The sequence below is a fragment of the Ranitomeya variabilis genome, chromosome 3, assembly GCF_051348905.1.
Source record: "Ranitomeya variabilis isolate aRanVar5 chromosome 3, aRanVar5.hap1, whole genome shotgun sequence".
Lineage (NCBI taxonomy): Eukaryota > Metazoa > Chordata > Amphibia > Anura > Dendrobatidae > Ranitomeya > Ranitomeya variabilis.
The window spans coordinates 41,034,129-41,106,217 of record NC_135234.1 but is presented as its reverse complement, the minus strand read 5'-3'; the positions used below and the strand labels follow the sequence as shown (position 1 = coordinate 41,106,217).

The 72,089-nt window shown below is 41.7% G+C and overlaps 2 long non-coding RNA genes across 2 annotated transcripts; one reads left to right on the top strand and one right to left on the bottom strand.

Annotated features, from left to right (window-relative positions):
- Positions 1-19,924: 19,924 nt before the first annotated feature.
- LOC143817932 (uncharacterized) lies at positions 19,925-59,223 on the bottom strand. Its single transcript, XR_013224212.1, has 3 exons — positions 59,164-59,223; positions 20,956-21,111; positions 19,925-20,022 (listed from the first exon to the last, which is right to left on the bottom strand). It is a non-coding gene; the product is annotated as an uncharacterized LOC143817932 (long non-coding RNA).
- Positions 59,224-59,321: 98 nt separating this feature from the next.
- On the top strand, positions 59,322-68,861 carry LOC143817931 (uncharacterized). The gene is made up of 3 exons (XR_013224211.1): positions 59,322-59,504; positions 61,933-62,356; positions 68,621-68,861. It is a non-coding gene; the product is annotated as an uncharacterized LOC143817931 (long non-coding RNA).
- Positions 68,862-72,089: the final 3,228 nt, after the last annotated feature.

Genomic DNA, 72,089 nt, shown 5'->3' with positions numbered 1-72,089 from the left:
GAACTTGAAGCCCTGAACAGCACAGGCTCAGTCGAGCCACTAAGGCTAGGGTGGCTTGGACCTGCAATGCTGTCCAGCCTGGCAGTACTCCTGCTCCAGCCACCTGAAAAGCACCACACCCTACTTAACCTTCTAGCTTGCTGCTGGAAGCTGCCAGATATAGCTCTGTGTTCCTATGGTTCAGTCACGTTAGTTCAGCTCCATTAGTATAATGTTTTGTTCCCTGTTTTTGACCTCAGTTTCTCTTATTGACTATTGACTTTTCCTGTTGAGATTAAACCCATAGAAGTTCCACCTGTGCATGAAACGGCCGTCATCCTTCCATCTCCCTGCATATCTCCCCTCACACCCCGCTATGCCGCTTTGGATGTCCATATGAATTGAAATAAAGGCATTCTTTTCACCATAGAAAACGATGAATGCTGCCTATATATTTTTTCATGGTTCCTCTGGTTCAGTCATGTTAGTTCGGCTCCAGTACAGTGTTTTTGTTCTTGGTTCTGATCCATATAACTGACCACTCCTGTCTGCCTGCACCACCGTACAAAAGCTTATTCCAATTCCTCAGCTCAGGAGCCTCTTTATAAGTCTGGATCTCAGTGCCAGGTTAAAATCCAGGATAACCCATCAGATCTGGTAGGCTAAGTGTCTTGTGCTTCCCTGGTATCCATTTTAGAGCTGCCACGTGACAACTGACAAAGCCACATTACACATGGCTGCTGAAATCCTATTGCCTCATGCTTTTCTCCTACCAATATCATTAGGTTGGAAGCTTAACATTCACGCTTCCTGGTCATCTGTGTAGACTTCATCCTATCCTACACACCTCTATTTTAAATGAACAACTTTACTCCATATTGGTCATAAAACTACTGTTGATCAATCTTGTCATAATAGTGTAATGACACCACGTGAAAGATGAATGATCTTTCTAAGAATATATTGTGAGAGACAGATTCCTTGTAAAGGAAAGCTCTTCTGACTATCAACAGAAAAATTTAAAAACTAGAAAAAGTGTAAATTCAGCTCACCACGTATGTATTAGAGAAAAGTGTCCCCTGGAGACTTCTAGGGTAGACAGTCTGTGGTCTGGGTATGGTGCACAGTGTATGCACTGGTCTGGGATCTCGGTCAAATAGATCTCATTTGTCAAATAAGGATGTTCTCCAGCACCAAAGGGAAGTAGTTTAAACTAAGCCTTTATCAATATAGGGTAGAAAAATGGCAGCATGTTCACAAACTAAGAAACCATAACATTTACGTGTATCAGGTACAAAATAGCTATGGTTAATTTTTTAAATGCTAAGCCTTATGTTTTTTTCTTAATATGCACTGTGAGGCAGTGAGGAGGATCATATGCAAGGGTCGATATGTGTCCCCCAGGATGTGTATGGAGTCCTATTAAACCCATTGGAGTGTCTTGTGTTCACAGCAGGACGCCTGTGAGTCACAAGGCAAAATAAAAGAAAGAGTGGATTGGGTCCAGGTAGTGACTCAGTCAGTTTGTTAGGAAAACCTGCTAAGGGCTTGCTTTTTAGAGGGTTTTGCAGGTTTGATAGTGGGGTGAATCCCTCTCTCCACTCCTGGTTTTGGAAGAGGCTCTGTGGCCACGATTCCATTTAAATCTGTCTGTTTTGCTTTGGGTGTGTCAGTGTTGGCATTTGCAAGCTGCAGAGCAGGTGGCTCTGTGCAACTCAGGTCTGTGTGGAGCTAACACAGAGACAGGGATTTCCAGACAGCTGACACATCCAAAAGGCACGGAGGTGCGATTGTCCACAGCAACAGGTTTTTGAATTCTGGATTGTGTTTATGGAAACCTGGCTGCGATCCGGAGGAGATCATTCCTAAGCGTGAGCTCTGAAAATAAAGACTCCATTGATATTGAGATTTCTGTGGTCCCTGCCTATCTGTTGCACTGCACCAACCCCACTGCACTGCAGCACATTTTGACATTTATTGTATCCTATATGACTAAAGGCCAAGTGTTAACTACATACCTTTGGTGTTGGCAAACATGCCGCTTTGGAACATTGATAAAATGTTAAACATGGCTGACATGGAATCAGATGACAACTGGATTTCAGTGTTTTAGTGGATGGACAAAATGATTGTGTATTGTCACATTTATTGTTAACTTTCACTCCATGAAGGTTTATTACATTTGATTAAACCAGCCCCACTTTTCTGTCAAAAATACTTTTTTTTTTTACTTTTTGAGAAAAGGCTATTACAGCCTTGAAATGCGTTGAACAATAAATTACTTCAAGTCTGCACTGTATTCTAATCCTTATTCAGCAGCAGAGCATTTCAGCCGTGGACATTCCAATGCATCTCCATTCTTCTTGTTGAGGATCTCCTATCCTTCTGCATATGGAGCCACGTTATCTGATATTTATGGGCCTTCAGGGGAATTGTGCCCTTCACATCTTTAAAGCTGAGCCCTGTTGAATTCCCTGTCTCCCCAATTCTGACTATACTACCCTATGTGCACATTTTCCTATTTTCAACTCACATCAAGATTGAGTTATGGACAGAAAAGAAGGCTAACTTAGTGATTAAAATGAGCAGTCAGCCACTACGTTCATGAACAGTACAGGAAACTTTCTTCTGTGTGAAAGCACAGGGCAGGAAATGAAGCTGCCAAACTGGGAAACACAACTAAAAGGCTGCAGATTGGGTCAGCTCTGAAAATAAAATATCTAATTAAACAAGAGCAAATTGATTTGAGGCAAAATAAATTCACCTCAAATTACCAAAAAAAGAGAAAAACATATTTTTTCAAATCCAGCCAAATTCTGGCTGATTAGCTGATAAGTTGCTGGATTTAAAAGGGCCAGAAAGGGGTTAAAATTTACAAAACAATATTCCCCTTTTTCCCAGCTCTCATCTTGTCCTTACAGTCCCTTTACTTAATTCCTGTCTCGTCTTCCTCATTTGGAAGTCACTGGTGTTCTTCACATCATGTGGATTATTGGGTCTTCGGTGTCCACTAGGTCTTGGCACTTTTATAAGGCCTTAACTGACAAGTGGCCATCAGAGGTGTGAAATAAACAAAGGAGCCTATGGTGTAAAGAAATCTTAAGGTCTGTGAATAAAGACCAGCCTGGAATGTCCAGAGAGAAATGAGTGACATAACTCCGAGTATAATGAGACACATATGTATACGCTCACTGCAAATTAAATTTCTTGGCCAAACTCAAGTGAACTGATGAATTCAAATTTCGACAGATTAATCACTATATATTAGTAAATTCTAATCACATAATGAATACAATTAAAAGCATTTTTGGCAAGTACATCCTTGGTAATAGAAATTTTGTTCAAGGAATGAAACAATTACAGCTGGGATCTCACCGATTACAGCTGATCTCTAGAGGAAGATGGTTACCAGCACCAAGAAACCCAGTAATCAGCCAAATGTCTCCTAATCCTCCAAACAAGAAAGATTGTCAAAAGTGAATAACCCCTTTAAATATTTATATGCGTCTTTTAAAAATAACATAAAATGTTTCCCAATTGGAGTCCGGGCACATTTGGAGAGATGACTGGTACTCTTTTCCTGCAAGTTTATATTACCGTATATGCTTTTGCTATGTATGTTTTATAGTAGACTTTGCTGAGCAACACATAGCTTATTGCATATGTTGTAAAGACTACCATGACTTTAGATGAGCGTTTTTCCTTTCTTAGCCATACAGAAAAATAAAATAAAAATGTCTAGTCTTTAAAGAAAAAAAGTAGTTATATTTACAGAGAGAAAAAAGTTTTCGAACTTTAGTATTGAGCTGTAACTTTCCTCACAGCGGGGTCAGTCCTAGGCAATTACTATAGTATATTTTCTGCCTGAAATAACAAGTATTAAAGTTCAAAAACTTTATGAAGTTTAAGAACATTATTTTCCCAAATATGATGATGAAACAGCTTAGTTATGTTTAAGAGGAAGGTGCACTGGTCACTAGAATTAGGAGAATTTATGAGTGGGAAAATAAATTCTACTTGAATTTTTGTAGAAATCCGTATTTTTGAAAATGTGATGCTTTCGTAAATCGATCCACATAAATTCAGCAAAGCACCAGCTGGCTGGCCACATATTGTTGAGCTGTAGAGGAACAGTTAAAGATTAAAAAATAAATAAATACTCCACTGTTCTTCTCTTTAGTAGTGTTGAGCGATACCATCCGATACTTGAAAGTATCGGTATCGGATAGTATCGGCCGATACCCAAAAAGTATCGGATATCGCCGATACTGATACCCGATACCGATACCCGATACCAATACAAGTCAATGGGACACCAAGTATCGGAAGGTATCCTGATGGTTCCCAGGGTCTGAAGGAGAGGAAACTCTCCTTCAGGCCCTGGGATCCATATGAATGTGTAAAATAAAGAATTAAAATAAAAAATATTGATATACTCACCTGTCCGGAGGCCCCTGCACCTTACCGCTGTTAAGCGGCAGCTTCCGTTGCTTAAAATGAGCGCGTTTAGGGCCTTCCATGACGTCACGGCTTCTGATTGGTTGCGTGCCGCTCATGTGACCGCCACGCGACCAATCACAAGCCGTGACGTCATTCTCAGGTCCTAAATTCCGAATTCTAGGAATTTAGGACCTGAGAATGACGTCACGGCTTGTGATTGGTCGCGTAGCGGTCACATGAGCGGCATGCGACCAATCAGAAGCCGTGACGTCATGGAAGGTGCTGAACGCGCATATTTTAAGCAAAGCAGGCTGCCGGTTACTACCAGGGCGCGTCAGAGGGTGAGTATATCCCTATTTTTTATTTTAATTCTTTATTTTTTACATGGATATGGATCCCAGGGCCTGAAGGAGAGTTTCCTCTCCTTCAGACCCTGGGAACCATACACTGGGAACTTCCGATTCCAATTCCCGATACCACAAAAGTATCGGATCTCGGTATCGGAATTTCGATACCGCAAGTATCGGCCGATACCCGATACTTGCGGTATCGGAATGCTCAACACTACTCTTTAGCCACCTCTGCAGCACGCACTCCTCCCATCTCCGGTGTTGCCTTTTCTTAGCGTGGCCATGTAGTGAAATACCAGGTGTCTCTTCACATTAGGTCGGTATTTCTGGTAGAGACTAGGCCACAATTAGCCATGCATGGGGTCATTCTAAGACTAGTCCATTCCAGAAATGCTGGCTTAGAGTGAAGAGTCACAGGGATTTAGCACATGACCCCGAGGACCATATAGAGGACAGTGAGCAGCGGAGCTCAGCAGTGAGATGGGTATTTGTTGATTTCTTTATTTTCCATATCTTATGTTTATTATGCACCAGGGTCTCTCAGGATATTCAATTCATAGAGAACATTATTTTGTTTTTTATAAAATGCACTCAATTTGGCAAAGTGTCATTATGGAGACACGGGGGGTGGCTGGCGGGCACCCTGGTCCACTGGCTGAAACCACATGGACCAGAGATAGTCCAACCAAACACCTGCTCTCCTTTTAACATGGGCGTAATGCTACTCAGAAAACACAGGATGAGCGTAAAACAGTGTGGCAATACATTACTGATCCAAAAAACAGACAGATAACACATAGAATGGTCCCAGCACTGTTCCCAAGATGGTGCATTTTACGGAGTCTCACCTTTCCACTGACTCACAGGGATAGCAGCAGCTGTCACTTCAGATGTTCCAGGGCCGACTACTCCACCTGTGGCACGCACAAAGAGATGAGGTAACTACAAGCTTAGGAAGATGACAGTCCATTAAGGTACAAGGCCAGTTGACCGGAGGGTCACAACCTGGCTTCATCTTCCAGAGTCAATTACCCCACCTGTAGCACGCACACAGAGAGGAGATAACAACTAGCTTAGGAAGATGAGTTCTTTGAGGTACAAGGCCAGTTGACCAGAGGGTCACAACCTGGCTTTTCTGAACATCTCCATGGAGACAGGCGAATACCAATCCTGGCTTTCTGCAAACTTATTCATGGATTCACAATGGTCAATGGAGCAGATCTGTATTCTTCCAGTTGGGGCCAAAGATCCATAAGCTGGCATCCTGTAGAATGATAAATCTGTGTCCCTCGTAGTGGAGCCATGTTGTTTTGGCTGTAGACCTGTTGGATCCCTGGATGTTTTCATGTCTTGGCTAAATCTCTGGCTGTCTCTCTGTCTCACTATACAGATGCATGTAATCTCTTTTTATAATTAACAAGTGTCCTTCATTCAGTATTGACATAAAGGGTAAGAATGGTAATGAGATCAAGTAGAATTACTTGATTATTTATTCTATTTGCATAGTTTTTCCTCTGTTTTTGAAGTGAACAAACTATTTGGCTTAGATAATGCATAAATAGCATATCAGTAAACATCACTAGTCAACAAGGATAAGAGCACAATATGTTATAAAAAATGTCAACTTACAAGTAGTGTTGAGCATTCCGATACCGCAATTATCATTTATCGGCCGATACTTGCGGTATCGGAATTCCGATACCGAGATCCGATACTTTTGTGGTATCGGGAATCGGAATCGGAAGTTCCCAGTGTATGGTTCCCAGGGTCTGAAGGAGAGGAAACTCTCCTTCAGGCCCTGGGATCCATATGAATGTGTAAAATAAAGAATTAAAATAAAAAATATTGATATACTCCGGAGGCCCCTGCACCTTACCGCTGTTAACCGGCAGCCTTCTTTGTTTAAAATGAGCGCGTTCAGCACCTTCCATGACGTCACGGCTTCTGATTGGTCGCGTGCCGCTCATGTGACCGTCACGCGACCAATCACAAGCCGTGACGTCATTCTCAGGTCCTAAATTCCGAATTCTAGGAATTTAGGACCTGAGAATTACGTCACGGCTTGTGATTGGTCGCGTGGCGGTCACATGAGCGGCACGCGACCAATCAGAAGCCGTGACGTCATGGAAGGTGCTGAACGCGCTCATTTTAAACAAAGAAGGCTGCCGGTTAACCCCTTTCTGTCATTAGACGTACTATTCCGTCCATGTGGGGTGGGCCCTACTTCCCAAGGACGGAATAGTACGTCATACGCGATCGGCCGCGCTCACGGGGGGAGCGCGGCCGATCGCGGCCGGGTGTCAGCTGACTATCGCAGCTGACATCCGGCACTGTGTGCCAGGAGCGGTCACGGACCGCCCCCGGCACATTAACCCCCGGCACACCGCGATCAAACATGATCGCAGTGTACCGGCGGTATAGGGAAGCATCGCGCAGGGAGGGGGCTCCCTGCGGGCTTCCCTGAGACCCCCAAAGCAACGCGATGTGATCGCGTTGCTCTGAGGGTCTCCTACCTCCCTCCTCGCCGCAGGTCCCGGATCCAAGATGGCCGCGGCATCCGGGTCCTGCAGGGAGGGAGGTGGCTTACCGAGTGTCTGCTCAGAGCAGACACTTGGTAAGCCTGCAGCCCTGCACAGCAGATCGCAGATCTGGCAGAGTGCTGTGCACACTGCCAGATCAATGATCTGTAATGTCCCCCCTCCCGGGACAAAGTAAAAAAGTTTAAAAAAAATGTCCACATGTGTAAAAAAAAAATAAAAAAAAAATTCCTAAATAAATAAATTAAAAAAAAATATTATTCCCATAAATACATTTCTTTATCTAAATAAAAAAAATCAAACAATAAAAGTACACATATTTAGTATCGCCACGTCCGTAACGACCCCACCTATAAAACTATATCACTAGTTAACCCCTTCAGTGAACACCGAAAAAAAAAAAAAAACGAGGCAAAAAACAACGCTTTATTCTCATACCGCCAAACAAAAAGTGGAATAACACGCGATCAAAAAGACGGATATAAATAACCATGGTACCGCTGAAAACGTCATCTTGTCCCGCAAAAAACGAGCCGCCATACACCATCATGTGCAAAAAAATAAAAAAGTTATAGTCCTCAGAATAAAGCGATGCCAAAATAATTATTTTTTCTATAAAATAGTTTTTATCGTATAAAAGCGCCAAAACAAAAAAAAATGATATAAATGAGGTATCGCTGTAATCGTACTGACCCGAAGAATAAAACTGCTTTATCAATTTTACCAAACGCAGAACGGTATAAACGCCTCTCCCAAAAGAAATTCATGAATAGCTGGTTTTTGGTCATTCTGCCTCACAAAAATCGGAATAAAAAGCGATAAAAAAAATATCCCGTGCCCGAACATGTTACCAATAAAAACGTCAACTCGTCCCACAAAAAACAAGACCTCACATGACTCTGTGGTCTCAAATATGGAAAAATTATAGCTCTCAAAATGTGGTAACGCAAAAAATATTTTTTGCAATAAAAAGCGTCTTTCATGTGTGATGGCTGCCAATCATAAAAATCCGCTAAATAACTATAAAAGTAAATCAAACCCCCCTTCATCACCCGCTTAGTTAGGGAAAAATTAAAAAAATGTAAAAAATGTATTTATTTCCATTTTCCCATTAGGGTTAGGGCTAGGGTTAGGGTTAGGGCTAGGGTTAAGGCTACAGTTAGGGTTGGGGCTAAAGTTAGGGTTAGGGTTTGGATTACATTTACGGTTGGGATTAGGGTTGGGATTAGGGTTAGGGGTGTGTATGGGTTAGAGGTGTGGTTAGGGTTACCGTTGGGATTAGGGTTAGGGGTGTGTTTGGATTAGGGTTTCAGTTATAATTGGGGGGTTTCCACTGTTTAGGCACATCAGGGGCTCTCCAAACGTGACATGGCGTCCGATTTCAATTCCAGCCAATTCTGCGTTGAAAAAGTAAAACAGTGCTTCTTCCCTTCCAAGCTCTCCCGTGCGCCCAAACAGGGGTTTACCCCAACATATGGGGTATCAGCGTACTCGGAACACATTGGAGAACAACTTTTGGGGTCCAATTTCTCCTGTTACCCTTGGGAAAATACAAAACTAGGGGCTAAAAAATAATTTTTGTGGAAAAAAAAAAAAATTTATTTGCATGGATCTGCGTTATAAACTGTAGTGAAACACTTGGGGGTTCAAAGCTCTCACAACACATCTAGATGAGTTCCTTAGGGGTTCTACTTTCCAAAATGGTGTCACTTGTGGGGGGTTTTACTGTTTAGGTACATTAGGGGCTCTGCAAACGCAATGTGACGCCTGCAGACCATTCCATCTAAGTCTGCATTCCAAATGGCGCTCCTTCCTTTCCGAGCCCTCCCATGCGCCCAAACGGTGGTTCCCCCCCACATATGGGGTATCAGCGCACTCAGGACAAATTGGACAACAACTTTTGGGGTCCAATTTCTCCTGTTACCATTGGGAAAATACAAAACTGGGGGCTAAAAAATAATTTTTGGGGGAAATTTTTTATTTTTTTTATCTTCACGGCTCTGCGTTCTAAACTGTAGTGAAACGCTTGGGGGTTCAAAGTTCTCACAACACAACTAGATAAGTTCCTTGGGGGGTCTAGTTTCCAATATTGGGTCACTTGTGGGGGGTTTATACTGTTTAGGTACATTAGGGGCTCTGAAAACGCAATGTGACACCTGTAGACCAATCCATCTAAGTCTGCATTGCAAATGATGATCCTTCCCTTCCAAGCTCTGCCATGCGCTCAAACGGTGGTTCACCCCCAGATATCAGGTATCAGCGTACTCAGGACAAATTGGACAACAATATATAGGGTCTAATTTCTCCTGTTACCCTTGGGAAAATACAAAACTGGGGGCTAAAAAATAATTTTTGTGGAAAAAAAATATTTTTTATTTGCACGGCTCTGCGTTATAAACTGTAGTGAAACAATTGGGGGTTCAAAGCTCTCACAACACATCTAGATGAGTTCCTTAGGGGGTCTACTTTCCAAAATGGTGTCACTTGTGGGGGGGGGTTTACTGTTTAGGTACATTAGGGGCTCTGCAAACGCAATGTGATGCCTGCAGACCATTCCATCTAAGTCTGCATTCCAAATGGCGCTCCATCCCTTCCGAGCCCTCCCATGCGCCCAAACGGTGGTTCCCCCCCACATATGGGGTATCAGCGTACTCAGGACAAATTGGACAACAACTATTGGGGTCCAATTTCTCCTGTTACCCTTGGGAAAATACAAAACTGGGGGCTAAAAAATAATTTTTGTGGGAAAAAAATGTTGTTTTATTTTTACGGTTCTGCATTATAAACCTCTGTGAAGCACTTGGTGGGTCAAAGTGCTCACCACACAGCTAGATAAGTTCCTTAGGGGGTCTACTTTCCAAAATGGTGTCACTTGTGGGGGGTTTCAATGTTTAGGCACATCAGTGGCTCTCCAAACGCAACATGGCGTCCCATCTCAATTCCTGTCAATTTTGCAGTGAAAAGTCAAACGGCGCTCCTTCCCTTCCGAGCTCTCCCATGCGCCCAAACAGTGGTTTACCCCCACATATGGGGTATCAGCGTACTCAGGACAAATTGTACAACAACTTTTGGGGTCCAATTTCTTCTCTTACCCTTGGGAAAATAAAAAATTGGGGGCGAAAAGATCATTTTTGTGAAAAAATATGATTTTTTATTTTTACGGTTCTGCATTATAAACTTCTGTGAAGCACTTGGTGGGTTAAAGTGCTCACCACACATCTAGATAAGTTCCTTAGGGGGTCTACTTTCCAAAATGGTGTCATTTGTGGGGGGTTTCAATGTTTAGGCACATCAGTGGCTCTCCAAACGCAACATGGCGTCCCATCTCAATTCCAGTCAATTTTGCATTGAAAAGTCAAATGGCGCTCCTTCGCTTCCGAGCTCTGTCATGCGCCCAAACAGTGGTTTACCCCTACATATGGAGTATCGGCGTACTCAGAACAAATTGTATAACATCTTTTGGGGTCCATTTTTTCCTGTTACCCTTGGTAAAATAAAACAAATTGGAGCTGAAGTAAATTTTGTGTGAAAAAAAGTTAAATGTTCATTTTTATTTAAACATTCCAAAAATTCCTGTGAAACATCTGAAGGGTTAATAAACTTTTTGAATGTGGTTTTGAGCACCTTGAGGGGTGCAGTTTTTAGAATGGTGTCACACTTGGGTATTTTCTATCATATAGACCCCTCAAAATGACTTCAAATGAGATGTGGTCCCTAAAAAAAAATGGTGTTGTAAAAATGAGAAATTGCTGGTCAACTTTTAACCCTTATAACTCCCTAACAAAAAAAAATTTTGGTTCCAAAATGGTGCTGATGTAAAGTAGACATGTGGGAAATGTTACTTATTAAGTATTTTGTGTGACATATCACTGTGATTTAATTGCATAAAAATTCAAATTTGGAAAATTGCGAAATTTTCAAAATTTTCGCCAAATTTCCATTTTTTTCACAAATAAACGCAGGTAATATCAAAGAAATTTTACCACTATCATGAAGTACAATATGTCACGAGAAAACAATGTCAGAATCACCAGGATCCGTTGAAGCGTTCCAGAGTTATAACCTCATAAAGGGACAGTGGTCAGAATTGTAAAAATTGGCCCGGTCCATAACGTGCAAACCACCCTTGGGGGTGAAGGGGTTAACAGCGGTAAGGTGCAGGGGCCTCCGGACAGGTGAGTATATCAATATTTTTTAATTTAATTCTTTATTTTACACATTCATATGGATTCCAGGGCCTGAAGGAGAGTTTCCTCTCCTTCAGACCCTGGGAACCATCAGGATACGGTCCGATACTTGGTGTCCCATTGACTTGCATGGGTATCGGGTATCGGAATCGGCGAGATCCGATACTTTGCCAGTATCGGCCGATACTATCCGATACCGATACTTTCAAGTATCGGACGGTATCGCTCAACACTACTTACAAGTCAAAAATTACAGGCTTACACAAGCAAAAGTCTGTTTTCTTGACCAAACAGAAAGAAATACATAAATTCAAAAGTCAACATATAGATAACATATAGTTTATTTTTTCTGGCTTGCTAAAAAAAATAGGCATCTGGTTAATTAAGATACAATGCTGTGTCTCCACACTCATCTTGTCAGATCTGCTGATATATATCGGTCACACATTAATACTCCAATTATACATGGAACTTTGATAACCATGGTCCCAGTATAAGTGAAGATCCCAGTAGTTGGAGCAACAGCAATCATAAATTTATCACCAATTTGGCATTGGGTGTAGCAATAAATCATTGGTCAAGACTGTAGCCAGTTATTGACTGCAGCGGTCACATGTCTTCCCTCCTGGACTAAAAGGTAAAGAGACCAAAGGAGATCCCTTGCAACCTCAGGATCAGAAGATGAGTATACTTTTTATGTACACTGTGCTGTATCAAAAAAGGAGTGTTTTCATTGACTAAAATACTATGGAACTCTGGTTACGGGCATTTAGACGCAACACCATTGGTCAAATCTTGCCTAGTTGTGAAGTTTCTCTATAACTTTACACATTAATGTAAATAGGCTCATAAGATCATAGAGAAAAACTTGGAAAACTATTATTTTGCAAGCTGTGGTTTGAACGCTTGTGTATATCTCCCACACTTCCTAATTCGGTCTGTTCATGAGCGTAACGGCACAAATATGTGCTGGCAAAAGACACCCAGAAAAAAAAAGTTCTGGCACTTGATAGCAAATTGGAGCTCTAACGTGTTTTTATGAACTCAGCATAAATATTCTCCAGTGAGATATTAAACAGTAATGCAAACAATCCAAGCAACCAATAGTGCTCTCGATATTGTATGCAGAATAAAAAGATTTGGGCTATAACTTCTGCCTTATTGGCAGCTTATTAATTAGGAAGGTATTGTTATTTCATGTATCTTTGAGTCGAGGAAAAATAAAACTTGGCCATGCTAGTAAGCTCTTTGCCGTGTCATTTCCTTTAAGATAAAAGTCTGCGCACTAATCTGCCTTCTTTCCATCTTCTCTTTGAAACATTAGATGATAGGTTTGTATTCACAGCTGGTTTCTTTACAAAAGTTCCTCCTATATTACCTTTAGGACATTTTGAGATTTACATTTGGATCAACTCAGACTTTCTATTACTTGAATATCCTGCCAACTAAATAAGAAAAAAAACTGCTTAAAAAAGCGTGCACTCCACTTTACCCTGATATCAGGCATCCTGCTCATTCTTCAGATTCTGTTATGTCTGTGCGATTTATAGCACCCGTTCACTCCTGTGTATTATTATGGATGTCTTTCTGTAAGTTGGAATTTTCTTCTGTTTCTGAAGGTTTAATTGTGCTGTCCCACTCGTATGAAGAACTCTTGGCTACTGGCTACCCGACTTGGAAGCTTTAAAACCTAGAAGAATAAATCCACAAATCAACCTTGAATATTACAGACAGATTGTAACTTTCACCCTCCTTTAAACCTACCAAGTACCAAGCAAATGTTCATAATTGGGCAGCAGAATGCAATATTTGGACTGTGGACTTCTATAGTCATATGTAAGATCTCCATAAATGGACTGTGGACCTACATTTTTGTACTGGAAACATCCATAGTTGAAAAACCAGACATATGTTTTTTTGGACAGAGAATGAATTATTGCACAGTTGACTTCCATAGTTCAACAGAAGACCTCAATATTTGGATAGCAGACCTACTTTTTTTATTGAATATTTCAATAGTTGAACTTCAGACATACATTTCTCAACAGAAGACATCCATAGTTAGACTGCATAGATCTACATTTTTTAACTGAAAATCTCTATAACTGGTCATCAGAACTACTGTTTTGGCACTGCAGGACTCTTTAATTGAATTTTAGAATTCCAATCTTGGATTGCATGCAGATATCCATTTTTGGATTTAAATCTTTTCTATATTTAGACTGTAAACCTCAATTGTTGTTTTTCAGACTTCAATAGTTGGACTAAGGGCAAACTTAGTTGGACTACAGACCGACATTATTAGACTGAAGATCTCCATAGTTGCACTGTAGACCTACCTTTTAAGGGCATGCTCACACAAGCATATAACACGGCCGAGTGCTATTTGATGTTTTATCACTCTGCCCAATGTTATACTATAGGGCAGTGCAGATCTGTGATTTTTTTTCTCATGCCAATTCGTCATGAGAAAACAATCGCATCATGTTCTCGATAATTGGATTATGCACACTCATAAAAGTCTGAATGTGTTTGAAACATCGGAGTGTAGTCAAATGTCATCCTAGTGCAGTCCAATTACTGTAGACACAAAGAATGGAAAAGATAACAAAGTTAAGTTCTCTGTCTTCTACTCACCTGAGATGTGGTTCTTTCATGCCAGAGAATCAGATCACACATAGGTGACACTAGGATCAAATTCTGACAGCGTTTGACCCTTATTGACATTAGCTTAATCGGCCTGATTCTTTCACATGAGAGAGAACCAATGGTTGTGTGACCCCAGCCTAAAACTGAAGACCTTCATAGTTTGGTGTGAAGACCTGCTACCTTAGGCACTTTTTGTGCTCACATTCCCTTTTGTTGAGTCAGACAATAGTCTTGCTCCTTTTTATTGATCTGTGTAAACATGCCGCAAATCACCCAATGAATGAGCTAAGCATTGTTCATTTATACTGGTATGAAAATTGACTACAGCAAATTGCCCTATGTGAACAGATGATGTACTGCTGATAACATGGTGCTTCAAAGAAACAGAATGATCACATTAAAAAACACTCTATCACACCAGTTAATGGGGACCCTTTTAAATTGGCCAGTAAGTGAGCACAGATTGTTTTTTACATAGTTAGTCGTAGATTGTAGTGAGCCTTTAGGCCAACAGCTATCCTTCCTAGCACGCCTTTACACATTCACACTCAGCTAATGTGCTTATGTTTTTAAAGGGTGATCCCAAACAAGTTAAGCAATAACTTTCTGATCAATGAAATTCTCACTGATCAGACACCGTGATCTATATGGGGCTCTAAAATGATGGAATGGAAATGCAGATGATGCACACCCCACATTTCCTAGGGTTCAGCCAATCACTACCGCCTGTGACCATACACTCTACTTTTCCCAGTTCAGTCAAGACTATTGCCAACAAGCACACACACCTTTCCCATCCAATCAAACATTGCCATTGGTGAGCACTTAATTTTCATGGTCCGAGTGGGAGTGCATATACAATACTAACAACATAGTCCCCTCTTTCCCAGCAATACTTCTCTTCAGCTCTACCGAACTCTCAATGTCTACCATCTGGCAGGTGTACTATATGATGAGAATGACTGGCGAGGCACTCCAAAAAGCACACCATTAAAAAAAAAATCTTAAAAAAAAGAAAAACTGGTATTTGGCACCATCACACCCTGCTATCTGCCTCAATAGGCATTTGACCTGAAGTGCCTAGTGGCAAATATGGTCATGATTTCAGATCTCAACACTGCAGACTTCAATACTTGAGCTAAACTTCTTCACATCTGGCTGCCATACATCTGTATTAGATCAAATATAAAAAGTGATTTAAAAAAAATACTAAACTCTCTCGCAAAACCATTATTAATACACAACAATCTTACGAGAATCTGATGTACATATCAGTATGTAATAAGGGAAACCAGTGATATAAAGTATTACTACTAAATTGTACAAAAATTGCATAAGATATAAACTCTAATTCATCCACTCAAACAAACCATTTCTGTCCTCAAACAGAATAAAAACCTGGTATGGTGAAGTTGCTTTATTGCAAATATAGTCCTCCACTTCATGTATAGATAGAGTTGGCACTTATTAAGATTGATATGGTGGACAGGAATTTTCATGGTATTGATTGGAAATGCCAAGTGTATAACATAATAAAATATATTATGAGCTACAAAATAAAAAAAAGTGTTTTAATAAAGAATGTAGGTCCCATTTGCAAAATATTAATTTGAAAATCACTAAAAAATAAATGACAACTTTAATATTCTTAACCAAGGATGTGATGGCCATTTTTTTCAAAACGATCTTTGCTGCTCTCAAGGAGGATTGGAGGTGACACTGGTGGTCAAGAAGCATCAGTATCTGGTTTTCATTATGGAAATTGCCATCTTTACATTAGACCTTTTTTCGCTGATATAAAATAGAAAAATCTGAATTTCTCAAAAAGGTATGTAGAACAGAGATCTGCATTCTAGAAGCTTAGCTAAGCTGTTTAGCTTGTCCAACTGCCCTACTCATCTTGATCCATTGCCAGAATAATTTCCTACATAGCGAAGCACTGAGGTTCTTAGTTACTGTCATTACAGATTATTGCGATTTTACTTTATTTTTGTCCATTTGTTCTACTATAGCTGAGTTCCATGGCGTATTTAACTGCTTACAAAAATCAATAATGATGATGAGGACATTCCTCAACTATGCAAACTGTATGACATTATCCAGATGTTGGGTGTGACATCTTCATGCCGAAAGAATCGTGCAACTGCAAGCCCTTCAGGACTTTCTTAGCTGTTGTTTAAGCTCACAGTATCTATAGTATATTGATTTATTATCAATTTTTAGTTCAACTACATGATTTGATGCTTTAACTTGGTGTCTTTAAGTCGATATTTCACAAAGGACAATGCATCCAGATGTAGTAACCAAACCTTTCTGAAGAAGATAGTAACAAAGATGAGGACTAGAAAAGGTCAGACATGAATGGGGGTTATTTATCATAAAGGGAGTTTATGAATAGAGGAGTTAAATTTGACTAGATTTTAAAAAGATTTGCTTTAGACAAAATCCAATTGTTATGGCAATTTGCTTCCATGCAGATTCAGCAAAATGCCTACTGCTGATCTCCATTTTTCTGAACCGAAATGGTCCATCAAATGTTAAAAATAAAAAAGATCCCTTATACTCACCTCACCACTATTCTCTCCAGCCATTCTGCTCCTTACCATCGCTAATCAAGTCTCTATTGCATCTTCTGATTCCACCACAAGTGCTGAAATCCCTCTGACGGTTCTGCGATTGTGTACAGAAGATCACAGTGCAAGGTCATGACATCATGCCATTGTGAACTTTCACCCACTTGCACAGAACCCTCCAAGGCCTCTAAAGCTAGACCATCTCATGAAATGAGATCAATAAACAAGGAGCGCAAAATGTGTGAAACCTGGTGGTTAAGTAGATTAACAAACATGGGCCAAGTGGCCACTCACCTAATGGGGTTGTGCACCCCTGCACAACCCCAGTTTGTGCTTGAACGGATGGTCCCTGTGGACCGTTAGAGACTGCCATGCGCCCCTGCTGCTGGCTAGCACTTCCGGGTTCTGGTCACATGATCAGGGAACAGGATACGCATCACTGCAGGTCCTTAGGCTGGGTAGTGTGGATCCAGCATTACCCGGACATCGCAGGTCCTTAAGCTTCTCAATGGCATTGACTGTGCTCGTAGCTGCTCCTGCCGCAAACCTTCAGGAGGAGGGATATCTACTGATGAAGGAGAAAAAATTGTAGCGGTCTGTGGAGCGCTGAGATAAGGTATAAATTGTAGGGGCAGCAATCTGGTTAACAAACCCTTATTAACCCTTCAATCTCCACAAACGCTTTTCGACAGTATATCGCACACTGTTTTTTGTGCCACCTGATGAAGATAGTGTTATACTATCGAAACGCATTGTGGAGATCGAAGGGTTAATAAAGGTTTGTTAACCAGATTGCTGTCCCTACAATTTATCCTTTATCTCAGCACTCTACAGACCGCTACAATGTTTTCAGCATGAGCGTCAGCGATCAGGAGACATGGCAAGTACCGGACAAGTGAATGTGAGAAGTAGAGGGGCCAGAGAGATGAGAGGTACGGTAAGTATAAGGAATATTTTTTATTTTCTCTTGTTACATTTATTACGTTTGGAAAGACCACATAGCATAAAAAGAGACAATAAATTCATTGATTTCTCTGCTAAACGAATTTTCTGGGAAAATCCAAGTGAACAGTTTAATTAAATTTTTTATTAATTTGCTCATCTTTTTTGATATATTTGGCACATATAAAGATATTGCACTTCTGTATGTCTCCTTATTTTACGTCAGCATCCTTAGTAGATTGAATTTGGGACTGTTTATGCTACATTTGACAAAAATCACATGTCATAAATTTAACTAAAAAAGGCAATATCCCAAGGATCCAACTCTTTTGACCAGTGCAAAATAAAAATAGCAAGCTTGGCAAAAAATGAGCTAAGAATGATGCTCAGCTGTAAAAAATGTGTCTATAAAATAAAAATGACACTAGAGGTGAGAAAACAGGAGTAACACTAATGATAAAAGCACAATACTTTTAGAACTGCAAAAGAACCAAACAACTCCGCACCACTGTATTGAGTTAGACCCTATTGCCTCTCACCATGCTTTGCTGTCACAGCCGTAATACTATTGCCCCCAAACAAACCGGGTGCTGCATCCATATGAAGATTCCCAACAGTATATGAAAAAACAAAAAAAGTGGAGCGCACTCACCGGAATTGAAGTGTCATACTTTTATTCGGACATCAAGTGATACAGCAGGGAGGGATGTGGAAACAAACGGACGACGGCCGTTTCGTGCACACAGCACTTCAATGGGTCCTGTTGAAGTGCTGTGTGCACGAAACGGCTGTCGTCCATTTGTTTCCACATCCCTCCCTGCTGTATCACTTGATGTCCGAATAAAAGTATGATACTTCAATTCCGGTGAGTGCGCTCCACTTTTTTTGCTTTTTCATATACACTAATAATAAATCTCCTCTATGATATTTCAAAGTCTACTGATTTCTAACAATCTAGTAAATTAATGTCTATTAAATCTGGTACAATTCTTCTAATATTGCTATGAATGGAATAATTTATCCGGAAAGATATTTCATTATGACTGATTCTCTACCACAGATGTAAGTACGAGACAGTGGTGTTCGACAACCTTTTTTCTTTGCCCCATCTAGTTTGAATGAGCCAAAAGTGCACAGTTATGGAGAAGTCAGCAGTATTAGCTATTGTGTTGATTGTTTATAGCCAATTTTACTGGAATCTCCAATGTTGAGAAATAAAATTCTAATCATAATATCTCATTCAATTTGCAGCTTTGCATTGATCCGAATCACACAAACATGTCATAAAAAAACCCATCATCAGGAAAAGTAATACATTGTGTTCTATAACAGATGGTATATCCTCCACAGGGCCTTCAGCTTAATATCATCAAGGCTGAATGGTATTACTGACAGGGACACAAGCGACATACAGTAGAAGCCAAAGTCTGTAAAACAACTTGCGGCACGTTCCTCAAGAGATGCTGGAAATGTCTTGTAAGTTAATTTCCTTGTAATGATGTATAAAAATATCTATATGAGAATTGATGTAACTAATGGGAGCTCATACTAAATTTGTCACTGATATAGTTTATATTGTTAATGGCTTCTTAGATGTTTTTTTGGAAGAATTTGTGATTATTTTTATGTACAAGTTTTTTTTTTAATAATAAAGTGCTAACATATTCCACAGCGATTCACAGTTTTTGCACACATTCTCACTGCTCTCCCCGATGGGGCTCACAATCTAAATTCCCTATCAGTATGTCTTTGGAATGTTTGTTAGGAAACCAGAAAACCTAGAGGAAATTCACACAAACACGGGGAGAACATGCAAACTCTTTGCAGATGTTGTCCTTGGTGGGATTTGAACCCAGGGCTCCAGCACTGCAAGGCTGCAGTGCTAACCACTGAGCCACCATGTTGCCCAAATCACTTAAAATTCCTCTACTTGGACAACCCCGTCTTATATGCTGTAATCACCCAAGTTAAATGAATAAAGTAAATACTCACCTCCCGCACCACCACCATTCCAGCAATGTTGGCCGGCACTTACATAACATTGTTACATCAAATAAGCCCTGCAGTTAGTCATTGGCCACTGATGGGCTGCTTTGCTTACACTTTCATGAGATGAAACGCAGACATCTGGGGGAGGTGTGGGCACTGCAGCCAAATAATTGTTGAGTGCATTGATTTGTGGGAATCCCATTTATTGGTCAGGTTAGTAGTGTCCGGCTGCTGGACGAGAGGCTCAAAGTATCTCTTACCTTCTGGAGTGCCCGGCTTGGCTATTGATTTGTTGATGGTGCAGCGTCATCTTTGTGGCAAACTACAATGATGGTGGCATGATTGTGTTGGCTGGTGAAAAGCCTTCCTCGGGATCCTGGAAATAAAGAGATTCACAAGCCTCACGTTAAGCTGTCAGAGCTGAAGGACCAGTGTCCCAGGAATTTACCAGGGACAAAAATATATCACTGCCAGCAGTGGCGTTCAAGGAAATCATAGGACCCCATATCAAAAGTTCTAATTGCACCTCCTTTATACTTATTTGGTTGGGTTGGGGTTTCCAACTTTTAAAAACCAGGATAATTATATGTTATGTGGCCAGTATTTAGTAATTATATATAATTGCCCCCATTGAAACCCCTCAGTGTTCTCACCACATTTCTGACAATTTTAGAGTGTGATGCTCCTGAATGATCTTACCCACACACACTGAATTTGGTATTCCATAGTGAATCCCCCTACAGTTCCACACAAAACAAAAAAGTATAGAACGTGATTATTTAAAACTGCCGCCAACACCGTATAATAGCCCTACAGCATGAAACACTTTAAGTGCCCCACTATAATATGATACGCTTATAGTACCACACACAGTGAGTATCATGGCCCTTAAACAGCATGATGGGCAGTCAGTATGAAGCCCTCACAATCCCTTAGCTTGGTATGAGGGTCCCACAACCCACCACACAGAATGAAGGTCCCCACAGTCCGCAACTCAATATGAGGTCTTACAGTATGATTGGCCCTCACCAGCCTTCATTCAGTGTGATTGACCCCCCAAAAGTCCTCTATTCAGTATAATTCCCCCTGCCACAAGCTCTTTATTCAGTAAGATTGGCCCATCATAATCCCCCACTCAGTATTATGACACCCACCAGCATCTCATTCAGTGTGATTGGCCCCCAGCAGCCCCCCATTCAGTATGATTGGCCCCCACCAGTCTCCTATTCAGTATAATTACCTCCCACAATCCCCCCATTTAGTATTATGGCCCTCATAATGACTGATATCAAGAAAAAAGACTACTCACTTCACTCTATTACCCTGGAGCATTGCTCTGATCTAAGTGTCAGTGTGATTGATGAGGCTTCAACACGGCAGGTCCAATGTTGTGGTGATGTCATCGTTTCCACATTGAACAGAGTCTCAGGCTAAGTTGCAAAGTCTATCCAATAGTATCCATGTCCTGCGGATGCAGATACCACTGAAATTGTGATGACGGGGGGGCGCGTAGGAGCTGGTGCCTGGTTGACAAGTGATGCAAGCCCCCACCAACCCAAGCGATTCCCAAGCACCGTTACGGCAGGTGGCACTATGATGACAAAGACCACACCAATCATGATTTTAGACATGTGAGCTTCAACATGATATCTTCAACTCGGGACATCTCTCCACAATGCAGAGTAGGGAGTAAGGAAGAGTCTCTCCCACTCTTATAGGTCCTTCCAGTCCATGTATTGCATGGTTGACTATTCGCTTATAAGATTACATTTACCTTGCAGTGGCCAATGAAAATGTATGGCCAGCTAGTGCTTCCTCTGGTGGTATTAATCAATAACTCAAGGTTGGATGAGCTGTACCAAAGTAGATCAGTTGATCAATCTTACGAATCTGTAGTGAACATGGTAAATTTTGATTAAACAACCACAGCAATACTCAGTGTGGATCAGCACCACCTGAAATATCTAAAAGAAGAGAGATCACAACCAACAAAAAAAGTTGACCTCTGTAACTCAAACATATGCTGCTGACATACTGAAATTTTGTTTGGTTTCCTAGATCTAACATTTCACATTCACCTTTCATGGCTTTCTTTTAGCAGCACATGGTTGTAATCAACTATGAGAATTTTGGCATATTTTAAGTCTATTTTTTATATAACTTAGCAAAAGAAAGTTGAAAAAAAATGATTTCATATAAACCTTTAGTTATTTTGTCCTCGTTGATTGGTTACAGTCCTTGTATTGAGATGTTTACAACCCAAGAACAGGTCCAGAGTGAGGACCCCACCTACCAAAGTGAATTTTTCATTGCCTTTCAAAATTTCTCACCATACAATAGATAGAGATCACACATAGGTTTACAACGTATAAAAGAAAGTTATAACACATACCCCAATAGAGGTAGGAAACAAAAATGCATCTGTTCTAACTTAAATATAGATTTTCCGTGACATAACCTGTATCTCGTTACAAGAAACTGGATAACACAGATGAACAAATTTGGTGCTGCCCAATCTTTCTTCACAGCGCATGACTTTACATGTTATTTTTTGGCAAACGATTGAAACGATCACGTTACAAGTAATGAAAGTCTTGAGATTGAAACAAGCATGTTGCACACAAGAGCGTAAAGCGGAGATTGGAGTTTAATGGAATGGGTTGAGATGAAATAGTTTCAACTAATAAAAAATATGTTTACAAAGATTGATTTTGTCCTTATTTGATACCATTTTGAGAATTTCTTTGAATTTTTTTTTTACTTATTTTTGATATTTTCTTCTGATTTTGTAGGATTTATTGAGATCAGAAGCACACTGAAGGATTTGTTTCTAGTGTGAGGCAGTGAGGGTAGTCATATGCTAGGATCGTTATGTATTCCCCAGGAAGCGCATAGAGGTATATTGAACCCGCTACAGCGTATAGTAATCACAGCTACACCTGTGGTTACAATGTAAAATAAGTACGGATCTGGTCAAACTATTTGACCAAGTCAGAATTTAGGAAACCCAGACATGGGCTTTTATTTTTGGAGAGATTTGCAGGTTTTGTAGTGGGGTGAATCTCTCCATCCACTCTGGGTTTTGGGAGTAGCCCATGTCCACAATTCACATGTAAACTAGGAGTTTAGGTTTGGGTGTGTCAGTGTTTTGTTTGCAAGCGGCAGAGCAAGAGGCTCCATGCAATACAGGCCTGTATGAGGTGTAATAAACAGCCAAAGAAAACAAAGCTTCTGATGCACCCAAGAGTACACGGAGGTGCAGTCGCCCACGGTAATGATGATGATTCATCGGACTGTTTGGACAACCCAGCTGCGATCTGGAGGATAACGTTTACCTTACTATGTGGGTTTTTGGAAATAAAGCCATTTTATGTTAAACTTTCTTGCTTCACTGCCTCTCTATCACTTGACTAGCTATTTTTTTTTTGTATTTTGTGCATATTTTATGTACTGTCATTATGGCAATGTCCTCCAAAGTCCATATTTTAGAGTATCAAGGTAGCAGACCACATAATATAGTAAGGAAATATGCTGTTCACAGAGGGAAAGTGTAGGGACTCTAGTGCCACCAACTCCCTTCCTTTATAAAGAGACTACTTGTTTACTACATTTTCAGGGGAGCATTGCATGGCCTATATGTCTCTCTATGCCTACTTTGAACTTGTTCTTTAAAGGGGTGATGTGATGTAGTCCTAAATCTCTAATGTAATAATCTCATTGCTTTTCTACTACACTTTAATTAAAAATTTCCTACAATTCCATCTCCAATCTCTCAAACTGCTTTATTTCTTTATTAACTACTTACTGTTTGATGATATATTACATTTGCATGCTGGAATACTCATTAGAAAAAAAAGGACCAGCATATCTAAACTAGTGTGAGTAGGCGCCAACCAAAAAAAGCATATAAGCAACAAATAGTAAGGTTGCACCATAATATAAAAAGGATTACTCTAGAACATTTAAACTGCTTTGCTGCCATAGGAAGTAAGAAAAAAAAGGAAAAGCGCTATATAATGTACACATGAAATATTTATCTGCAAACTTGTTATGAAAAAAAGGTACTTCGCACATAGATTGGCCAATATATGTGAGCCCAATTGCCATATCAAGACATCCTTCGTAAATTGGGTCCCTATCCTGAAATGTCACCTCTCCTGGGCAAAAAAGCCTACAATTTATGGGGCAGGAATAGACCAGCTAACTACTTAAAATCATCTGTGGCTGATGGGAGTGGGAATGCACATGTCCAAAAAGCTATGATTCGCTAGAAAAAAGGACCAGCACATCTAAACTAGTGTGAATAGGTGCCAACCAAAAAAAGCAGATAAGCAACAAATAGTAAGCTTGCACAATAATATACAAAGAAGGATTGAAACTGCATTGCTTCCATAGTAAATAGGAAATAATAGGAAAAAGCTCTATATAATGTACATATGTATCTACAAAATTGCTATGAAAAAAGGAAGGTACTTTGCGCATAGATTGGCCAATACATGTGACCATATGTAGACCATGAAGAAGAAAAAGCAGAGATTAGCCCTACCCTAAAAACAATGTCACTTTTGGGGGTGGGGATAATGTCTGCTTTTCCTGCTCGACTGATTATCTTCATAAAATGTGCAGTGACTTTGCACTCTCTTATCAACGCATCACTTCTCATCAAATGCAAAGAGGGAGCGCACTGTCACTGCATTAAAAGAATATCACACAGTGACAATATCCTACTGAGCTTACATCAGAATTGACAACCGACACATGCTCAGTAGAGCAAAAACTAGTCCAACCCCTGAAACAGAGATCACTAGTGTTGAGCGATACCGTCCGATACTTGAAAGTATCGGTATCGGAAAGTATCGGCCGATACCGGCAAAGTATCGGATCCAATCCGATACCGATACCCGATACCAATACAAGTCAATGGGACTCAAGTATCGGACGGTATTCCTGATGGTTCCCAGGGTCTGAAGGAGAGGAAACTCTCCTTCAGGCCCTGGGAACCATATTAATGTGTAAAATAAAGAATTAAAATAAAAAATATCGCTATACTCACCTGTCCGACGCAGCCGGGACCTCAGCGAGGGAACCGGCAGCGTTGTTTGTTTAAAATTCGCGCTTTTACTTGGTTACGTGAAGTCCCGGCTTGTGATTGGTCAGGGCGGCCATGTTGCCGGGACGCGGACCAATCACAGCAAGCCGTGACGAAATTACGTCACGGCTTGCTGTGATTGGTCCGCGTCCCGGCAACATGGCCGCCATTAACCAATCACAAGCCGTGACATCACGGGAGGCTGGACATGCGCGTATTTTGAAAAGCGCGCGTGTCCAGCCTCCAGTGACGTCCCGGCTTGTGATTGGTTAATGGCGGCCATGTTGCCGGGGCGTCACTGGAGGCTGGACACGCGCGCTTTTCAAAATACGCGCATGTCCAGCCTCCCGTGACGTCCCGGCTTGTGATTGGTTAATGGCGGCCATGTTGCCGGGACGTCACTGGAGGCTGGACACGCGCGCTTTTCAAAATACGCGCATGTCCAGCCTCCCGTGACGTCCCGGCTTGTGATTGGTTAATGGCGGCCATGTTGCCGGGACGTCACTGGAGGCTGGACACGCGCGCTTTTCAAAATACGCGCATGTCCAGCCTCCCGTGACGTCCCGGCTTGTGATTGGTTAATGGCGGCCATGTTGCCGGGACGTCACTGGAGGCTGGACACGCGCGCTTTTCAAAATACGCGCATGTCCAGCCTCCCGTGACGTCACGGCTTGTGATTGGTTAATGGCGGCCATGTTGCCGGGACGCGGACCAATCACAGCAAGCCGTGACGTAATTTCGTCACGGCTTGCTGTGATTGGTCCGCGTCCCGGCAACATGGCCGCCCTGACCAATCACAAGCCGGGACTTCACGTAACCAAGTAAAAGCGCGAAATGAAATTTAAACAAACAACGCTGCCGGTTCCCTCGCTGAGTTCCCGGCTGCGTCGGACAGGTGAGTATAGCGATATTTTTTATTTTAATTCTCTTTTTTACACATTATTACATTAATGTTGTTGCGATACCCGATACCCGATACCACAAAAGTATCGGATCTCGGTATCGGAAATTCCGATACAGCAAGTATCGGCCGATACCCGATACTTGCAGTATCGGAATGCTCAACACTAGAGATCACCGATGATGCTTCATGTCAGGTTGATGACAGAGACTACGGCAGAAATCACAGCCTCTGCCCCCGATGACCCTTTATTTGGGAGTCCCAGCATGCACTAGGAATTCTCAAGCGAAGGGTCATCAAACAGGAAGTAGATACAAAAATAAATAAAGCAGTTGGAGTAGAGAAGGAAAAATAGGGACTTATTAAAAAAAATATATATTAAAAAAAGATTAGATTTAGGGTTAAATAGGTTAGTTTTGGACCACCCCTTTAAAGCAGATATTACACTAACATGATAAAATAAGCTTTACTCACCACCCCACAAACTCTAGTGCAGGTTAATCTGGTGATTTTTGGTTGGTCAGGAAGTTGAGGGATTTTTTTTCATTCACCTGTCTGCTGATACCCCTGCCTGGCTGCAATAGCAAAGCCGATCAGGTAACCTAATGATATGTATATATAGATATATGCCACATATGAAAGGGTCTTTTTAAACTTTTTTTTAGAGAATAGAGAATAAAAGCAAAAAAAATCATGCTTACGTTACTAATCCTTCCTGCTCCATTCTAGTACTTCCTAGTAGGCTTACATAGACTATAACATAACATAAGTACAATGTATATTACACTCCAGCATTTATATTCCTCATATAAAGTTCAGATTGTCTCCAAGGCCAGGGTGATGCTCACTGAATGATTTCCAGTCAGTAACCGGTGACACTTGCAGAGGGATGGCTTCATCCCTGACAGTTGATTTTGAGATTTATCAAATTTCAATGACAACTTTGTCAAGTCATCTGGACAGATACATGTATCCGTTATCAGAAGGAAAGAAAAATTGCAAAAAGTAAATGTATTTTAGGTAGAAGGACATTTCTATCATAAAAGATAAAATAAGGTTGGCCTGCAAGCAAAACATGATAGAACTGGTGGAATATTCTGCTCCTTTCCATACATTGCGTTTATAAATAAAAGATGTCTAATGTCACTCTCACAAGGTAATGTCTTCTTGCATTGCGGCAGATAGGATTTTCTTCATCTGGGGGAAATATCTGGTTGTACGGCTGTATCTACTGTAAGTGCCTGGATCTGAGAAAAAATAACTTGTGCGTTTTCCCAGCTAAATCAATGAAATTACTGAAATATTTTTAAAACTGACTTATTAATGGGGATTAGTGTGAATAAGTCCACTTTCTGTATATTTGTTTCGCTATATGGCATCTTTAGAAATTTGGTAAATGTTCCTGTGAAGAATATTGGAGATTGCCATGCCATGAAATTCTATCATTTGTATGCTATTTGGTATGGGATTATGGAAACCCCCTTCCTTTGTGCAGCTGTAACAGGACACCTAGCTCAGCAGGTCCAACCTTCTCAGCTTAGCTCGTATCCAAACCATGCGGTCAAACTGCTTTGTTCAGATATAATTAGATTTAAAGATTTAATAAGGAGAATATGGACTTGTTGTGCCTCCTATCCACACACTGGTTACATTTTCGAGATCTCTGGAATGGGCATACCAGTGTCTCGATTCATTCTAGCACCCCAAGATAGGGAATTACTTAAAATGTCTATTAGGAGCAAGGAAGCAAAATTGTGTTTGGTCTCAAAGTGCAGCAAGGGCCCATCTAGCTCTGATAGCGCCAAAACCAACTCCCCAGGACCATCCATAAAAATTTTATGACCCATCTTAGATTTTGGAGTTTTTAGCTGCTGGAGTCAAGAAGAGGGCATTTTAATTCAGCCCACAGGGCAGGAGGGCAGTGACACAAAGGGGTTAAATGCTGCTCGCGTATATGTAAGGTTCTAGGAGGTACGCGGGATGCAGTGACGGACGGAAGGCAGAGCAAGGGTTAACAGGTTTCTTTACAGGGGAATACTCCACACAAGGAAGTGAAGAGTTAAACAGTATAAATGGCAAAATGAAGTACAACCGTTCAAATAGCAGTTCAGTGGCAAGCGTACTAAGAAGTCTCAAAACTACAGGTCCTGCTATGAATGCAATAGCACTGGCAGCGGCGGGCGCATTGTCTTTTCCTGAATGATGCTGTAGTCTATGATCCGTCTCCTGGCGGCAGTGGTCGGTCTCCGGTACCTTCCATTGCCCCTAGTCCATATACTGCAGTGACTAACGGAGGTACGGGCCACAGTCATGTATTAGCCCAGCGAGGCTCCTAAACTATCTTCAATGGAAAAGTCATGTCACAAATCTCAGGGCAACTATCTGCTGCCAACGTCAGGGCGCAAGTATCAGTATGCGGCATCTCTTGGGCAGCGCTTGTGATGTATTCACGGTCACGTAGTGTACAGCACCTGGTTCTGTGACAGTCACTGGACACACACTGCACGTCTTGCTCTCCCTGGTCACTGCTACTGGCGGGTGACGGCAGACCCTGGTCTGCATGGCACTAGTGCTCCCAGGACAGAGCACTCCTCTGTGGCTGCTGCAACACCCAGCTTGGCTCTGCTCTGTGGGCACGGCTCTGCACTGCTCTGGACAGCTCTGCTCTCGCTGGCTCTGCTCAGCACGGCTCTGCTCCACACGGTTCTGCTCTGCATGGCTCTCTCTGCAGGCAACAGGGGCTCCTTCTATACTGCCCATCGCCACGGCGGTACTCTCTGGTGGGGGAAGCAGAGCACGCTGCTCACCGCTCTTCACGCTGCTCTCTGTGCTGCCCTCCGCACTGCTCTGTGGTGTCACCAGACTCCCGTGCTTTGTGCGCTTTTTCCTCTTATCCCTCTGTTGCTGCACACCCTTTTTTTAGCTCTCCCTGCCCCCCTTCATCAGGATGGAGGTCCGGCTCACTCAGCCTTCCCTCTGACAGAAAGGGAAGGTCTACCCCCTTCAAGCTTCCTCCCGGGAACAGAGGATGGAGCCTTTCTAGTTCCGGACCCGGCATGCAGGTACCCGCAGTCCGGTCGACCTCCCTACATACAGACTAGCCAATTGCTTTTTCTCTGGAGAGGTCGCAGCGACACATCGTGTAGGCAGAAGTCACGAAACACAGGGGAATACCAGCCTCCCATGCGGCAGCTGCTACCCCACAAGCAGGTTCTTTCATCTAACTGGTAACTGACTTTTATATTCTACATACATTATTCTACCACTATTGTATTTGAAATCAATCAAAAAGAACAACCGGAAGCATAAATGCCAATAAAAATATCAATATTTTATTATTCACAAAAAATAAATAAAAACAAGTCTCATAGTAGCCAGTAGGAATACATGTGACAGAATACTACTGTCTGCATACAGGAATATGCCACAAAATCAAGTGATACATACACACATGCCTAAAGTAGCAAAAAAATATACAATTGTTCAAATTATCTGTATATGATCCATATTGTTACAGTGAACCATGACAGGAAGGGTTAATCCCATAGAGTACGGTATATAGCAAATATGCTTACAATCAAAAGGAAACCCTATCTAGTTAAACAGGACATATAGCTTATTGCACCACTGGTAAAAGGTGCATGATGGTGCATCACTGATGAAAAGTGCATATAGTGCATATATATGGCATGAAAGTGAATAAGGGCATATTACCTAAGTACGCAGCTCAGTACAGGAACCCGCGTTTCGCGGTATGCTTCGTCCAGGGGGATAGTCACCAAATGACGAAGCATACCGCAAAACGCGCATCAGGGTTCCTGTACTGAGCTGCGTACTTAGATAATATGCCCTTATTCACTTTCATGCCATATATATGCACTATATGCACTTTTCATCTAATTGTTCCACTCCTGGTTTTGACTTACAAATACTGATGTAAAATACTGACCAAATACTGCTAGTGTGACGGCAGCCTAAAAGACACCTGTCCACAACCTCAAACATTCACATCCAAACTCCACTATGTTGAAGACCAAAGAGCTGTCGAAGGACTCCAGAAACAAAATTGTAGCCCTGCACCAGGCTGGGAAGACTGAATATGCAAAAGGCAAGCAGCTTGGTGTGATTAAATCAACTGTTGGAGCAATAATAGCAAAATGGAAGACATACAAGACCACTGGTAATTAGTGTTGAGCATTCCGATACTGCAAATATCGGGTATCGGCCGATATTCGCTGTATCGGAATTCCGATACCGAGTTCTGATATTTTTGTGATATCGGAAATAGGAATCGGAAGTTCATATAAGTTCCCAGGCGTGTGCGGTGCGTATGGTTCCCAGGGTCTGGAGGAGAGGAGACTCTCCTTCAGGCCCTGGGATCCATATTCATGTAAAAAATAAAGAATAAAAACAAAAAATATGGATATACTCACCCCTCCGACTGACCCTGGACCTCAGCAGTGCAACCGGCAGCCTCCGTTCCTAAGAATGCAGTGAGTGTAGGACCTGCAATGATGTCGCGGTCTTGTGATTGGTCGCGTGACCGCTCATGTGACTGCGACGTCATCGAAGGTCCTTCACTCACTGCATTCTTAGGAACGGAGGCAGACGCTTGCACCGGTGAGAGCCGGGGTCTGTCGGAGGGGTGAGTATATCCATATTTTTTATCTTTATTCTTTACATGAATATGGATCCCAAGGCCTGAAGGAGAGTTTCCTCTCCTTCAGACCCTGAGAACCATCCAGGATAGCTTCCGATATTTGTGTCCCATTGACTTGTATTGGTATCGGGTATTGGTATCGGCGATATCCAATATTTTTTGGATATCGGCCGATCCAATCCGATACCGATACTTTTGAATATCGGAAGGTATCGCTCAACACTACTGATAATCTATCTCGATCTGGGGCTCCACAGAAGATCTCACCCCGTGGGGTCAAAATGATCACAAGAACATCAAGCAAAAATCCCAGAACCACACGGGGGGACCTAGTGAATGACCTGCATATAGCTGGAACCACTGTTTCAAAAGCTACCATCAGTAACACACTACGCCTTCAGGGACTCAGATCCTGCAGTGCCAGATGTGTCCCCCTGCTTAAGCCCGTACATGTCCAGACTCATCTGAAGTTTGCTAGAGAGCATTTGGATTATCCAGAAGAGTATTAGGAGAATGTCATATGGTCTGATGAAACCAAAGTATAGTTGTTTGGTAGAAACAAAACAAGTCATGTTTGGAGGAGACAGAATGCTGAGTTGCATCCAAAGAACACCATACCTACAGTGAAGAATGGGGGTGGCAACATCATGCTTTGGGGCTGTTTCTCTGCAAAGGGACCAAGACGACTGATCTTTGTACATGAAAGAATGAATGGGGCCATGTGTTGGGCGCCAGGATTCTCCTGCTGCATAGGGTAGATCTCAAGCCTTGCCTGCATCTGTGGTCTCCCATCCAGCTTTGGCCACTGCGGGTGCTGCTGAGCATAAATATCAGTCCCATCATCATTATCAGGCTATTGCTATTTGTCTGGTTACTGCTGGCTCTTCAGCCAAGCCTATGGTAACCAGTGGTAGGCAGCTATGAGCGAATATTCTGGAGACTAAGTCCAGAAATCACCCTACAGAGCATGCTCGTGATGTGGTGACGTCTCATTGGCGGTCGGTCGCCAGCTCCTCTGGTGATGTGGCAGCGCCAGATTGACCCACGTGCAAGGTCCTGTCTGACTGGACATGAACTGAACATATAAAAGGGTCTCAGAGGAGCACGCGGCCACGCTAGTGTCAACAATGTTACATGTGTGTATCAGTCATTGCAACAGCGTGGTCTATGTCAGTATGTGCTCAGGGTCGGTGGTAAGCCATTAGAATTCCGACACCTCCAGAGAGGAGTTTCAGTGAATTCAGGGCTGGTGTTTTGCCATTAGAATTCCGGCACCTCTAGAGAGTAATTGGCTGAGTGTTTTGGCTGGCTGAGTGACCGTTTGCTATTTTTTCCATGTGTGAGTTTCGATATCCTGTGAGGTTAACTGGGTTCATGTTTAGCGCATACCTGCTCTGTTACTGTGTGCGAGTGACACAGCTCTACGGCAGGGCATCTTTTCTGTTACTGTGTGTGAGTGACACAGCTCTATTGCAGAGCATCTATTGTGACACAAGTGACACAGCCTCATGTGCTGTTAAATGAGTCACGTGTAACTCAGTGCGAGATAGCTATTGCTCGCTGTGTGTTCTGTTGTGAACTATAGTTCTTGGCTCCCTCTTGTGGTCATTAGTGGTATGGCACTTGGAGTGTCTTTCCCCAGGTTGGCACTCACCTGCTTCGTTTGGCCTGGGTGTGCCTATATAAACTTCCTGGATACTCTGTATTGTGCCTGGATTCGTTGTTATCAGACCTTGTCTGTTTTCTCCTGTCTCCTGGTCTCCTGATTTTGCAAGATAAGCTAAGTCCTGCTTTCTTATTTTTATGCATTTGAATTTCCCTTATTTTGTTCCAGCTTTGTTTAAAATGTGATTCCTGATTTTTGCTGGAAGCTCAAGGGGGGCTGTTATCCTCCCCCCACACCGTTAGTCGATGCGGGGGTTCTTGGATATTCAGCGTGGATATTTTGTAGGGTTTTTTGCTGACCGTATAAGTCATCTTTCTATTTTCTGCTATTAGTCAGTGGGCCTCTCTTTGCTAAATCTAGTTCATTCTTACGTTTGTCATTTCTTCTTACCTCACCGTTATTATTTGTTGGGGGCTTGTATTATAACTTTGGGGTCCTTTCTCTTGAGGCAAGAGAGGTCTTATTTTCTCTGAAAGGGTTAGTTAGTTCTCCGGCTGGCGTGAGACGTCTAGAACCAACGTAGGTATGTTCCCCGGCTGCTGCTAATTGTTTGTGCAAGGATCAGGTATACGGTCAGTCAAGTTACCACTTCCCTATGAGCTGTTTTTTTTGTGTTTGCAGACTTAGCTGGTACTCCTGAGATCCTCTGCCATTAGGATCATAACAGTGTTCCACCATTGTTCATAGTAGCTGCAGTTTAACATCTCTACATGGTAGACCCCAGGTTGTGATTGCACTTTATCATGATATTTATTCAGTGCAATCCGCCAACCCTAACACCATGTATTGTGAGATTTTGAGTGCAAACCTCCTTCCATCAGTAAGGGCATTGAAGATGAAACATGGATGGGTCTTTCAGCATGATAATGATCCAATGCACACTGCCAGGGCAACGAAGGAGTGGCTTCATAAGAAGCATATGAAGGTCCTCGAGTGGCCTAGCCAGTCTCCAGATCATAACCCCATAGAAAACCTTTTGAGGGAGTAGAAAGTATGTGTTGCCCAGTGAAAGGCCCAAAACATCACTGCTCTAGAGGAGATCTGCTGGAGGAATTGGCCAACATACCACCAACAGTGTGTGCCAACCTTGTGAAGACTGTGTCATTGCCAACAAAGGATATATAACAAAATATTGAGATGAACTTTTATTAATGTCCAAATACTTATTTTCCACCATAATTTGCAAAATACAGTAAATCTTGCCAAATCAGACAAGGTGATTTTCCGGATTTGTTTTCTCATTTTGACTCTCATAGTTGTGGTCTACCTATGATGTCAATTACAGGCCTCTCTCATCTTTTTAAGTCTGAGAACTTGTACAATTGGTGGCTGACTAAATACTTTTTTCCCCACTGTATCTGACCATTGTATATGTATAACCATTATGTATATAGTGTATTGTCTCATGTGCCCTTATGGCGATTAAATATATAATTTAAACTTAGGCAGCTCTTTTAGCTCGAACCACGAATCCTCACATCTGCATTCTCGGTTTAATTTACCATGCTATCGGGGCTGGTTTCTGGCCCAATAAAATCCCGTTAATGGACCGGGCTTATATCTAAAGAGGAACTGGTGGCAGTCCTACCAGGCTGCCCAGTTATTGTTTCCCTTGTGCTAGTGAAAGGGGCCTCCCAGCCTGTTAGCGTTGTTGGCGAGTATGCGTGAACCACATATTCTCACTCCCCGTGTCTGCATGAACGCATATGGACATGGGGTGTCTGTGTAAAACTGTACCAAGCTCACCTTACGTGTCACCATGGGGTGCAGGACATCACGTTGGTGCGAGGAGACCGCACTATGTGATCCTTCTGATATAATGGTGATGTCAGGTGGGGTGGCGAGGTGTGAGTTCATCACAGTTCCCATATATAAAGTCATGCAATAGAAGGTTTTGTGTGAAGAATTTTTATGTATGGTCACCACTAAATATTTTTATTTTTTTGATACACTGTTCTGAAATGTTTATGTAATATCTTTTTTACTCACTTAGGCCTCCTTCACACATTCTGGTGATTCCAGTACTGGAAAAAACAGTGGCAGGGAGGTCCATGGTCCATGTCCATATGCCATCCATGTGCCAGTGTGACACCATCCATGTGGCATACGTTTGTACATATGTACGGGTCTGTGTGTATTATCCATGTGCCGTCTGTGTGCTCCACCATTTCGACAAGTACTGTAGTAGAATACAAATAATGTAGTAAGAATATAAATGATGATTAGGTGTTAGATGTGCAAAGACAGAGATCAAAAGATAGATAAAATATGTGAATGAGATATATAATCAGTGATTTGCTTGTGTAGGTTTCTGAATTTGTATTTAGCACAACAATAAATGATGAGCTGATTATTAGGACCAGCTCACATAAAGTGAGCTGGTCTTAATAGTCTGGGAAGGCGTCAATCTCCATGGAGCTTCCCAGTCTATTAATATCAGCTCACAGATGTCTGCTTAGCCTTTATTGGTATTATAAAAGGGTGACTTAAAAAATGATGTAAGATCCCCTCTATTTTAATAAACAGAAAAGGCTAGTAAACAGCTGTGAGTTGATATTAATAACCTGGGAAGGGCCGTGGATATTTGCCTCTTCCCAGCCTAAGAAAACCAGCCCTCAGCCACCCGAGAAATGGCGCATCCATTACATGCACCAATTCTAGCACTTAGCCTCGGCTTTTCCCGTTTGCCCTGGTGTGGTGTCAATCTGGGTAATGAGGTTAATGTCAGCAGTGTAATGTCCACTGCCTTCAAGCCCTGGGGTTAGTAATGGAGAAGTGTCGATCAGATACCCATCATTTATTTAAAAAAAAATTAATCCACAGGGGTCCAATATAAATCGATAATAAGGAGGTCCCATGAAGATCCCTGACTCTGCTACATTTGGAGGCTGTGTTTGAGGAGTGGGGACATCAGTAACGTGAATGCTCACCATGGCAGCCGGAACGCCCTGAGAGTAGCATGATAACAAGAGGTGAGTGAATATATTCGAAAAACAATTGCCAAGCATAAATTCGGCACAAATATGGCACATTCTGATTTGTGATCGGAAACACAAACAAATTTTAATAAAATCAGTAAAAATTGGTAACATTCAGTAAGAGTGCAGAAAAATATTTGCATTCAGTATATCTTTGTTATACAGGCCTCAGACTGAAACAATTCTTTCTTCTGTGACTAACGTGATACAGTAGGGGAGATCTCATTTTTTAAATTGTTTGGAGCATATCTGTTTTTATACAGGCCTCATCCACACTGAATCAACTCTTTCTTCTGTTACTAATGCGATTCAGCATGCCATATTTTACCTTGGAATTTACTGAAATTCTGAAGTTCACCCGTGTGCAGAGTAAAAAATCAGATTTTGTGTTGCTAATACTGTGCTCCTACCACACTATCTGAGCAACATGACTGGGAAAAAGCGAGGTTGTGGTAGAAGAGCGAATAGGCTTGGTGTTCAAGGTGTACATGGGGTAGGTGGTAATGTTAGTGAAAGCACTAGTGAACCAACAAACTAACGTCCTATACAAACACAATTGACAACTTCTGTTACTGGACGGGCTACTCCCCTACCTTTGTTTGGCAGTCGCACAGCGATGCGCCTTATTGATGAGGGCCAGAAAGAGCATGTGCTCAAGTGGATGGCAAGTGCAGTTTCAATTGGCCTCTCCTCCTCTTCCTCCACCTCAACATCACACACAGTACAGTCCACAGAGGTGGCACCCCAATTACCCTTGCTTCCCCCTGCGTCTCAACTTTCCAACCACCCAACTGACTGTAAGGAATCACAGATGGGTGAATCTGCAGAGCTGTTCACACATTCTGTGCTATGGGCATCAGAAGTGTACTCCAAAGATTCACAGAGTCAAAAGGAGGAAATTATCTCCACTGATGCCCAAATTTTTTTTGAGCCTGAATCTGGGGTAGGATGAAGTACAGTCCAAGCAGCATCCCAACCCTCGTCACGAACATTAACCCCCAGGGGGAGGTGATCCTGATGAGACATAGATATCTGAGGCTCATGTGGACTGTACTATACAGTCAGGGCAGGAAGAGGAGGAGGGTGAATCATAGTGTGAGAAATAGGATAAAGGTACCTTCACACTAAGCGACGCTGCAGCGATACAGACAACAATGCCGATCGCTGCAGCGTCGCTGTTTGGTCGCTGGAGAGCTGTCACACAGACCGCTCTCCAGCGACCAACGACGCCGAGGTCCCCGGGTCACCAGGGTAAACATCGGGTTGCTAAGCGCAGGGCCGCGCTTAGTAACCCGATGTTTACCCTGGTTACCACCGTAAAAGTAAAAATAGTACATACTCACCTGTGCGTCCCCCGGCGTCCGCTTCCTGCACTGACTGTGAGTGCCAGCCCTAACAGCAGAGCGGTGACGTCACCGCTGTGCTGTGCTTTCACTTTCCGGTCCCGGCGCTCAGTCAGACTCAGTGGCTGCAGGAAGTGGACGCCGGGGGACGCGCAGGTGAGTATGTACTGTTTGTTTTTTTTACTTTTACGCTGGTAACCAGGGTAAACATCGGGTTACTAAGCACGGCCCTGCGCTTAGCAACCCGATGTTTACCCTGGTTACCTGCGTAAAACATCGCTGGTATCGTTGCTTTTGGTGTCAAACCTGACGATAAACGCCGGTCTGACGACCAAATAAAGTTCTGAACTTTCTTTAACGACCAGCGACATCACAGCAGGATCCTGATCGCTGCTGCGTGTCAAACTAAACGATATCGCTAGCCAGGACGCTGCAACGTCACGGATCGCTAGCGATATCGTCTAGTGTGAAGGTACCTTAACACAGAGGATGATGATAAGGTAGCAGATCCCACTTAGCGTGAACACAGAGGCATTCAGCTAAGTAGGTCATCTGAGGAGATGGAGGAGGAGGAAGATGAGTGATGCAACCATGATGAGCAGTGCATCCTCAGCCACAACTGTAGCCGTGGCCAGCAGCATTCATGGGTCTGCAACTTGCAGGGGCGGCAAGGATTGCCCAGCCTTGGCTTTTTTGACACCGTGTGAAAAAACTGAAAAATGTGCACCATCATTGAATACAATGGGTGTGCATGTGTAAAAAAAAAAACTGACTTGTGATGGGGGCTTTATATAGCACCATTAATTCCACAGGGTTTTACTGACACCATCATCACTCCATTGGGGCTCACAACCTAAATTCCCTATTCAGTATGTATTTAGTGTATTGGAGGAAACCGAAGAACCCAAACAAACATGGGAGGAACATACAGACTCCTTGACCCCAGCTCTGCAAGGCAACAGTGCTAACAAGTGAGCCATCCTGCTGCCCAAGGTGGCTCAGTGTCTACATGTTGCCACCCATGTGTTTTAATTTAAGTTGCCTCTCATCAAGGGGTTTCACAAAATGTTGCAGTAGCGTTTGTTTCATGATACACTGGAGTCCTTACATGTTCTGTGCACTTTCAGACAAATTGATCTGTTTTAATGGATAACGAGATAAATAGGCAATATACAAAAAATGTATTTAAAAATGAGCACTTCATAGTTTGGGCAGCTAGTTGTCTCCCTTCTGTGTAATGTCCTGTCTACTGTCTTTTGTCAGGTGTACTCTGTACCTAGCAGCAGAGACACCAAGAAGAAATACAAAAATAGAATGTGAGGACATGTCTTTGTCTTTCCCTTCCTGTTCTCCTGTCAGTTAGGCTGGATAGAGAAATAACAGAAAAGAGAGCTTTCAGTCCGATGCTGGCAGATCATTGGAAATACATGTTGGGAAATGGAGAAAGTTCCAGCACCTATATTGCTGACAGAATGCTGTCTAAAAGAAAAGTCCAACTAAAAAAAAGTGAATGGCTAGTTACAGAACATGAGAACAATTCCTGGACATATTTTCAATTTTGATTTGGTGTGGGTAATGAGGCCAGAAATTCAATTTTTTTGTGAAAGAACAAGTGTGCTGATTGAAAATACATGGAAATATAAGAGTGGGCAAAAATGCACCACATCCTATTCATAAAATGGGTGCCTGACCCGAGTTAAAGCTGTGACCATCAACGGTGACATTTTGGAACATTTTGGAGGTCCAATCCCAGCCTAAGGCCAGGTGCAGATGACCTTGCCGATTATGCAAATGACACTCTAATCAAACTCTCATCACAGTTTGATCCAAGTATGAGCATAATGTGATCCAATTCTCTTGGATGAGGAGAAGATGGAGATTTTTTTTCCTCCATCTTCTTCATTGTTTCAGTAAATTGGACTGCACTCAAAAGTCATTCAAGTGTTTCCACGGACCCATTGTCTTGCATGGCTGAGTGCGATATGATAATTGGATCGAACCTGGGCATGCAGGGATTTTTTTCCTTGGACAGTCACTTTCCAAGGAAAAAAAATCAAACATATGCACGGCCCCATATACTAACAGCCAAGTGCGATCCATTGTATTGTCAGATTGCACAGCAAATATGCTCTTCTGAACCTGACCTAATAGCTGTCCTTAATTTCCATCCTTGGCATGGGATATCGCTTTGGCAGTGGGGTGTTGCTGATGGTTAAAGATGCTGGTAAACAGTTAGCCCCTCCAAAATCATCAATGTCTGTCTTGGTCAAGCACTTATATTGTATATGAGACATATTTGACAACGAACGCTAGAGAATATTGTCATATGTGTTTTATTCAGACTGTGTCAACATCCCTTGATAAGTGGATTTGAAACGCGTGTCGGGGTTGGGGAATGCCTGACAAGCCCTTGGTCATTGCTTTGCATCTCCTCAGGTAATATAATTTCACTTTTGAATCAATCCTGCCAAGCTATTTGTTCCCTTTATGCACTGTTACATTATCAGGAGAAACATTTGTGGCTGCTACTATGCAAATGCACCTTATGTATGTATTAGTCCAGGGATATATATTTCTAGCAGTCATATACATGTATCTTTAGGACTTAGCCTATATACTTACTTCCTGTAATAAATATTTTGAGGGTTAACATAGGGCTTCATTCATCTTAGTTACCTGTTTTTTTCAATTGTACTTTCTGGCTGGTCTTCATGGACTTCATTGTCAGTCCTTCACCCAAATTGTGAGGCACCTTTGCTATTGATTTTTTAAACTTCATTGCCATTATGTTTGTTCAATAAAAATTGGGTTTTACAATATTTTAAGTGTGTTTTGTTACCTATCCTCCGCCATAGTTGTGAATTGGTACGGCTTGCTAAGCTGATTTAATTGTCTATACTGTATGTTACACTCTATGTTGTGTTCTGGATCTTACCTGTATGATTAATAATGTCAACGTACCCAATGATGTGACATCATGATGGTAAGATGAGTCTCTATGCAATATGAGCTTAGATACACTGACTCTTCAACAAAATATCTCTAATATTGTGATGCAATTTTGGCATCAATGCCCTTGTTATAAGCAATGATATCACTGCCCATAATTCAGATATGTTCAGGATCTAACACGATCTGACACTTAAAAGGATCTCTATTCTTTGATGAAAATTGCCCGCCTTGTATCAAACAATAATACTCTCGCACAGAGAGCGATATTGATCTGGATTTCTACTGGAACATTTTATTCAATCACAAAATTGTACAGTAAATGATGATTTTCTGTGGAATTACAGAGTGTTCAGTCATTATGACATTACGGAATATCTATGATGGCTTTCTGACCACGGCACAAGGACATTTTAGAAATTGAAACTAATAGGTTTTCGAAAATCACTATTGTATTTTCCCATAAAAATACATCCAGGCCCATGTTGTGTGCGTACATGAAAAAGTAAGAGCTCACAAAAAGAAAGTTGTCAAAAATGGGCTCGTGATATCATCAGAGTCTCTCATAGTGCAGCCTCAAGGCTTTGACTTGCAACATCAAGTGATTTCATCTGTAGCCAGAAATGGTCCCAACAGTCAATTTTCCAGGACTGTCTTGAATTGTTGGAAACAATGGAGGTAACTATAGAAAAAGGATTATGAAAAATGTTTTTTCACATTTTATGGCATTTTAGCAAGTCTCCATTTAAAAGGTGAATCAATGTCACTGACTGCAATTCTGCTGCTCCACGTCAACAGAGCAGTACTTCCTCTTCTGGTTTGCTCTGTAGACAAGGTGTGACTGCTTACGTCATGCTCATCGGCAGCCAGCTCCCCGTAGTTAGGCAGCAAGTAGCTGGATGTCAGTCAGCAAGGCATTTGCAGTGACGCTGTTACGGTTCCACCCCTCAGGGTCTCTGGGATGCAGTGACTGACAGCTCAGCCATCCAATCCAGTACAGGGGCATGCTGAAGCTGTCAGTACTTTGATTGACAGCTTGGCCATCCAATCTGGTACAAGGGAAAGCTGAGCTGTCAGTGTGTTGATTGACAGCTCAACTATCCAATCTGAGTCTGGGAGGCACTGGCTGTCTCCAAGTGTTCATTATTCCAGGTAATTGCCATGCTAATTAACTGAGCTGTTTCTCCCAGATCTCTGCCAGACGTACATTCAGCTAAGTGAGGTTTGTGCTCCCTGTGCCTTGAGTTCTATATGCTTGATCTTTCATTGCCTGACCTTGGACTTCATTCTGACCATCCATCTGTTTAACCCCTTCAGCTCTGATCCTTTTTCCTCCTGGTATTCTGACCTTGGAATGTTACCTGACCACACTTTTGTCTCTTCCTTCTATTCATGACGTACTCTCCTGGCTCCTGACCTTGGACTCCTTGAAGTGACTAGAGTCACAGACACCCCCCGTCAACAGAGCAGAGCAGAAGAAAAGCCACTGCTCTGTCGATATGTCAGGAGAAGCCACTGAATTACTGGCAGAAATGGTCTGTGACCACTGTGCGCTGGCAGAGATTAGCACCGGGCCCAAGAATAAGTTAGTAACTAACTGCCTGTTAGCTCTTTGGTTCATAGTAAAAAAATAAATAGTTCCAGATAACCCCTTTAAAAGTACCTATAGTTATTGTGTTCTTTTTAATTGATTGGCTTTTGCAGCTTTTCTTTTCTCCAGGCTCAGAAATGTTAAATCATCTTGCACATCCCAGTAGGTTATTTCCAAATGTATTCCCTATCGTAATCTTCTTGAGACTTCCTTAATTGACAAGGGATGACATCTTTCCCATTGCTATAGAAGTTATTCATCTGCATTGCATTAATTAAAGGGGTTCTGGATTCCCTTCAGAGGGAACCTGTCACTTCAAAAGCCGCTATTAACCTGTATATATAGGGTTAATCTGCAAGTTAATGGCATTCTGAGCCTGCCCGGTGCCCACACTTAGCGGAAAGGAACTTTATTCCTACCGACAGTGTTCGGTATTCAACACGGGGGCGGTGCCAGTACGGGTTCATTCACCACTCTGTGTATAGTGAGCGGCAGCTATAACCACACCCCCAGCACTGACTGACAGCCAGCGCTAATGATAACCAAGCTGTCAGTCAGTGACGGGGTTGCAGTTACATCTGTCGCTTTCTATACAAAGAGCAGCGACTGAACTCATGCCACCAGATTAACCTCATATCTGCAGGTAAATACTGTAGTGTTTTTTCACATGACAGGTTCCTTTTGAGAAAGAGTAACTGTCTTTTCGCACAGAAACTTTAGAAACTGATGGTCTCACTCCCCTTTTATTCCACAACATAAAACCGTTTTTAGTGCACATACCAGTCTGAAATGTCCAGAAACTATATTGATAGTCACGCACTGTAACTTTTCATCCATTCTTCTTGAGTGAGTGTTTGTTTAGTTAGCATTCTGCCAGCACTAGAAGTGCCGGAACTACCCTTTCATAATTTTTCAGCCTTTCTTGGTCCTGCCATTGTTCAATGACTTAAACTGAAAGCTGTGTATGATCTTTGCCTATATATATTGAAAGTGTAGCCTCAGGGCAGTTGAGTATGATATAACCATATTGATAAAGTGTGTACACCTTGTTTCACATTTAACACAGCCTGAGAGCGAAGTATACAAATGAACCAATATATGTTTTGTTTCGAGAGCTATAATTAAAGTTGATCACTGATCTGGAAATTGTCTTATACTATGCACAGTGCAAAATATATTGGCTTACTCCTTTGTTTGTTACTCTTTTGTTTGTTGCAGAGTGCAAAATTCATTGGCTTATTCTTTTTTTTTTATACTGTTTGGCCGTCAAAGTGACTAGTGCCAGGTAAATGATGTCATCAGCTCTGCTACCGACTAAAATACCGTCTATGCATTTTTATATCTATTTGTATACTTTGGAAATTAATGTGGGAGACACTAGTATTATACATTCATTCCTCATTTGACACATTCTGTCAGGCCAGTGACTGTGTATGGGATTATAATGCCGGTCTTCTGGGCGATGTCTCAGTTAATTAGTAACTGACATCTCGTACGGTACCTCTTGCTGATTAGCGGCGGATTTGTGTTGACAGACAGGTTCTTGCCTGTTATGATATAAATTTAGATGAAAGATTACTTTTTAAATCATGAAAGAAGATGTTTCTAGGAATTGTGAATTTTATTTTTATGCTCATATCATATGCAGGTGAAATACTCCTGTAGTTTATATTTGCATAATTTTGAAAATTAAATTATGGCAATTTCTAGCAGCGATGTATTCAAGGGGTTCTTTAAGAAATAAAAAAATAATAATAAATGAAAAAGTACATTAATAAAAATAAATTAATAAATGTATCTAATTTTTTTATTTTGGCTCGTCTTTTCTAGAAGGGGTAATTCAAAATGGCGTCACATTACTGAACATAAAAGCCCACCCAAACACATAGCAGGATGGTTTGTGTGGATAAAGAAAGCTCTCCTGCCTTCTCTGGCCATTAACTATAAGTCGAGATTGGAGGCAGTATGGGAATATGAAAGCTGAAATAACATCTCTCAACTGAAGCACAGACGGCTAGGTGAGAAGTTGTGGGAGAGAGAGAAGGAGAGACAAGTAAAGATGCAGGCTGTGGTTTTTTTCATTTTCTAACACAGTGTAGTTGAAAGGAGAGACGAGACAAGATGATGGCTATGGTAGATGTTGTTTTCTAATGCTGTGTGTGCTGCTGCTTCAATAAACTCCATTAAAATATGTTGGCTGTGGTACAACATCTCAGCTGAAGCACAGGCAGCTTGGTGGGAAGTTTGTAGAAGGAATGAAACAAGATGCACACTGTGGTAGATGTCATTTTCTAACACAGTGTATGTGCTGCTGCTCAAATATACTTTGTTCAACTAGTTTGGCTGTGAGGTAACATCTCAGCTGAAGCACAGGCAGCTTGGTGGGAAGTTTAGAGGAGGAATGAAACAAGATGCACACTGTGGTAGATGTTGTTTTCTAACAGTGTATGTGCTGCTGCTCAAATATACTTTGTTCAACTAGTTTGGCTGTGAGATAACATCTCAGCTGAAGCACAGGCATCTAGGTGGGAAGTTTAGAGGAGAAATGAAACAAGATGCACACTGTGGTAGATGTCGTTTTCTAACAGTGTATGTGCTGCTGCTCAAATATACTTTGTTCAAGTATTTTGGCTGTGAGATTCCAGCTCAGCTAAATCACAGGCATCTAGGTGGGAAGTTGAGAGGAGAAAGCATGAAAGAAGATGCAGGCTGTAGTGGATGTTGTTGCCTAATATGGTGCATGTGCTGTTGCTTAAATTCACTCCATCAGAGTATTTTGGCTGTGAGATAACATCTCAACTGAAGCACAGGCAGCTTGGTGGAAAGTTGAGAGGAGGAAGGATTAAACAAGATGCATTCTGTAATGGATGTCATTGTCAAACATGGTGTATGTGCTGTTGCTCACATACATGCCGTTAGAGTATTTTGGCTGTGAGATAACTTCTCAACTGAAGCACAGGCAGCTTGGTGGGAAGTTTACAGGAGGAATGAAACAAGATGCACACTGTGGTAGATGTCGTTTTCTAACACAGTGTATGTGCTGCTGCTCAAATATACTTTGCTCAAGTATTTTGGTTGTGAGATAATAGCTCAGCTAAATCACAGGCAGCTAGGTGGGAAGTTGAGAGGACAAAGCATGAAAGAAGATGCAGGCTGTAGTGGATGTCGTTGCCTAACATGGTGCATGTGCTGTTGCTCAAATACACTCCGTCAGAGTATTTTGACTGTGAGATAACTTCTCAACTGCAGCACAGGCAGATTGGTGGAAAGTTGAGAGGAGGAAGCATGAAACAAGATGCAAGAAGTAGTAAAGGAGGAAGGTTGAAACAAGATGCAGCCGTAGTGGACATTGTTTTCTAACACGATGTATATGCTGTTCCAATATACTGTGAGATAACATCTCAGCTGAAGCACAGGCAGCTAGGTGGGAAACTGAGAAGAGGAGAAAAAACTGAGATGCAATGTGTGGGAGATGTCATGCAGATGCTCGAATATATTGGGTTAGAAAATTTTGGATGTGGAAATGTCAGAGGAAATATGTCCTGTGTTATCATAGCCTTAGACCTCACTTTACTGTGATGATGGCACAGAATGAAATAGCGCACTCCTCAGTCTTGACGATAAACTTTTTCTTTATTGAAGCATATTCATGGGTACAGGCGGGTGGATGTGAGCAGAGCGGGTACACAAGACTACAGCTGTTTCGCGCACAAAATGCGCTTCTACAGGTCCAGATAGCCACCGGAACCAGAGGGAGGCAACCTTATAGTCCTGCCCAGACCCAAGCCACCTCCCCCTGCTCACATGCGGCACCGGTAGCGCTAATTACTATGTGACGAGTATTGCCTGCATGGCATTGCCTGACATGATCAATAAGGCGTGGAACACCCCTTCCTGTCCGCACTGACGCCTTATTGATCATGTCAGGCAATGCCATGCAGGCAATACTCGTACATTATCCTTTGCTGGCATAACACGAGTTTATTCGCCACAACAAGGAGGTAATCTAAACCAGCGGCTGTTACAATGCGAGGCCCGATGGATAATGCGTACTAACGCAATGGGCCCTATGGGTCTGAATGAACGCGTGGATATGTCTGTCTTTTTGTAGGCCAGGGACACCCTTTCCTGCCCGCCATACTTTATCTTATGTCCTTGTTCTTATTGATGTTTACATCGTTGTTTGTTCCTCCTTGTTCACGCTGTATTATACTTGATAGGATAAGAGAGTACGTCCAATCACAGTTTCATATTTTAAACTATATTATTATTAATTTTAAGCAATGTCTCACTTTTTGTATTTGTTAAATGTGGAGTTGTCACATAGTAATTAGCGCTACCGGTGCCGCATGTGAGCAGGGGGAGGTGGCTTGGGTCTGGGCAGGACTATAAGGTTGCCTCCCTCTGGTTCCGGTGGCTATCTGGACCTGTAGAAGCGCATTTTGTGCGCGAAACAGCTGTAGTCTTGTGTACCCGCTCTGCTCACATCCACCCGCCTGTACCCATGAATATGCTTCAATAAAGAAAAAGTTTATCGTCAAGACTGAGGAGTGCGCTATTTCATTCTGTGCCATCATCATCGTTTGTGAAACTCTTGGATGCAGCACCCTCATTAAGACGGACTCTATTTGGGACTACGAGTTCCTGCTACTTGGAATAAAAATTCCTAACACGAGGGGTAAGTGCAGCCCAGCAGTGCCAATTTTCTGCTTTCAGACTTTCTTTGCTTGTGGTATTTATATTGACCTCACTTTACTGTATAGTTCCCAATTCTTTTGAATCCACTCCCTATTTTGGCTCAAAACTGTATGTTCAATTCCAAACTCTAAAATGTTATATTCATTCAAAACCTAGTCTTCTAGTTTCTTAATTAGAAAAGTTTCCTAATTAGTTCTTCCTGCTCTGTCAGCATTGTATTCTCTGCTGGAAATAACTACCGCTTGATTGGACTTTCTGAATTACCAGATGCTATATTAAAAAATGTAGCTATTAATATTTATTTATATTTTTATTTTCTAAGTAAAATGCCATAAATCATCCAAATTTTGAAAGAAAACTCCAATTTGGTGCAATTAAGTGTTTAACGATAAGGCACATGATTTCACTAGTCTGACCATTCCAGGCTGGTAAGAGCCATAGTTTATAATGTACAGTAAACACGAGCAGCAGATAATAGCCCTATCCTTCAGCTAAATTGTTCAGAGCACTTCAGCACAAGTATCCGATAAATCGTCTTAATGAGTCAGATCCTAAATGAGGAACAAAAGCCGGCCAAACAGTTAAAAGAAATAACTCCTCTGTTAATCGCACAAGACTTGCCATTTCTGGTATGAATAGCACAGGGGTAGGCATCATTGGGATTCAGCATATAACCTGGCTAGCCATGTGAAATAGATTGGCTGAGAGGCAGACACCTTGGATGGGTGCGCGGACAGGGAGAGCAAATTCTATGTGCCGGATAAATTGTATACATCTATAAAAGACAAAAAAATGACAAATGTGTTTACAAATCTCAATGCTTCTGGATGGGCAATGAGGGATTTAATAGGGTTGTAAACGCCAATGGTTCCCTGGGGATTTAAGATCTCATTTATGAGTGTAGATAGCAGGAAATGAAGATGTTTGTAATTATCTATGGTAAAGCACAATCGTGACTGGAGGTGAATTACACCCAGTAGATTTATAGACTCAATCGAAAAAAGTTCTATCTGCTTTAAATGTTCTCATGCGCAAACTGTTGCATTTATAAATGTTATGCTGGAAAAAGGATCTTACTTTTATAAAGGATGGGATAAGTCCCATTGTAGCTTGCTATAGAGAATGACTATGTCTGTTGGATGGAGATCCCACCAGCAATCAGGAAGAAACACCATGAGCACTACTGTTGAGGGTGCCAAGGTAGGTTCCCAGACTCACTCAATGAGTACCAGGTCTTTTGTATTTATCCACCATCAATCAGGACGTCACCTTGATCTCTGGTCCATAAGGTAATAAGCAGGAACCAGAAACACAAACAGGCTAAATTTTGAGGTTGATGGACATTTCATAAATGTTTAAAACACTTTTAAAGGGAAATTGTTATCTGGAATACAGCCCCCAAAGCAGCACCAATGGTAATAGATTTTCAATGATGACCTTTTACTTTCTAGCAAGTGCAGAAGCATCTAGAAAGAACTTTGAAGGCTGTTTTTCCAAGTCTATATGCAGTCATGATGGTGAAGTCAGTCTAGCCTGTCTACCTCCTTGCTCGACTGATGTCCCGATGGCCAAGAAATTAATTGCAGGCCTCTACCAGAGATATTCAGCACATGTGCTTGCCTCAGCCTTTAAGCCACCTTGTGGTTTTTGATGACTCACTCAGTTGTGCAAGTTCTCCCACTTAAAAAGATGAGAGAGGCCTGTAATTGACATCATAGGTAGACCACAACTATGAGAGTCAAAATGAGAAAACAAAGGTACTCCTCAGTCTTCCACTCATTACCTGTAGTAATGGCACCTTTTTGAACTTGCTATAAGTATAAAAGACACCTGTCCACAACCTCAAACAGTCGCACTCCAAACTCCACTATTGTAAAGACCAAAGAGCTGTTGAAGGACACCAGAAACAAAATTGTAGCCCTGCACCAGGCTGAGAAGACTGAATATGCAATAGGCAAGCAGCTTAGTGTGCTGAAATCAACTGTGGGAGCACTAATAAGAAAATGGAAGACATACAAGACCACTGATAACCTCCCTCGATGTGGGGCTCCATGCATCAAAATGATCACAAGAACGGTGATGAAAAATCCCAGAACTACACAGGGGGAACTAGTGAATGACCTGTATAGAGCTGGGACCACTGTAACAAAGGCTACGTCAGTAGCACACTGTGTCCCCCTGCTTAAGCTAGTACATGTCCGGGCCCGTCTGGAGGCTGTTAGAGAGCATTTGGATTATCCAGAAGTGTATTGGGAGAATGTCATATGGTCTGATGAAACCAAACTAGAACTGTTTGGTAGAAACAAAACTCGTCGTGTTTGGAGGAGACAGAATGCTGAGTTGCATCCAAAGAACACCATACCTACTGTGAAGCATGTGGGTGGCAACATCATGCTTTGGGGCTGTTTCTCTGCAAAGGGACCAGGACGACTGATCCGTGTACATGAAAGAATGAATGGGGCCATATATTGTGAGATTTTGAGGGCAAACCTCATTCCATCAGCAAGGACATTGAAGACGAAACGTGGATGAGTCTTTCAGCATGATAATGATCCCAAGCACACCACCAGGGCATTGAAAGAGTGGCTTCATAAGAAGCATATGAAGGTCCTGGAGTGGCCTAGCCAGTCTCAGATCACAACCACATAGAAAACTTTTGGAGGGAGTTGAAAGTCCGTGTTGGCCAGCGACAGGCCCAAAATATCACTGCACTAGAGAAGATCTGCATGGAGGAATGGGCCAACATACCTCCAACAGTGTGTGCCAACCTTGTGAAGACTTACAGAAAACATTTGACCTCTGATATTGCCAACAAAGGTTATATAGCAAAATGAGAAAAGATGAGAACTTTTGTTAATGACCAAATACTTATTTTCCACCATAATTTGCAAAATAATTCTTGCCAAATCAGACAAGGTGATTTTATGGATTTGTTTTCTCATTTTGACTATCATGGTTGTGGTCTACCTATGATGTCAATTACAGGCCTCTCTCATCTTTTTAAGTGGGAGAACTTGCACAATTGGTGGCTGACTAAATACTTTTTTCCCCACTGTAAAATGCAATGACCGGTAATCAAAAGGTCATATCTACACCAAAAGGTATCAATAAAAACATGAGCTTGGTGCACAAAAAATTAGACCTCACCCAGCGCCAGATTGAGAAAAATGAAGATGAAGACGCTACAGGTCTCGGAAAATAGCACCATTTTTTTAAATCAAATTTTGGAAATTTTGTTCACCATTTAAATAAAAAAGAACCTATACATGTTTGGTGTCTATGAACTTGTAATGGCCTGTAGAATCATAATTGCAGGTCAGTTTAGCATTTAGTGAACATGGTAAACAAATAAAAATAAACACAAAATTGGAATTGCACTTTTGTTTTTTGTTTTTTGCAATTTCGCCGCACTTGGAATTTTTTCCGTTTTCCAGCACACTATATGTTGCAACAAATGATGTTGTTCAAAAGTACAACTTGCCTTGCAAAAAAACATGTCCTAATATGGCCATATTGACAGAAAAATTGAAAAGTTATGGCTCTGGTAAGAAGGGGAGCAAAAATTGGAAATTACAAAACTCAAATGGCCACCATCCCATAGAAATCACTTTATTTCGTCAATTTAAAACGTCCAGGACAGGAGAGTCTCATGTAGCGTGTGAAAGATAACAATCGTTTGGCGCAAATAAGCTTCTACAGGTTCCGTAGAAGCGCATGTGTGCGAAACGATCATTCTTTCTGTCCCATAGCTCTGCTTCAGCGGCAAAATAAAATTGTACTGCCAACATTTTTGCCAGTGTGCAATCTTCAAAATTGAGTATATTTCTTTCACTTTTGAAAGTACAGACTGAATTTTTTTTTTTTAATACAAATCCATACTTTGCTACCCTTTGTCTTATAGGGCTCCAAAATAGGACGTTTTCCCAAGAACAAAATATATTCAAGCAGATTTACTCATCTGTAACCACACAACTATGTCATAAATGGCATTTGGAAGGTGAAGGGTTCAATATATATATTTTAAACTGGGGCCCTGGAGGTTGATGTCAAGTTTGTGTATGTAAAATGAGTTTCTCCATCTTCAAGGTACAGTCAGAAGTATTTCCCATGTATTATGAAGTTGGGTGTTCCCTACTTTACTTTGGCATGTGAGTCTGATTATAGGCCATCTGAAAACACGTAAAGACACAACAAAGGCCTGTAAAATGATTCCATGTTATTGTGTGCATTTATAACATAGGCTTGGTTTATTATGTTTGCTTTTGTGTTGCTAAGAAACATTTACCCACTATACCACAACGTACCTCTCTTATGTACTGAACCCATAGAGAATTTATAGAGGACCTTACAAGAAAGTGATGTAATGTAGGTCAGAAACAGAGGGATCTTCACATTTATATTGAAATAACTACATGAATAAAACATAAACTTTCTTCTTTCCTATCGTCTTTTAAACTCATCCATGTTGGCCAAACTACAGGCTGCCTAAATCAGAGTGTGGCAGCAGAATTGCAGCTCATTATGGTTTTTGTCTGAAAACAGGTTAAAATGTTGACGAGAGATCTTTGGAACCAGATTTGTCTAATCTGGTGATGTCCTCGGTGGCTCCTGTCTACTCCACTTCAGTTGATTACAGTTGTGTGTACATAGGGAGTTGCCAGGGGTGAATTTGGACTAATATCCATTCTCTCTTTCTCTATAGTCTATGTGTTTTCTCTGAAACCCCAGAGCATTTCATACTAAAACAGACTTGGCAGTGGCCATTTTTGGGTTCAAGCTGCCTGGGAGTTGAGCACCAAAAAAATGCTTAAAAATGTGGGTATTGGGAATTAATCCAATTGTCCTGAGTAGTGCATTCCAAAGAATTGGTGCAGCATGCCAGAAGTCTTGGTGAAGAGAATGGGAGGTTCGGATTATAGAGGATTTTAGTTTTAAGTCATTAGCAGAACAGAAGGCACTAGTAGGGTGGTAGACTGAGGTGAGGGCGATTAGTGTGGTGCAGAACTGTTGGGATGCTTTGTGGTTGAGGGTAATAAGTTTATATTGAAGTCTGAAGCAGATGGGTAACCAGGTGTAGGTGACAAGAACAAATGAGTGATCAGATGTAGGGTGAATGAAAGATCTGAATCAAATATGACCCCAAGAGATCGAGCATGCTGCTGGGGAGTAATGGTAGAACCACACACAGAACTGGTAATATAGGGTATAGGTAGGTTAGTGGAGGGAGGAAACACAAGAAGTTCAGTTTTCAACTGATCCAGTTTTAAATAGAGGGAGGAGGTAATGTTTCAGACAGCAGAAAGACAATCACTGGTATTTCGTAGTATGGCAGGGGTGATGTCAGGAGAAGATGTGTATAATTGCTTGTCATTAGCATTGAAAACCAAATCCACTGATGGTTTGTCCAATAGGGGCAGTATATAGAGAGAAGAGAAGGGGGCCTAGGACTGATCCTTGATTAACTCCATCAGTAAAAGAAAGATGAGAGGAAGAGGAGCCAGCAAAAGATACAGTGAAGGAGCAGTTCGAAAGGTAAGATGAGATCTAGAAGAGTATCTTTGAGGCCTACAGAACTGAGCATAGTGAGGAAGAGCTATTGACTCACAGTGCTGTATGCTGCATAAAGACCCAGGAGAATTAGCATGGAGTAGTGACCATTAGATTTAGCGGTCAGTAAATCATTAGAGACTTTATTAAGGGCAGTTTCAGAAGAGTGTAAGGAGGAGAAACTAGATTTTAAAGGGTTAAGAAGAGAGTGATCTGAGAGATAGTGAATTTGATCGGAGTGGGTCAAGCTTTCCGAAAGTTTAGAGACAGGTCTGTCTTTGGCAGTGCAGTTCTGGTCTAGGGATTGCTTTTTTAAGTAATGGATGTATGCTGGTGTGTTTAAATGAGGAGGGGAAGATATCAGATGAAAAAGAGAGATTATTTTAGTTAGGTGAGTGTTGACAGCCAGAAAAAGGTACTGGAGGAGATGTGAGAGAATACAGTCACTGGTGCAGGTAGCAGGGTGAGAAGATGCAAGGAGCCTGGTCACTTTTTCTTCCATAATAGAAAAAGTGAGCTAGATGCAGTGCAGGAGGGAGGAGAATGCATAACATTAGGGGATTGGGAGAAAATTTCCTGTCGGATATGGTCAATTTTTCTTTGAAATAATTGGCCAGATCGTCAGGGTTGAGGTCGGTGCTGAGGGCCTGATTCTTGGATTGAGGAAAAAATTAAGAAGGTCAAAGAGACATTTAGGATTGTTGGATAGTGCAGTGATTAGCTTGTTTGGGGAGGTGAAGGGCAGAGTTGTATGTTTTAAGCATAAACTTATTATGTAAGAAATCTTTGGACAGATTGGATTTTCTCCATAGACATTCGGAGCACCTCAAGCACCGCTGGAGAAAATGTGTTTTCAGCGTGTGCCAGGGTTGTTGCTGTTTCGACTAGTTGTTCTATATGCAGGATGTGCAGCTTCATCCAAGGCACTTTGAATTGTTTCATTATCATGTTTCAGTGCAGAGTCAGGACAAGAAAGGGAAGAGATTGAGGCCAATGATGACTGCAAATTCTTCATAAGTTTCTGGGTATTAATGTATATTTCTATAAGTGTGGAAATTGATGATGTCCTGAGTAGGAACAATTCTTGAGAGAGAATGAAAGAAGGTTGTAGTTAGAGAATAGAAGAGGGGAGTGAGTAAAGTCATACACTGTGCAAAGCCGAGAGAAGACCAGGTCGAGACTATTCCTGTCTTCATGCATAGGAGAATTAGTAAGCTGTGAAAGGCTGAAGGAAGAGGTTTGAGATAAAAGGTGAGTGGCAGATGGGGAGAGTGGATCACCAATGGGGATGTTAAAATCTCCCACAATGAGAGTAGGGATGTCACAGGATAGAAAGTTTGGAAAACAAAGTGGCAAAGTGATCCAGGAACTGACAGGAGGAGTCCAGAAGGAAATATACTACTGCCACTCGCAGGGAGAAGGGCTGGGAGAGGTTGACAGTGTGGACTTCAAAAGACTGGAAGATAAGAAAGGGGTACTGATGGATGACCTGAAAAGTACATTTTGTTGAAAGAAGCAGACCAATACCTCCACCTGATCTATTGTAATGTCTTGAGGTATGAGAAAAATGTAGGCAAGTTGAAAAGTACAGCGGCGCAAAGAATTACTGGCTCCCTGACTTGCAAAACCTTCATATGCTACTGGCCTATCAGAGGCTGTCAGTAGTCAGGACCAGCATTGGGGGATAATCTGGTCAAATAACTAGGGCCTTCACCCCCTTGGGTACCACCAACATCTACAGCAGGAACTACACTTATAATAGCTTTATCAGTGTAGCTTCCGATGTGGTGACTGCTTCAAGGCCTTTGATGACATCATAATACATGTGACCAGTCATGTGGCCGTGATTTCACTATAGGTGATGGTCATGTGCAGGTCCTGCACTCCACTCTGCAGGAAGAGAACTGAAGAGGAGATAGACAAGCTGTGAACACCCAGGACCTGTCTGACAGCACTTCGAGCTAAACTTTCTCACGCTGGCAGTGCCCTCAGACAGAGAATAGGAGTTCACAGGGAAACACTGAGCACACGCTGCTCTCTCTGCTGGATGACAGGCTGTATGGTCACATCATGCAACCATCTTACTGTATCTCTGCAGTAAGGTGAGGAATATTGTTGTTTTTATTTTTAACTCTTTTGCAGATGACAAGGGCGTCATAGGAATGGGCGAGGTCCTAAGTATGGTGCAATTAAGTCACTAAAGGAGTTTGTGTCATTCTTTCAATTAAGGGACTTTATTCTGGGTGTCTTTATTTTCATAAAATGTGACTATGGGGTTAGTAATGGGGCATCTTATTGACACCACTCTATTACTAACCTTATGACTTGATGTCACTTGACAATACAAAGGTGACATCAACCCCACCAACTATCACCTCACTTGCCACTGCTACAGGGCAAGTGAAAAGAGTAAGGCTAAGTGCCAGAATTGGTGCATCTTAGAGGTGTGCCTTTTCTGGGGTGGCTGAGTGCTGATGTTTTTTAGCCTGGGGGGCAGTATCCATAGTTATTAATATCAGCCCGCAACTGTCTGCATAGCCTTTGCTGGTTATTAATTATAGGGGGACCCTACATCATTTTTTTAGGGGTCCCCCATTTTAATAGCCAGTAAATGTAAGATTTTTTATCAGATTGCATTTGTCCGATTTCATTGCAAGTGGGAATGAGCCCTTATTTGTACACTTATGCTCTATACTATCTACAGAGCTCCTGTGTATAATATCACTGTATTAATGGTTCTCTTACTCTATACACTATATAGTATCTACAAAGCTTCTGTGTATAATGTCACTATTGATCGCTTTTACCTGTACACTTAAGCTATATATTATCTACAGAACTTCTGTGTATAATGTCACTGATGATCCATTTATTATCTGCACACTATATACTATATACAGATCTCCGGTGTATAATGTCACTGATGATCCCTGTATTACCTGTACCCTATATAGTATATACAGAGCTCCTGTGTATAATGTCACTGGTGATCCCTATATTACCTGTACCCTATATAGTATATACAGAGCTCATATGTATAATGTCACTCGTAATCCCTGTATTACCTGCACCCTATATAGTATATACAGAGCTCCTGTGTATAATGTCACTGGTGATCCCCGTATCTGTACACTGTATAATATAAACAGAGCTCCGGTGTATAATGTCACTGGTGATCCCTGTATTGCCTGCACCCTATATAGTATATACAGAGCTCCTATGTATAATGTCACTGGTGATCCCTGTGTCTGTACACTGTATAATATAAACAGAGCTCCTGTGTATAATGTCACTGGTGATCCCTGTATTGCCTGCACCCTATATAGTATATACAGAGCTGTGCTTTGGGTTTACATCACTTAGAATGGGGAGCTATTTCTAGCTCAGCTCTGGATATTGTTTTTGAGCTAGTTTTTAGCAGGATCAGTCTTTGAAGAAAAATGTCTTCAACAATTGAAATGAATTGTTATTCTGAGCCATTCCTTAGCGGATCGCAGAACATTTATATTTGTTTATCTCTGTCTACAGATCAATGTAAAATATAAATTAGGCTGCGCTTGCTCTAAGTAAATTAAATACTTAGTCATTTTCACAAAATAAATATTAGCAAAGTTCATAACAGGACATTCAACCCTCAGAGCAAATGGTTTATAGAAAAATTAATACATTTACCATGTGTTTATAGTCACATTTAATACGTTTGGCTAATTTAGTGACCCAATTCTGTATACGGTCTAGTGACTCCTGGATGCAATTGATTGCTTTGAAAAATGCTGATGAATTACCTTTAATGTAAGTTTTTGATTTTTTTAAAAATCTTAGTTAGTGGTTTGTAAGTGAATCCAAATATTTTTGCTCTTAACGCGTGCCATATGTCTTCAGATTGTAGTTTTCTCCCATTAATCCATCGCACATGACCGGCATATTTTCATAACTATTTTCAATATAAAAGTCATTGTACTTTATATCACTGCCGATCTGTATCTGAGCACTAGTAAGGCCATGTTCACACTTCGCGGTTTTTACCGCGGATCCGCGGCGATTTTGATGCTGCGGGTCCGCAGCAGTTTCCATAGCGTTTCCATTAACATGTAAACCCTATTGAAACTGCAAACCGCTGTGCACATGCTGCGGGAAAAACCGCGCAGAAACGCAGCGGTTTAAAACTCGCAGCATGTCACTTCTTTGTGCAGAATTGCTGCGATTGGACTTTTAGGCTGCGATTCTGCACCCATAGAAATGCATTGAACCGCTTACTTCCCGCATGAGGCTGTGCCCACGTTGCGGGAAGTAAGCGGATAATGCGCGGTTGCTACCCGGGGTGGAGGAGAGGAGACTCTCCTCCAGGCCCTGGGAAGCATGAATAGTGTAAAAAAAAAGAAATAAAATAAAAAATGATGCTATACTCACCTCTCAGCGCTGCACGCGGCTGTCCGGTCAGAGTTGCTGTGCCGAGCAGGACCTGTGGTGACGTCGCGGTCACATGACCGTGATGACGCCGCGGTCACATGACCGTGACGTCACGAAGGTCCTTCTCGGCACAGCAGCTTTGGAATCGGAGCGCCGCGTGCAGCGCCGAGGAGATCCGGACATCAGAGGGTGAGTATAGCCAATTTTTATTATTTTTATCATTACTATTGATGCTGCATATTGCTGCATATGCAGCATCAATAGTATAGGAGTAATCCCGCAGCGGAAACCGCGGAACAAACCGCGATAAATCTGCAGGGATAACCGCAGCGGTTTTGCCCTGCAGATTTATCAATTCCGCTGCGGGATAAACCCGCAGAGCACACCGCAAAGTGTGCACATGGCCTAAAAGTCCAAGATTTCTAGTGACTGCACTGGGAAGGTAGGAAAAAATTGGGCCAAACTCTTATTTTCTCTGTATTAATTTTCCAATACACAAGTCCATCATATATTTTTTTTTGTCACTTCATTCTTCGTAGACGAAACATTAAACAATATCGAGAAAAGTGTTTTTGGTATCGGACCAGTCAGTGGTTAATCAAAAGACACATTCACGAGCTGAGCTGAATGATTCATGGAAAGCATCAAAACATTTCAAAAACAATTATAAGAAACTGAGATAAGAAGAAATGCTAACATGAAAAATGTGCTGGAAGGCAAAGCTACACTAAATGTAGGGGAGGAGAGGCATGTGCTGAGAGGAAGAAGTAATGTACTCTGCGATGTTTTGTAGTTTCAAATAGCATTGCTAAAAATTGTTGAGCTGGAGGTCTTCTAACAGGAGCATCAGTGTTTATCTCTACCATGAGGTAAATCCAGCCAGATGTAACCCTGTTACAAGGGACTCTAAGCGACGCTGCTGTGCGGAGGGGGACTGCATTTTTAGTGTGGGCTGCAGATAAGTATAGCTAAACATAGTATCATATTTTAACATAAGAGCATAGTTTGGTGTTTTACTAACTAGCCTTCCAGTGTTTTTTTCTGTTTTACCTGTACTGTTTATCTCCATTAACATATATGCTCCATAGACAATGCCACCCGGTGTGCATCTTGCGAAATGTATGCAAACCTTGAACAGCTGCTTGAGGGTGAATATATCTACGCTCCATGTCAGCATGTTTGGAAGCCCAGGTAATGGATCTAAGTGTGCAGCTTGCAGCACTCAGGAGCATTGCAAACCTGGAGATGAGTTTAGAGCTCACCGAACAGCTCTGGCTGAGGCCAGTGATATGGAGGAGGGTGGAGGTGAGGAAGATCAGGACACAGAAGTAGGTATCTGGGTAACATTTAGAAGAAGGAGTAGGGGGATAAGTGCCAGGGGGCTCAGTCCTGCTCTGTCACAACCTAGGAAATATGACTGTTTGGCTAATATTAGCAATGTAAGCCCAGGACTCGGATCACTACAGCAACTAGGGCAGCCAGGAAAATGACTGCTGTAGGAATGAGGGAAATACAAGTGCAGCAAAGGCCAGACAGATGTTGGTGGCAGGAGAGCTTATCATTAGACGGACAGACAGTGTCATCTGCCACCTAGACTGTGAATGCCTAACAGTGTGTTGTGGATCAGATTGACAGATTAATGGGTGAGGCTGTGGAAAACCCAGCAGTCATGGTACACATCAGAATCAAGGACAAAGTAAGAAGGAGGTGGAAGGTACTTAAAAATTATTAGTGGGAAATTGGAGAATGCCTGAAGGCCAGGACCTCCAAGGTGGTGTTTTCAGAAAATCTGCTGGTGCCACGAGCAACTCTAGAAAGACAGCAGGAGCTTGGGGAGATAAATAAGGCTGGTTTCAGACTAGCGTACGGGAGTGCTGTGGATGGCAGCATACTTCCTGCCTTCTTCCTCCCTGAAACTACGCCTACGCTTTGCCTATGCTCCGCCTATGCCTCCTTGCATCCTGCAGTGCCCTGCGTACCTATCTTTATCATTGGGTGCATACGCTGTTTGCGGATGACTCAGCATTCGCCATTTGGACGCTGCGCCAAACTGTGCCAAACGCGAAATGTTGCATTTTGTTGCAGTTGACGTAGCGTCCAAACGGCGCATGCGGAGGCATCCACAAACAACGTACATCCCTGTCTACCCAATGATAAAGATAGGTACGCAGGGCACCACAGGATGCAAGGAGGCATAGGCGGAGCATAGGCGTGGTTTCAGGGAGGAAGAAGGGAGGAAGTACACTGCCATCCACAGCACTCCCCATGGCTAAGACCTACGTCCATCAAGTTCAACCTTTCTTCACCAAATTGTTCACTTTGTCATTAAATTAACTATAACGCACAATGTTGTGTATTGAGGAAATACAGGTTGCAAAATACAACACATAACCACTCCCCATAGTGGTTATTTGCAACTGATCATTGATCCAAGTGGTCTCTTATTGACTGCATCAATATCACGGCTGCAGCTGGCTAAAGTAGTGTTGTGCGTAGACCAGGCATCTCAATAATAGGGGAGCAAAATAAATCACCTGTGGAGGAACAGAGTGGGGCAATGGATCAGCATGTGATAAATTAAGTAATGAAATAAAGCAAGTAATGATTTGTTATTTTATGGCTTGTATGGCCTTTAGCTACATTTTCGTCAATATCAGAAAACCACTTTAAGATTCTTTTGGTTCTTAGATTCCTTGTTTTCTCACATAGCCCCACCTACTTGACTAAATCCATCAAAAAAGATGTTGAGGCTAGTGATAACAAATCGATTCTTTTTTACAAAACACATAAAAGACTTTTGTGTTTTTCTTTTTTATCGAATTTACTATTTGAACTAAAGCATCTGATGATAAAAGTGAATTTTAGAACTATTACTGAGTTTACAGTAAGTGAAGGTGTCATTTATAATACACTTATTTTGTAATGTTATTTTCTGTAATACACAGTAGCGTTCTTTCACAGGTCCGACTTTTCCCTATGCATTTGGCCTTCTGTTCCTAGAATACTTTAACTCGGAAATTTGCTCTCGCGGTGAACTTTGCAGGACTTTTTATTATTTATAATGAACTTTAGCTCACACTACTCTCCTTCAAGACCATGTAACTCAGTTTAAAAGCTGTATGTTTGTAAGTAACTGCTATAGTTTTATGATTTTTGAGCTTTATTTTCTAGAATGAAATGTGAAAATGATTTATAGAGCAGTTCGGTACAAAATTGTCCATAAATAAAGCAATATTTTTGTACTTGTAAGTAATGACTCAATTCTGTTCCAGTTGTATCTGACAATTGTTTTGTTGAAAAAAGTAACAGAAATGACATGGTCAAATGACTCTGTAGAATAAAGTAATGCCTTGGATGGTTTTCTACTAAATGATGAGGCTATTTATGAGGATGTCAGATGCTGAGTTCTTTAAAACATTAAAAGCAACTGTATTACCCTCACTTACTACTGTAAGGTTTGATACTTAGTAAAAAATTATATATTCTATCTCTGGCCATTAAAAGAGTTTAAAATATAGATGAACAAATAAATTAGAGTGGAATTTAATTCTACTTGAATTTCATAAACATTTGCATTCGCCAAAAGGCAGACTTTACTGTAAGGCACCTTTGGGTCAGATCCACCATATTTCTGAATCATAATGGGCCATCAAAAGGTTAAAGATTAAAAAAAAGTTTTACTCACCACTTCAGTCCCTCCACTATGCACCGCCACCTGTCTGGTCCTAGCAGCATCTCCTGATACCCCGTCAGGATTCTGTGCAAGCGCGTGGGAAGTCAGGGAGCATATTGTGATGTCATGATGCTGTTGACCTCTTGCACACTTGTGTAGAATCCTCCTGGGCGACAGTCAGGCAAAGTGCAAGAGGATCAAAGATTCCTACATAAAGGGCAGAGGATCAGAAGATGTGATGAGAAAAAGATGGGTGGTGTTAAGAAATGGAGGGCTGGAAAAGTGAGCGGAGGGAGAGAGGGGAGAGGGTCACAACCGGCAGAGCATCCAGTGGAGAAGGTTGCAGAGAGACCGTACATAGAGGTTCTAGTAGGTCTGTTGGTAGCCCCACTGGAGAGATTTCAATATGCCATTAAAAATGGTACACGGGTGCTTTAAACGGTGAGACTGTAAGAGCAGCAGAGATGACGCTTACTGATATTCCTGTGGAGTAGATGAGGCAGGCTGAGTGGAGTGCTGTCCGGCCAGAGACAGACGCTCCGTGAGACATTACAAGGCAGGCATGGGTATCCATTTACTGCAGTCGGGTCCTGTGTAGGGATAGCGACTGATAATTGCAGGACCTGTGTGATGTCGGTGGTCACGTGTAGCCCACGTAACTTCTGCTGGTACGTGGTGCTGTAAGTACCAAATGTGGATCTGTGTTGCTTATTTATATCTGCTCCAAGTTCCCCTTGCTCCAGTTATTAGTTGTCCCTGATGACTTCTGTATATCTGTCCTTATATGCTATATTTTATGACAGCTCAATAAATGTTTGCAAAAAGTGATGCAAGTGAATAAATATATATATATATAAGAGATAGTTTTGGGGGCTTAAAAATGCCCAGGCAGAGTGTCTAGTTGAAACTGTAACATACAGTACTTGAATTAAGAGAGAACCCCAAAGCTTTCGGTCAAAAAAGGAAGATGTTGTTGGCATGACAATCATTGTAATAACAGAAGAGGTATTAAGAAAAAAATGTATAATTACCATAAAGTAACATGGAAGTGTGTCACATTTCTGTGGATATATTGTACAGTCATGGCTGAAAGTGTTGACACCCATGAAATTGTCCCAGAAAATGAAATATTTGTGCCAGAAAATTCTTGCACTTACACATTTTTATTTCCTTTTTGTGTACTGGAACAACACAAAAATAAAAAAAACATAGAAAAAAAATGCAAATTGGAGATGATTTCACACAAAATCACAAAAAATGGGCAGAACAAAATTGTTAGCGCCTTTTCATAATTGTTGGTAAAACTGCTTTTTTTTCAAGCATGTGATGCTCACTCAAACTCACCTGTGGCAAGTAACAGGTGTGGGCAATATGAAACACTTCAAACCAGATTACAAGGGGAATAGTTGACTCAATCTTTGCATTGTGTCTGTGTGTCACACACTATGCATGGAGAACAGAAACAATGAAAAAGGTGTGAGGACTTGAGAACCAAAATTGTTGAAAACTATTTACAATCTCAAGGTTACAAGTCTATCTTCAAAGATTCTGATGTTCCTTTGCCCACATTGTACAGCATAATCAAGAAGTTTACAACCCATGACACTGTAGCTAATCTCCCTGGACATGAAAGATTGCAATGCAGGACAGCTTGGATGGTGAATAAGCAGCCCCAATCACGTTCCAAAGAAATTCAAACTGTCCCACAGGCTCTGGGTGCATCAGTGTCTATGAGTTTACCTTTGAATGAAATGAAACCCTATGGCAGGAGACCCATGAAGACCCTACTGCTGACACAGAGACATAAAAATGCTAGACTGCAGTTTGCAAAAATGTATATGAGTAAGGCAAAATGCTTCTGGGAAAGAATCTTGTGGACCAAGATAAAGCTTTTGTAAAGAACATCATTCTATTACTTACCAAAAATAGATTGAGGCCTACAAATAAAAGAACACAGTATCTGCAGTCAAATATGGTGGAGGTTCAAAGATGTTTTGGGTTTGTTTTGCTGCCTCTGGCACTGGGTGCCTTGTCTGTGTGCAAGGCATTATGAAATGTGAAGTTTATCAAAGGTATATACTGTAGGTCGAAATGTAGTGCCTAGTGTGAGAAATTTGGGTTTGCGTCCTAGGTCATGGGACTTCCAGCAGGACAATGACCCAAACATACTTCAATAAGCACCCAGAAATGGATTTAAACAAAGCAATGGAGAGAGATCTGAAGTGGCAGCAATGAGTCTGGATCTAAATCCCATTGTGGAGAGATGTTAAAGTTGCTATTGCGAGAAGGCGCCCTTTGCAGTTATCAAAAGAAGAGTGGTCCAAAATTTCAGTTGAGAGATTTAAGAAGCTTGTTTATGACTAAAGGATTCGATTATTTGCAGTTATTTATTCCAAAGAGTGTGAAACCAAAAATTAAAGTGAGCCTGCCATTTTTGGAGTTTTGTCCAATTTGTCTTTTTTTTCTATGTTGTTTTTTATTGTTGAAATACACACATGTGTATAACAAAATGTGTAATTGCAATAATTTTCTGGTAGAAATACTTTATTTTCTGCACAAATTTCAAGGGTGCCAACACTTTTGGCCATGAATATACCAATTTATTTGTTCTACTACCAGAAGATGTACTTGTCGATGAAGTACATACATATCCAATCTGCCTGCGCCTTCCAGCAGCCCTGCTACCTGTCTGCGGTTTCCGGATTGTCTCCATCTACCTGTAGCTTCCAGTAACCCTGATACATGTCTGTGGTATCCATGACAATCCATTTCTGCCCACAGCTTCCAGTAATGCTGCTACCTGTCTGCAGTCTCCAGGATGTTTCTTGCCTGTCTGCGTTTTCCAGTACATCCTGTGTACCTCACCCATCTGTTGCACTGGAACCCATGGCCCATGTGCCCACCTGAACCTTGGGCTTGGAGGATTCACCTCACCAGATGAGCCTAACAATCTTGTTTTTATCAAAGCTATTCATTTCAGACCAGTTTTTTTGGCTCATCTTGAGTCAACAAGTCAACAAGAAAGGCAAAAAAATCACACATCTGTGTTTCGTGCCTGAAATATGTTGCCTATTCTCAAGTGATGAAAGAATGAAATAAGTCAGATTTAGAAGACAAAGGTCAATGATTTCACAGTGGTCTGAATAAGGGGAGGGCTGGATTTTGAGGTGTCTAATTGAGAGGAACCTGCTTCTTATAAAATCAGGTAGGTGCTGGGGATTGTAATAAGATTTGTGACATGCCGAATGCCACTGCTTGTCATGAATTTAATGATTGAGATCACCATGCCCTATCATGCTTGCCTCCCAACCTATCTCCACCCAGTTTTAAGGAGCTGGGAGAAAATAACACGAGAACACCAAAAGTCACAAAATCCTTGCGCTGTGGCACATTCTGCTTTGATTTTGCTTTTTTTCAAAGCTTTTTTGCCCTTTTTTGGAGCGTAAATAGCAGACTTATTATAAAATGGAATACTGGTTTAATTGGACAACCAGAAAAGCAATGATTGTCTCTTGTGAGTCATACTCTAATCTGACATATGATCAAGTGTCAAAGTTGAACTTTGATGCAGTCATAAATCAACTTGGAAGAAAGTATAAAGGGACTCTGTACAGAATGACTGTTTAAATCATCTACAGGTGCTTGGTGCACCCTTGGTGTGGCCAATAATTTAAGTGCAACTTCCAACCTGCTAGTTTTCCATTTATCTCCACCGCTCTCTGCGTGCATTTATATGTTTGGTCACACCATGATGCACCAAGTGCATGTACTTGGTGCAAAGTCCCTTTAAAAGAAGAAACTTAAAGGGTTATTCCCATCTCCAAGTTCCTATCCCAATATATAGTAGGTGTAAAAATAATATTATTAGCAAATACCTCCAATTAGAAATGTAGTATAGTTTTTCTATGTCTCTTTCCTCATGTGCAGGCATTGCAGGACCTTTGGCATCCATGGTTATGACCACAGACATAGTGACAGTTAGCTAGTTGCTAGTGGTCGTAACCTAAGGTCCTGCAATGCCTGCACGTAAGGAAAGAGACAAAGCGAATTAGAAAAAAAACTACACTACATTTCTAATTGGAGGTACTTACTAATTTTTTTTATTATTACAACTACTACATATTGGGATAGGAGATGGGAATATCCCCTTAAGTTTTAACACCCTGCTGTCAAACAAGCTCGCTGCTGGATCACTGGCAACTCATTCCGCAGCTCGCTATGTATCCTGATACATTAATAGCTCCAGAAGTCAAACATTTCAACATTTTTTAATGAAATCATATTAGAAGAATGATTTTTACCTAAAACAGTTTTCTACACTGACAACCTGAAGTTTCCTCAAGAACTTTTCATTTTTCAAGTTTTGCGTCTTCATTACATGACATAAACTATCATCCGGTAATTGCACACAGCTCTGCTCTCTTCCTGCCGCTCTTGTGTTTAATAACAGAGCTTTTAAAAATAAATTTTAATGACATAAATACAGCAAATTCTGATTTTAATTAGCAGCTTAACAATTGTGTGCAGCAAACAAGAAAACAAGAAGCTGCAAATCTGATATTTTTCTCAACTTTCTGATTGTGTTTCTGTGAGTGACAACCTGTTACATTGAAGCAGATGAACAAACTGCACGTGTTACATTGTAACAAAGTAAGTGGTAGCATTCACAGCATTCGCAACATTGTATAGTATACAGAACTACAATAAATCTATTACCAAATGGATATGTTACAAGACAGAACTCAACAAAGAGGATGTCCACAATTAACTCTTAAAGTCCTATACAACAACGTGTTCATCAAATGGGAATGGATGCCGCTTGGGAGCCACTTTTACTTAAATTCATCATAAAATGCTCTTAAAATCTCTTCTAGGGGTGGAATCTTTTGCAAGAGACTTTCAAAGCCTTGATGTTCTCAAACTCGTTGAGACTGGTTAGTTACAGTGTTTCTTGCTTGTGAAGTACAAGTATTAAAGGAAAAATGTCACCATGAAAATACAGTCTAATCTGCCATCTTCATGTTGTAGAACAGGAGGAAAAAAACACCATAAAAGGAAAGACCTCCACTATTCTAGACAAAAAAAACACACCAGTACATAGGCAGAGATGCTTACCTGTCCAAGGCCTCCAAACACTAGCCAAGGTGCAGCGGACCCAAGTTAAGATGGCAGATACACAGGTGCAATAATACCGATAATGCAGCCACCCTACAATCAGGAATTGGCTGCTTAGTGCACCTGTGCAAACAAATAGTCTGTATGTGGCGTGTTCACACAGGAATGCAAAGTATATGGCTCAAAGCCTATTAATGATGCCATAAAGCGTGCTAACCATGGGTCCGCTGCACCTTGGCTAGTGCAATTGTTTGGAGGCCTTGGACAGGTAAGCATCTCTGCCTGTGTACTGGTGTTTCTTTTGTCTAGAACAGTGGAGGTCTTTCCTCTTATGGTGTTTTTTTTAGATTAGGACTGCCAATATGTAAGGACCCTTGATGCGGGTTGGCAGCTTAAATATTGTGGCCATAATATCGACCAATACCTTGCATACATTGTTATGTTTTTGGTGCACTGTATATTTTTCCGTGGTGCGGCTGGGCCCTAGATGGCGCTGTACACTGTGGCCTCTGTTCACACAGGATGCATTATGGTGAGCCCGCTACATGGCGTCATTCATAGACTTTGAGCCATATACTTTGCATTTCTGTGTGAACATGCCACATACAGACTATTTGTTTGCACAGGTGCACCAAGTGGCCAATTCCTCATTGTAGGGTGGCTGCCTTATCGGTATTACTGTATTACTTCACCTGTGTATCTGCCATCTTAATTTGGGTCCGCTGCACCTTGGTTAGTGCAATTGTTGGAGGCCTTGGACAGGTAAGCATCTCTGCCTGTGTACTGGTGTTTTTTTATAGAGCAGGAGGAGCTGAGCAGATCCTTATATAGTTTTATAAGAAATGATTCAATATAACCTGTGTTTTATTCATTTAATCATCTGCTCTTTCTGGGATTTGAGGTCCATTAGGCGGTCCTATCAGTGACTATAAGCTTACCTTGCGTGTGCATAAAGAGAAAGCTGTCAGTCACTGATCGGACCACCCACTGTACCCAAAACCACAGAAAGAACAGAGGATTAAATTAATAAAACACAGGTTATGCTGAATCTTTTCTCATAAAACTATTTATCAATCTACTCAGCTCCTCCTATTTTATAACATGCTGTCCGCAGATTGGACTGCATTTTCATCATGGCAGGTTCCCTTTAAATGAGTAATTTAGATAAGAATTGTGCAATGCCTGATTTCTAATGTGAAGCTGCTGTAGGGAAATCAAACATTTGTAATTCTTTGTCTACTATCAATTATTAGTGGCATAATCTATGCATATTTATAGTCCAAGCTCCAGTGGAAATCAAATATTATCATACTTCATCATTCAGAAAGTTTTATAACTTGGAACATGTTCCCAGCAACATTATTGCAGAAAAATATGGAATTCATCGAAAGTCGAAAACGGAGCTGAATGTTATTAAACAGGACCTTTAACCAAATTTTTCATGTTGAACTGGACACATGATTTAATAGTCACTGCAGAGCAAAATTATTATTTTTATTTATTTCACCTCTTTTTTTTGCACAGGTAGTGGCCATCAAGGCATTTGGCCCTTAAATAGTTAAGGCATTACCAGAGAAATTTCACTGGGGGCGTGTACTTCCTTCCTTTTTTGCTGATGACCAATCATAAGCAAGCAGCAGCACCCTGAGGATAGAAGAACATGCCCGCCATAGCTTTGACAAGCAGTCTGCTTTCCTCACTGCCACATCATGAGGTTCTGGATCACAGCAGATATGAGATTCCAGCTCTCATTTTTGGCAGTCAGTGTGGGGGATAGGGGCAATGCTGCAGAATTGATTCTCATTACAAACACTTCTAGTAAAATCTGAAACTAACTATAGGGGTGTGAATAGAGCTGCTACAGTCACCGCTCAGTACACAGTGAGCAGCGGCTATATTCGTGCCCGAATACCTTGATTGACAGCTTGATTTGCTTAAAAATTTGTTTATTGCCGCTACTTACTGTGTACTGAGCGGTCACTGTAGCAGCTCTTGCCGCACCCCTATGACTTAAAGCCGACGGCTCCAGTGAGGAATAAAGTTTATTTTCTCCCAGTAGCTGGGCTTTCAGTAAGGCAGCCGGGCAGCACAGTAAGGCCAGGGTCACACTTGCGAGTTAAATGCGAGAAACTCACCCGAGCTTCTCGCATCAAGTCCCGGCACTGCCGCCGGCACTCGGGACCGGAGTTTGTGGCTGCATGTATTTCTATGCAGCCGCACGCTCCGGTCCCGAGTGCCGGCGGCTGTGCCGGGACTTGATGAGGGAGACTCGCGCAAGTTTCTCGCATTGAACTCGCAAGTGTTACTCCGACCTAAGGCTTTTATTCTGCATATTAACCCCATATCTGCAGGTTAGTATGCAAATGTGTCCACATTAGTGTTGAGCATTCCGATACTGCAAGTATCGGGTATCGGCCGATACTTGCTGTATCGGAATTCCGATACCGAGATCCGATATTTTTGTGATATCAGGTATTGGTATCGAAACAACATTAATGTAAAAATGTTTAAAAGAGAGAATTAAAATAAAAAATATTGCTATACTCACCTCTCCGACGCAGCCTGCACCTTACCGAGGGAAGCGGCAGCGTTCTTTGTTTAAAATTCGCGCTTTTCTTTCCTTTACGTGAGTCACGGCTTGTGATTGGTTGCGTGCCGCCCATGTGACCGGGACGCAACCAATCACAGCAAGCCGTGACGTAATTTCAGGTCCTTCAGGATTTTAAAATTACGTTCCGGCGTTGTGATTGGTTGCGTCGCAGTCACATGGGAGACGCAACCAATCACAGCAAGCCGTGACGTAATTTCAGGTCCTTAAGGATTTTAAAATTACGTCCCGGCTTTGTGATTGGTCCGCGTCCCGGCAACATGGCCGCCATTAACCAATCACAAGCCGTGACGTCACGGAAGGCTGGACACGCGCGCATTTTAAAATGGGCGCGTGTCCAGCCTCCCGTGACGTCCCGGCTTGTGATTGGTTGCGCCGCGGTCAACCAATCACAAGCCGGGAGGCTGGACACGCGCCCATTTTAAAATTTTAAAATGCGCGCGTGTCCAGCCTCCCGGCTTGTGATTGGTTGACCGCGGCGCAACCAATCACAAGCCGGGACGTCACGGGAGGCTGGACACGCGCCCATTTTAAAATTTTAAAATGCGCGCGTGTCCAGCCTCCCGGCTTGTGATTGGTTGACCGCGGCGCAACCAATCACAAGCCGAGACGTCACGGGAGGCTGGACACGCGCCCATTTTAAAATGGGCGCGTGTCCAGCCTCCCGTGACGTCCCGGCTTGTGATTGGTTAATGGCGGCCATGTTGCCGGGACGCGGACCAATCACAGCAAGCCGTGACGTAATTTCGTCACGGCTTGCTGTGATTGGTCCGCGTCCCGGCAACATGGCCGCCCTGACCAATCACAAGCCGGGACTTCACGTAACCAAGTAAAAGCGCGAATTTTAAACAAACAACGCTGCCGGTTCCCTCGCTGAAGTCCAGGCTGCGTCGGAGGGTGAGTATAGCGATATTTTTTATTTTAATTCTTTCTTTTACACATTTATATGGATCCCAGGGCCTGAAGGAGAGTTTCCTCTCCTTCAGACCCTGGGAACCATCAGGAATACCGTCCGATACTTGAGTCCCATTGACTTGTATTGGTATCGGGTATCGGTATCGGATTGGATCCGATACTTTGCCGGTATCGGCCGATACTTTCCGATACCGATACTTTCAAGTATCGGACGGTATCGCTCAACACTAGTCCACATATTATGCTAACTGTCCACTGTTTGTATCCACAGCTCTGGATCAACACCTATCCACAACATTTTTGCTTGATATTTTTCCCACAAACCTCTCCAAATACACCTTGGCTGCGGCTTGTGCAGCTGGGAACTGGAATTCACAATACGTTGGTGCAGGTCCCCAGAGTTATGGCACAACGCTTGTTTTTTTTTTCCTGTTGTTCAATTACATCACTGTCACCTTTATAGTATATGCTATTTGGATAAAGACCACTTTTTATCATATATAGATTTCAAAGACTTTCTATAGGGCATGAATAGTTTATTACATAACCTTAATGTGCGCAGAGCCCCTTTAAGTAAAGTTTGTACTTTACATTTGAATTAATATATATTTTTTTAATCTGTCTAAATGCGACCTTCAGAAAAAGAAACATTGCAAAATAGAGAACCTCTCCCTCCTGCGCATGATGTGCACTGATGTATACGTTTAATGCATACATCTGTCACCTCATCAGCAGACTGAAATCATCTTAAAATTGCCCACAATGATCATCATAAATATTCTCTAATGGTTTATGTGGAGCTTGAATGTTTTCATCTTTTTTTTTTTTTAGATTTGCAGCAGTTTAAACATATTGGCCTGAAAGGTAATTATCTTGTAGCACAGAGATGAAGAAAACAGAATATTTCACTAAAGTAATGGAAATTCCTTTTAAGTCATCTGTCGCCTTATTTACCGCATCACTTGAGATTAAACTCTTAAACCATATTCACTTTGTGCCTCATGACTACACAGAGCTGCATTATATGTGGCAGGCATAATTTGTATCTCTTGGGCAGTAATGGCCACTAAAGTCCAAGGGTTTCTTGGTTCTGATCTTGTATATGGCCTCCGCATACACATGCAGGGTCGTACTGGGGTGTCTGGGACCTTCAGGGGTAATGGACTCTAGTGGACCACCCTATATGCATATAGCTGTTAGCTGTTATCTCCGCTATAGTGGAGAATCAAAAAGTCTAAAATAAAATAGTATCATAATTTATTCAAAAAGCATGTCAAATAGAACAAAATAAAATAGCAGCAATCAAATTAAAGACAAAGTTGAATAGCTGATATCACAGGTGTAACACCTTTATTTTAGTGGACTATAACACATGTAACAAATGCACTCAAAACATTAAAAAATCTTATTTACCTAAGGCCAAGTTCCTACGATGAGTTTTTAAAAAACGCAGCGTCTTACATTTCCCGCAAAGTGCGTGGGATCTATAGAAATCTCACACCCACTGTGCCTTTTCTTTTTTTTACTCAGCGTGAACTGACCTGAGGCGCGAGTTTCAAATCTGCAACATGTCAACTTCTCTTGCGGGTACGTTGAGTTTTCTGTGTCGAGTTTTTTTCAATAGACTTGCATTAGATGCGGAAAATCCGCAGGTAAAGAAAAGCATTTTTTGGACATTTTTAGTTAGTTACCGTACTAGTGATGAGTGAGTGTACTCATTGCTCGGGTTTTCCCCAGCATGCTTGGGTGGTCTCCGAGTATTTGTGACTTCTCGGAGATTTAATTTTTGTTGACGCAGCTGCATGATTTACAGCTACTAGCCAGCCTGAGTACATGGGGGGGTTGCCTGATTGCCAGGGAATCATCACATGTAATCAAGCTGTCTAGTAGCCTCTGTGGCAAGGAAAACTAAATCTCCAAGCAATAACAAATACTCGGAGACCACTCGAGCGTGCTCAGGAAAACACGTGCAATGAGTATACTAGCTCCTCACTATTAGTTACGCAAGTTGAAAAAAGACCTAGGTCCATCAAGTTCAACCTTTCTTCACAAACTGTACATTTCATCACTAATTTAGCTCTAACCAGCAATGTTACGTGTATCAAGGAAATTATCTAGACCCTTTTTAAAAGCTGATGCAATGCTTGCCATTACTACCTCTCCTGGTCGGGCATTCCACAGTCTGACTGCTCTAACTGGAAAGAACCCTTTCCTGATTAGCCTTTCTTCTACCCATATTTAGTGCCCTACTAGTCCTCAGTATGATGTTAGGAAGGAATAAGTCATGTGCCACCAGTGTTTTCACAGCAGAAAAATAATGCACATATTCTGCAAATGACTATATCAATAAACTGCAGCATCAAAAATGTGATATAAGCGCATGTAAAAAAAACGGACTAAAATTCACTAAGAAAAAACGTAAGTTACTTAATTGATATAACAGGTGCAGAAATGCTGCAGATAAGTCACCAAATACTCATCGTGGGAACGTAGCCTAACGGGTCAGCGTTATCTTGGCAGCAGGTTGGAGACCTACGTAGAATTACGCGGGTGGCTGTAATGTGTAGCTGATCAGTGTAAAGCACTGCATGGGGCGGGTGGGAATGAATTGGACTTTTGGCTTCATTTTCTAGTTTTTAAGGATTTGCCACATATGAAGAGTCAGCTGTTATAACATCGGAGTATTTGAAATAACTATCGCTAGGCAACTACAATTTGTGACATGAATGATGGCTTGCATAAAGTAAACTTCGGATCATAGGTTAGGAAACATTCGATGCTATGACATTATTATGACATTATTGTTCTTAATCTGAAATGGAAAAAAAACCCAACATTTTATCAATATTAATCCATCTCTGCCCGGCTCTCAAAATAAATATTCATTCGGCTTTTTCCCCGATGCTGTGTATTTGCTGTATTTCATGTTCATTATCTACAAATCTCATGGGAAGCGCCGGCAAACTAAGTTAACTGTAAGATAAACAGCGGTCTATAAACAATTCGTACAGCGGGGCGTACGGCACAAATGGATACATTTAATGCATCGGCTATCACTAACGTTATTTTAGCGTTACTCCATTGTTACGTGTAATAGTCCTAAAAAGGCAACAAATAAGCAAGACTTGTTATAAACAAAAGTAAATCCTGTTTATGTGATACTGAGAGCAATCAGAGGTTTCACTGTTGTTATCGTAAATTGGAAGATGGATGTCTTTGACATTTACAAGCCGCAATCAACATCAGTTATTTCCTGGATCTGTTGACGTGTTTGGGCAATATCCAACAGTGATATGAAAAGTCAGCGAGGGATATAAAAAGTATATATTGCTAAGTTATCATCAGCTGTGGTTTGATATATATGTTAGGAATTTATGATTGTTTATTGTAAGAACAAATTTCATTTCTAAGGATTATTCGTGATTAGACAAAGTAGTTTTTTTTTTTTAAGAAAAACAGTACAACTTTTATTTATGGCCTGGTTTTGTCACATTCCCTTAAAGGAGTGGTCCTCTTTCAGATAATATTCTGCCCCATCTACACTTTGTTAAAATACAACAATCCGTGCTGTACTGATCTATCCCGGATACACGGCTGCTCCTCATGTTTGGCATTGGCTAAGGCACCAGGGTTGCCAACTGTTCAGAAACTCCCGAAGAGTCCATAAACATGGGGTGCCTTTCTTCCTCTTTCCATGAAAAAAATCAGATGCACCTGTAAGTTTTTTGAAACTTATCATTTTACAATTCAGAGTGAATGCAACTGATGTCTTCATTAAAAATGGACAGACACTTGGATGTTGGGATTTGGTAAAACAGTTACAAAAAGTTTGGGTACTAGAACAGTAACCAGACCCAAACCCCAACCCAGACCCCATTCACTTGAATGAGGGCCCAAACATCCAGTGTTTGCCATGCTGTCATGATCATGAGAGCACGGCAAACAACTTTCTAATTGGCGGTGAAATCATCACCGCCGGTCACACAGCCGCGGTTCCCATGCTGTCAAAAGACATCATAAGCACGCAGCTGTGATCAGAGGTATAACATTTACCACCAGTCTATGATGTCAAATAATGGGACTACTGCTCCCATCAGCCAATGCCTGCTGCCGCTATTAACAGTGAGAGCAGGAGTGGCTGATGAGTGTATTCATCACATGCCACCTGCACTGTAAATGAATATTTAACAAAAAAGACTTGGTTTCCCCTGTATTTTTGATAACCATCCTGGCAAAACTCACAGCTGGGGACTGCAACCCTCAGCTGTCAGCTTCAGCAAGGCTGATTATCAAGAATAGA